At 39.5% G+C, this 66,402-nt stretch overlaps 3 protein-coding genes across 3 annotated transcripts; 2 read left to right on the forward strand and 1 right to left on the reverse strand.

Annotated features, from left to right (window-relative positions):
• Positions 1–4,382: 4,382 nt before the first annotated feature.
• pcsk2 (proprotein convertase subtilisin/kexin type 2) lies at positions 4,383–30,782 on the forward strand. The gene is made up of 12 exons (XM_038738031.1): positions 4,383–4,866; positions 6,671–6,775; positions 10,656–10,769; positions 11,227–11,335; positions 12,294–12,331; positions 16,939–17,015; positions 17,961–18,049; positions 18,691–18,866; positions 21,471–21,686; positions 23,276–23,376; positions 24,829–25,056; positions 29,687–30,782. Exons 1-12 carry the CDS (start codon positions 4,690–4,692, stop codon positions 30,174–30,176), a joined length of 1,920 nt encoding a protein of 639 aa, XP_038593959.1. The 5' UTR covers positions 4,383–4,689; the 3' UTR covers positions 30,177–30,782.
• Positions 30,783–32,233: 1,451 nt separating this feature from the next.
• LOC119917634 (filensin) lies at positions 32,234–41,565 on the reverse strand. Its single transcript, XM_038738030.1, has 8 exons — positions 41,192–41,565; positions 40,210–40,270; positions 39,577–39,672; positions 37,876–37,968; positions 36,333–36,446; positions 34,959–35,179; positions 33,960–34,051; positions 32,234–33,725 (listed from the first exon to the last, which is right to left on the reverse strand). The coding sequence occupies exons 1-8, from the start codon at positions 41,563–41,565 to the stop codon at positions 32,731–32,733; spliced, it is 2,046 nt and encodes a 681-aa protein (XP_038593958.1). The 3' UTR covers positions 32,234–32,730.
• A 5,844-nt stretch (positions 41,566–47,409) lies between these two features.
• Positions 47,410–52,011, forward strand: prokr1b (prokineticin receptor 1b). Its single transcript, XM_038737790.1, has 2 exons — positions 47,410–48,078; positions 50,683–52,011. The coding sequence occupies exons 1-2, from the start codon at positions 47,612–47,614 to the stop codon at positions 51,386–51,388; spliced, it is 1,173 nt and encodes a 390-aa protein (XP_038593718.1). The 5' UTR covers positions 47,410–47,611; the 3' UTR covers positions 51,389–52,011.
• The last annotated feature ends 14,391 nt before the right edge of the window (positions 52,012–66,402 follow it).

Genomic DNA, 66,402 nt, shown 5'->3' on the forward strand with positions numbered 1-66,402 from the left:
CAATTCAATATAATCTTCTTCTGTGCCGAGTTGTGTGGTCCATGACAAATCTTGCCGGTGTTTCCACCTGAGTTGGCCTAGCTGCCTGCCACGCCTCACAGCACATCAAGCCCAACATTACCTCATGCTGTCCCTCTGCTCCCTGCTATCTGCTTCTCCAGCTGGCCTGATGGAAGTAATAGATCTATACAGCACAGTGTTACAGCCCAATCTGCTTGTAGAGTAGCTGCAATTAAATCCTGCTTACACAGTGCTTTACTTGGGCAACTTCATAGATAATTACTATTACATATCAGAACCAGGATACTTTACATCTCCTGTGCACACAGACCAAAAACTAACACAGGGGGTTGTACTGATTATATCCTGGTTTAAAGCACATAAGTGAACTGAGAATAATTTAACTGCCTGATTTAATGTCTCATGTCAAGACCACAGCTGAAGCCAAGTTGAATGATCTGCAAGCAAGAGACACCGGTGTAATGATATGTCATCACCTGTCAAGCCATTATGAAGACTAGTGTTGTTTGTGGGTTTTGATATCAGTCTACCTGTGAAGGCTGGCATCTTATCTCATAGAACCAGAGACAGGCAGTAGCCTCCTATGATATAAAGAGAGTGGAGCAGAGAGATGCAGAGAAAGAGATGGAGTGAGGGAGCAATTGAAAGCATAAGAAGTGCAGCTCCGGGCACTATCCGCATTGCAATCATTACGGATATATACCCACGTTCTCCAACTCACTCAGAGACATCCTGTCCCACAACACCGGCTGGCACTGATGGAGCAGTATAGTAAAGAATTGCCTCTGAAATGACAGCTTAACTACAGGGAGGGATAAGAAAGGCCTGTAGCGTTTGTCTTTTTGTCTCTGCCTTTCTCTGTGCTGCTCTTACTTTCTGGGATGCTAATAGGGAGGGAAACTGTAATATGTTGGACCACGGTTCCAATTTGCAAGTCTTTCCTTGAGGTTTCCAAAGTAAGTTTACTCTCACTTGCTCTTTCAGTGGATGCTTGCATTTTAGAGAGCGTTAGTTAAATCTAAATGAGAACAGAGGAATTGGGTCTCTCTTGAATCATAAACTATTAATAAACTCTGCATATAAAATGCACAAAAACAATGAGAAATGTTGCAAACATAAGTGGTTTTTTTCTGGATTTATTTGATTTAGCATTAAAAACAAGAACAAGAACAATTCTAGTCTGGTTGGAGTGTTGATGGCAGAGGCTTTGTGTGTGTGTTTGTGTACTCATTCTTGATTATCTGCTGAGTATCAGCTTGTAGTGTAATCTCTCCTGTTTTCACTGAAACTCACTGACAGGCAGCCTGCATCCACTCCCGCCTTGGGCGAGTATAAAAAATGAAAGATCTATGTTGTTCAGCTCCTCCTCCAACACTGCCACAGATACGCATGCTTTCATTTTAAGAGTTCCATTAATGTTATGTCTCCGCACAAAATTATGAAACCACATTGTAAGATATAACATTTCCAATAGTCTCCAGAGCTTAACTGTTGTCCTGTAACAGTAAGTGCAGCCCTGTGAACGCATTATTACTTCATTATGTTCCGTTTACAATGAATTTAGCAAATTACAAAAGATTACAAAGAGTTCAGTCTTTAATGGAATTGTGCTGTGAAGCCTCTCAAAGATTTTACCAAGTATATGTGTGAAAAAGATCTCTTAACCATTAGAAAAAAATGAGGAGGACTGAGACATTGCCAGTGCAGTAAAAGTCTTGATCATGCTCTGAGGTATTGGGCACTCTTTGTGTGTTTGTGTTTTTGTCTGGTTGAAACGGAGAGTGTTGAAAGATGTTTCAGTTAGTTGTCTCAACCCCTATTTTGCGTGACTCCTGTTTCAATGAAGATGCACTCTCAAATATAGACTGCACAAACTCATAATTCAGTTTAGTTATCAAGTGACATTTGATCATTAAATAAAAGAAAATGGATAATAAGCGTCTGCAGGAATCATTAAAATGGAGTTGAATAAATGTCATTTCAAGCATGTGCTAAATCAAATGATTTTCCTACAGAAACTTTATTCATTTATTATTCATTTAGTATTTCCCAGGACGCCTTGTTGCCTACTTAATTGAAATATCTAAATATCAGTATTTATTCATTCACCCACTTAGGCCACAAGACTGAAAGCTTCAGTACATGTCAGTTTGACTTTGTGTTGGGATTTTTTTGTCAGAATGCTGTTTTCGAGGTCAAAAATTACCCTTCGAGCTCTACTCATTATTCACATTTGAATGATGAGTTTGTGTTTTTCTGACAAAAATATAAACAGTGCAAACCATGAAGACTATTAGTAGTGTTTGTTTCACAATATACCTTAATCTGTGTCTGCCTCTCAGTCATCATCTACAGAGTCGGTTTATTCTGCTGCAATCATTATATGCCATAAACACATATACTGTGCTGAATTAGAATAGCTGGGAAATAGCTAATGAAACCATGAGTATTACCCTTAATTGAGCTATTTTTTTAGGCAGCATTACTTCTACAAACCTTCAGTCTCTCATAGGAAAAATTATATTGTACATATATATTGCATAATTGAGTTAAAGGAGTCCCTTTCCTTCTGCAAGAATGACAGGCTGCCTGAAGCAGAGGTGTTATAGTCTTAAGCGGAGGTGAGTATTACTTCACACAATGGGAAATGGGGAGCTTAAAAGGAATAGAAACACCCACTCCTCTCACAACATAAATTGTGAGTGATTTGTCAGAAAACCCCCAGACTGTCTAAAAGCAGAAGATACTGTAGTTTTCATTTTACTGGTTTTCCAAAATAAATATATGATGAAGAAGGTGCAGTACATGTGAGTCAGTAGTCAAAACAGTGCGGATCAGTCACGAGGACCCAGTAGTGAAGTATGGTGTAATGATGGAGAAGGGATGCTGGCTTGCCTGAGCTAAATAAATAATCTCTGGGCTGCAGAATTGCAGGGGTGTGGGAGGAGGTCTGCAGGGAACATGGAAACAGTAATTAGTAAAGTGAATCCACTCACGTTAAATCCACCTTCATTATTTTTCCAGACTTCTGTGATAACTGTCCCATGTGCTATTGCGCTCCCATGTTACCACACCTTTAATAATATTATGTGATAGTGAACATGATACGTGACAGAATGCCATTATGCTGACAGATTAGCAACTCTTAAACATAAATAATTTACCGGTCTACAGACTACAGAGCATGAAAACGAATCATTTCTCATCACTGAATTCACAATTTAAAACTGGTTTAATGAAGCTGTCTCTTGAAATGTATGTGATACCGAATACTTGAAATATGGGGACTAGTGAGCTGAGCAGAACTATTTTTTTTGTGAATCTCGTTTTAGCTCTTATTCAAGACCATTTTTGTGAGATAGCTGGATGCTTAAAGCATGCAACCATGCAATTACTTTATAGACAATGTCTAGGGGCTGACAAAAGGAATAACGACAGAAGACGACAGATCTGACAGCGGTGTTGTTCTGAACTTCCCCGTCTCTTTAATAGGTGTTTTTCATAATCAGAAAAACACAAAGATCCTGCTGCACTCAGTCCACATCATCACGGGCAAAAACACATACAGAGTTCTGTTAATTGGAGAACCTGCTGATTCTTAAATGGGCCACTGAATGAAAAGGGCTCAGGGGCCATCTTTAACCGGGGCAATGAACTGCAAAGGCCACAGAATTAACAATTGCAGCTGTGTAGGAGAAAGCATATGGTCCCTTTTCACTGAGCATGTCTGTATAAGGGAAATCAGTAGTATCACACTCACAGGAATTCATTTCTCCCTCTCGCACTCTACTTTCTCACATATGCACATCACTGTTACATCAGTCCACAGCAGCCCTGTATCCCATTCATGTACCGTAAAGCAGCAGGGAAGCAGGAGAGCTGGAGTGCTTTAATGAGCAGCCTTTGTAAGAGCAGTCTTTTTATAGGGATTTTCTAACAACCAGCTGTTCATACTCACATGCAATTGACCAGTTGTAATCCAAAAGGATTGTTCTTACATTCCACTACACAAAGAGGCTGGTCTTAATAGAGGTGTACATTATGTCAAATCTTTAAAAACAGAATAGGCTGAGTAGGCTACTGTAGAATTGTGCTATATGACCTACAAATCCACCCATAGGAATTTCATGTGAATATTAAAGAGGTACACCAGTCCTCACTGGGATATTATTTGATAGGGTTTTCAGCATCAGAGAGACTACTAATCAATAAAAATCCTGTCAACTCTGAGGATGATGGGAGGAATTCTCCAAGGTGCTGAAAAGTGTCCCCAACCTCAACAGGGGGAGGAAACAACGGGACACATCCGCCGGAGCCCATTGGTACAACGTCACGCGCAGTAACTACCCGAGCAAGTAAGGTAAATGAATTACAGATGAGAGGAGGAGGAGAGATAGAAAGCTGAGGATGCAGGTTTGGTCCACAACACGCAACCTCCCGACTCGAACCACACAGCAGGAGCGGCTACACCTCGGTGAAAGACAACTTCCAGTGGTCTCAGCAGCTGACGAGGAGGAGATGCGCTCAGAAAAGCTTTGATTCGACCCCTTCACATCCTCCTCCTCTTCTTCCTCCTCCTCCTCCTGCCATCTCTAGCGAGGAGCATCCCGCACGGTGATTTCACTCCGACGGGCAGGCAGACAGGCGGATTGACACAAGCCAGACACGATGCGTCCCCGACATGGGACAGCTGTGGGATTTATAGTGCTGCTGAACGCGCTGCTGCTTGCGACGCAGGCTGCAGAAGGAGTCTTAACGGACCATCTTCTGGTTCAGTTGCGTGAGGACGCACAGGATGAGGCGCACCAACTTGCAACACAACATGGGTTCCAGAGTGCCCGAAAGGTAGAGATGCACGGATAAAAATTGTTACGCATTGCTGGCACTATAAGCTGTTTTTTCTCTCTTGAGGAAGCTAAACTTTGATTGACTGATTTATTATTGCCAATACTATTATTCAGATTCACTTAAACATAAACCTATGTGGCAGCGTGTCTGTCCTTTCTCACTATCGGGAATAGTGAAGCATATAGGCTACTGTATTTAGCAACAGTAGAAAAGATACTGAGAGGCTTCTCTCGGTTTTCTTTTGCTTTGACTTCTTTACACCTTAGCTTAATTTGATGACGTCATGCCTACTAAAATGCAGGCCCTGGTTAGTAGGTTGCCCATCAGCCTATGGCCCTTGGGGATTATATCTCAAGAGGCATCAAATTTCAGTGTCCTATAAAGCAAAACACACTTGGACCTTTTTTTCTGCGAAACAACCTTTATATCAGCAGGATCACAACAAGATGTAGTGGTGTGATCTCCCCTGAGAATTTGATTTATTCCATCTTTTTATGTTTGGTCACTAAATTCCACGCATGAGTTTGGAGAATCCTAGGAGTACCTGGTTTGTTAAAAGGGGGTAACCCTTTTTACAGGAAATGTTATGATGTTAATAAAACCTTTCTCTGTCTCATACACAGTGCATTCACAAAGCCTACATGGCCTTCCATGCAGACATGGCGTTTTACTCACCTGAGACAATATGTCTTATTAAATAGCTTGACAAATGCAGCAGGCATCACAACATGTCATGAGATGTAATGAGCCATTTATGGCCGACCAATGGAAATAATTCCCTGACAGTGTGTGTGCCTTGTCACATGTCAAAATAAATGTGTGGGTGAAATTGGCTGGAGCCACAGCCAGTGAGGCGTAGCAGTGAACAGAGGGGGTGTCTGCGCTGTTCTGAATGAGGATTTTCTTTTTTAAATCTCCACAGCAAAAACAATACTGGTTCAATCTGTAACTCATCATAATGTGATATCTGTGTGAGCTAGTTCCTTTGCTTGTAGGCACTCACCCCCAATCTCCCACCTCACCCCATCTTCTGCCCCCCTGCCTCCCAGGTTATGTAATCAGCAGCTATATTTGTCTTAATGGGATATGCACCGTTAAACAATGTCTGTTTCATTTGAATTATCTTCTATTGTTACTTAATTAACTAGACTGGGACACAGAATCGGTACACATACAAATGTGAGCACAAAGACACATAAAAGAGACAAACAGATCTGTGATCAGCCAATATTCAAATAAACCTTAATTAATAAAAGAGCATTCAGCGGAAGTGCAGAATTTGTATTTGCTATTTTGTTATTTGTGTCATATATGAGCTTTTGACTCTTTTCTTGACAACAATGGTAGAATTGAAGAGCAGTGGAAGATAATAATAATAATAATCCTCGTCCTTCCATAAGAATTTCATTTTCACATTAGATCTGACAGGCTCATCTGAAAGCATTTTTATTTATTTTTTTGAGGATTGACCTGGACCCTGGCTGTTACTAAAGCATAAGGGGGTCTTTAATCTGTGCACAGTGCCGGAGGGAAAGCTCTGGATGATGCATCTCATTTCCCTGCTCTTGTCTCATTTATTATGGTTGATTCCACCACTGTTCTTCAGTGCCTTAAAATAGACCTGCGAGAAATCCGGGGAATCAGTGCCCTTGTTCCCACCTGGAGGATGACCTGTCCTTCTCCTCCATTTATGATATTGTGTTTTTTGTATTTGCCATTCAGACACTTTCTGATTGCTGCCTATGTGTTTCTTCTCATTTCTGCTTCTGATCCATCTTCTTCTCTTGCTTTTTTTACCCAGCTTCCCTTTGGAGAGGAGCTCTTTCACTTCTATCCTCAGGACACTTCAAAGAGGCGGAGCAAACGCAGTGCCCGCAGCAGACAGCGGCTCCAAAAAGACCGCAGGGTAAGCATACATGCAGAGATGCACACTGAGGAACACATGTACGCATGTGCCTTGTAGCATGGCTCCCCAATCCCTTTGCATGACAATGGTTATTTTGAGTCTGGTGTCCAAAATCAGGGCTTTGACATTACAGTAAGAAAGTTGGAGGCAGCTAGCTTGCAAAAGTCAAAATATTTATTACAGCAGCTGATCCTCATCCTTCCAATGATAACAGAGGACTGTGGAACAATTGAAATTATTCCAAATGTTTGGAATTTCATTCTGAAAATAAAAATCGCCTGAATAATAATAATAAGTAAATGTTGATGAGTTTTGGTTGTTATGTGGAATACACTCTTTGTTATAGATTTGTTGGCCATGGTACAGACACTTAAACCATGGCATGGTCTGATGTCCATAACACTGTAGACCTACTATTATCATCATAAGCTGCATCACAGCCTAAGATCCTTTCTGTTTTCTGACTTTCTTTCTGTCTAGTCTAAAGAAAAAGAGCAGCTGTGTTTTTGTAATCAGGGCAAATCAAAACCCCTATGGAATGCCACTAATTCAATATCCAGCTCTAAATCACTTATTAAAAGTCTCTTTTATAGACTTGCCTTTTGGTGATAGTTTAACATTTGTTTTCTAAATATTACTTTGAATGTTAGTTAGTTTACATTTTTGTATTACAAGATATGTGTTTATGCCTTCCTGTGAAGACATATAAATGAAGTAGGCCTTGTTGTTGTTACAGTAGGTAGTATTTGTATTGTAATTGAGATATGACGTTAAATTATCGTAAGGTGTTCTAATATGCTAATATTATATAATTTATAATTACACTTAGATTTTATTTTCAATGACTTTTAAGTTATAAGCTGTAATCATGTATGTGCCAGTACATATTTTGGATGTGGATGGAGTGATGTACTAGTCATAAACATTTATTTTACTTCATTAGTAGTTACTTAAACTTCACAGGTGGTCTGCATCTACGGATTATTTTCATTAACAATTCATCTGCTCATTATTTACTCAGTTAATCATAAAAACATTGGTCTATCCCAGGTCCATCACATCATTCCCCAAAGCTCAAGGTGACGTCCTACACTTGCTTTATTCTTTCTGACCAATAGTCCAAAAACCCAAAGAAATTCAGTTTACGGTAACGTAAGACGAGAAAAATCAGCAAATCCTCACATTTTAGTAGCTTGAACAATGACTTCAACGATTAATGTTATGTCATTTGACTTCATAATATAAACACAGAGATATGCTGTGTCTTCAAGCTCTTAGTTCTGTTGCTTAGTTCTGTCCACTGTAGGAGACGGTGAAAGTGGAGGTCTTGCTGCAGACAATCAACTAACCTCTGTAACTGCAGTTGTGAGAGGTGCTAATGAAAATAAATGTGAGCCACTCCACCGAGCTAATACAGCTAATGGAAGTGAGACAGTAAGGATATGGGCAGGTCTACGTTCCAGATGCTGGGTTTTAATCAGATACTCGACATGCTCATATGCAAACCTGCAGTGATTGATTTCTGTGCATCTCTGGAATGGATGAGGTCAGCAAGTCGGATTTAACGTCGCCTGTATGTCATCCTGAAGTGTCTTACTCCCATCTTTCAAGGTAGTACGGTAGACATATCTCAATATTACACCTGCAGTTCTATCATAAAGACAGAGTGTCTACGTTCTGTAGTAGTCTGTTATAAATAAATTTAAGGAGTCATGACACACTCATTTAACATATAAAAACATGCTTATTTAAGTAGCAGCACTGAATGTAGTGTAGAGTATACTGGATGTCCCAGAAGTCCTGTTCTTTGTTGGACTCTATTAGTGGAGCATGTTGACCCACATCTGACTCACCCACTATCTGGTCCTAGTATTCCTCTGCATCTTTCTCTATGCTTACTTGTCCTGTTACATGTCTCATCAAAAACTGGTTTCAAAAGAGATTTCTATTCATCCACACTGTGGTGCCTACACCCTAGCCATCCACCCATCCATCCATGAGTCCTTCCTCCCATATTTTTTTAAACATGAGACAAATACTTTCAAAAATCTGTTGAAGGTGTTCTGGGAGGTAGGTGGGAAACAAACAAAGGTGGAAAATGGAAATAAATGCAATAAATCTTTGTGAATGAGCAGCACCCCTTGACCCTGAAAGACACACGCTGGGGGAAAGCCAGGAGGAAAATGAGGACAAGGAGAAAGGAGAGAGGCAGCACAGCTCTTTGATTTAAATGTGAACCGAAGCATTGTGAGTTGTGAGCAGGCAGTGGGCAAAGGCGGAGAGTGATGGCGGTGCATGGGCACTGTTTGATGTTGTGAGTGGGCAGTATGACATGCTGTCTCAAGGGAAATACCAGCTCTCCTGCCAAGTGATGGAATAAATTGATGAGGAGTGGAGAGAAGTGGGGGGGGGGCAGCTATAATGTAGAAAGTGCTGGTCTTTTCCCTCTGAATGGGAGTGAAATTATGTGATGACAAATGTAACATGAGGCCAATTTTAAAATGATAAAAAAAAAAAAAAATCCTCCAAGACAGAAGATAAATATGCAAATATAGTGATTTCATTTTTTTCAGGGCTGACTTATCATTTAAAGGACTTACTGACTGGTTGATTTACACCGTGTGTGCACCTCCCGATTGCTTAGAGTATGCCATAAAAGAAAGATCTGGATGAATAGGCTCTGGCCACTTTAAAAGGCCATCTTAAGTGCTGCTCTGCTCTCTTATCTGTGGCGGTAAACACACAGGACAATGCCTGTTTCTTTCAGTCACACTAGAGTGAATTTGCTAAGGGTAAGCACAAGAGGAACATTTAGCCATAGGGACCATTTTAAAATGTAGCTTTGAAACAGCGGAAAAGACATTGTGTTTTTTTTTAATTATTAGCATCACTAATTTAGGTATGAAAATAGAATCCAAGTCAATGAGACGTTGAAGGTATAGATTTAGTGTTGACAATTTAATGAAAAGAAAGTCAAGTTTCTATTACACCTGAACACACATACAGAGACGGAGAGAGACAGAAAATGACCTAAACCTTGAAATGAAATAAGTGAACTTGAGACCTTTGTGACACGCAGATTGTTGGCACTTCACTTCAGGCTTGGTTTAGCTATTGCCAGACGCTAATAGATTAAATGACTCGTCCTTCCTTTACCTTTCGTCAACCTCTTCAGTTTTTCCAAATTTGTGAAGATGGCTATTTGATGAAAGGAAGTGGGATGCAATCTCAAATTAGAGTAGAGTGGAGTTGATAGCCTACCATTGATTACTGTTGTCCTCCCAACTACTGCCACCAGCTAATCAAGCACCTGAATTTCATCTAAGACATTTATCCCCATCATTTATATGCTCTGTCCTATGTTATCTTCTAGTGCTCGATGAATGCTATTGTGGCAGCTTTCAGGAAGTATTTGTAATCCAAAACACAGCTGTTCATCCGTCTAAGTGCTTTTGATGATTCAAAAGAAACGCACGCTTCTTCGTGAGTGTAATTGCTGTGGCTTTTTGTTGAAAATGTTCAGAGAGGGGAAAAAAACTCTGTCTCTTGTGTGGCAGGTGAGTTTGGAAGCCTTGGCCCCAGCTGCAGCCCCTCTGATTAGGAGAAAAAGAATAGCCCTTTTGATTTGCATGATGTTCTGCCTTCATGGTACAGTAGCACACAGCTGGGTTTGCTGATTTCCATGTGCACAAGAGCAGCGCTCGCCTACATTTCACCCATCATAAGAAATCCCATTTACTTATGTCTTTCGAGCACAGGCTCGGTTTCGCACCTGGATTTCATTTTGCTTTTTGAGTGATCCTTTTAGAAAATGTTTTGGGAGATCATTGCTAACTTTAAAGTGACCATTACCCATCATTTCATTTGATATCTTCCCCAGGTGAAGAATGTCTTCGAGCAAGAGGGTTTTAGTCGTCAGAAGCGAGGCTACAGAAATATCAATGATATTGAAGCCAACATGAGTGACCCTTTATTCACCAAACAGTGGTATCTGGTGAGTAATCAGCCAAGCAGCTGTCTGCATGCCGCCTGACCTTTAGGACACAACCCACATTCTCTCTCCTTAATTAGTCATGGGCAAGGCATATTCCCCACTACTTTCTGAATCAACGTTATTCATTCTTTAATTAGCCCGACCAATACCCTCAGTGCCATCTCATTGCCGCCTAGTTTCCTCCCCTCTTGTTTACCCTAACTGGCAAGCGTGACTTTTACGCCACGGCAAGCTTGCCGTCATTCATCTGGCGTGTCAGATGAATGTGCTGGATCGCTGACATTTACTTCCCCTTCTTCTCACCTTCTCTCACCGCCCCCCGCCCCAGTCCTTTTCCGTACCCCTCCCGCACACACACACTCACACACATACATCCTCCATGTTGATTCATTTTCTAATGGTGGCTCACCTGGGAGCCATGACTCATGGATGTTCTCCATATTGTCTGAGTGATTAGATAAACACAGGCCAGGCGGATGGGACCCCCGGGCTGGATCTCAATGTGGCTGAAGCTTGGCAACTGGGCTTCACGGGCAAAGGAGTTACCATCGCAATCATGGACGATGGTGAGTATGAAGTGGTGTTGTTTCTTACCTTTGAGCGCTGTCTGAAGGCACTCAATAATACCAGAATATATATCTGCATAATATAATATATAATTAATAGTAACACATAGTTGCTTTCATAGTTGCAATATGTATGGTGATCATTGATATGTTTGTGTATAATGTGTTACAAAGAATAGGTGTTGGTTCAGACTGATTTGTCATTATCTGATTAAGGTTATTCAAATAGTGATGTATTACAAGACAAAGGACCAAGTTTTCATTGCAAAATATCAAAACTTTCCAGATGTTGTGGGATTTTCCAAAATGTATCTGTATATCTTGAGAATTAAAATCAGCAAACAAGGAGTTAATAAAAAACAGTTTTGCTTTGTCAAGTTTTATTCAGAAGAATTAGTGTTACTGTGTCACTGTTAGATGTCAATTCACTTGTTCACAATTCACAATGCAAGGCCTTTGCCTACATCCAGTCTAAACTGATATTTAAAAATGGTACACTTAGTACAGGTCATTTAAATGTGCACAATAACTAGGGGCAGGAAAGTTAGTGGCAAGATAGTGTAGGAGTAAGGTGTGTAAATAGGTATTAGATTAACTTTCACAAATACAGAATTACAAAGTAGAAATAAGTAAAAGTAAATAAGTAAAATAATCCTATAAATAAACAGGCACAACAAGGCATGTTCAGATGTCCTGTTTAAAACCTAAAGATATTTGAGAGGCTGGAACCAGAAAATGATGATTAATTATCTATTGATCAATTCATTAACTAACAAATCGTTTCAAGGGTATTCATCAGAATATTCAATTATTCATTGATATCACAATGCCATTAAGAACAAAACTGGATAAATAAATATGTAACAGGAGTAAGAACTTGAGGTCATGCTATCCTGTGTTAAAGCACTCCCTCTCTACCTTAATTATATCTCTGATTAATGTCAAAATCTCATTTCAGGCATCGACTATCTACATCCAGACTTGGCATCAAATTATGTGAGTACTTCATTGTTATTGAATTTCATACTTTCCTTCATTTCCTTGAACTGAATCAGGGTTTCAGGTGGTGGATTTCATGGGCTTTGTGCGGCGTGCCATTGGCAGTGACAGATGCTTTCCAAGTTGCCTTCATGGTTGCCGAGTCTCCTTGTATTCCTGGAGGACGCAGAGACAGGCAGACGGCCAGCCAAGCTGTTTAATGTTAATGCACACTGCACTGTGGCAGGCACAATGGCAGGCCGATCTGTCACAAGCAGCGATAATGCCAGGGTAGTTGGCGCTGTATAATGTGATGCTCTATCTCCAGAATACTGATAAAACCTTAAAGGACAAGTGGGATTGCTAAATGGAACAAGGAAATGCCAACGGCTTAGTTTGATTTGACTGGTAAGTTTGCAGGTCCGTCAGTAGGACTGCATTGCGCTGTGATCTTGAATCCAAGGATGCAGAAATGCAAACCTTTCAGAGAAACTGAGGCGTTGTTAAAGAGTGAGTCATTGCGCTTTGTTGGCCTCCCTTTTGACAATTATGTCCTTTAATCATTTATTAAGAAATGCCAGCAGCAACATACTTATCTCACCTTTTTGTTAATATATATCGTTGCAAAGAGTACTCTCTGTTTTGCTTTTCCGCTTAAGCTCATATGCACACTCTGTGATCCTTTTAAATGTTGCTTGCATAAGGGAGTTTTTTTTTGTACGCTTACCACTATGTTTGCCTGCCCTAGCATGTTTCTTGCCTGTGCACAAAGATGAGCTTTGGCCCAAAAATAACACTCAGCCCCAGCTGGGGTGATGCAGGAGCACACTCCACTGGATTGATGGATCTTGCTGTGCATAGATCTAAACTGTGTGTTTATTTGTTTGTGTGAGTGAGTGTGCATGCCAGTGAAGAAGACACTGTGTATGTAATCCTGTTTTGTTACTATCGCCACTGTGTCTTGCACACCCACAAAAACCTTGTACTATCAGCTAAATTCAAACATAGACAATAGAAGGAAATGTCATTTTGGGTTCATTGCATTACGTTAGACTCAGATTTGTTGTGTGCATCTGCTTTGAACAACCAAATGTTATTGCTTCTTATTTTTCAAGATGCCCATTTGATATGACGATCATAGTGTAACAGCTTATGAGATACATTTCCATATAGTGAATCAGTTAGATTCTCTGTGTCCTGAGATAAGGAATTTCTAACTTGGAAGTTAAATGTCATGACACATTTATCTGCCCATGCTAATAGTCAATACTATATATGATTATTGCATAAATACATACATTTATACAGATTCTAGAAAGTGATATATAATATTTGATGTATAGTTTGACGGTATTTAATATCAGATGGCAGCAGTGTTGGACATCACTGAAGCACAATTGGTTGGATTCTTTATAAGAATATGAAGTTGAGTTTCACCTAATTCCTGCTCCAGAGTGTGCCTTTACTCTTTTTTATCTCCATGCTTGCCGGCACCTGATCAATACTGGGATTGTGTTTACCTGCTGCATTATTTGGTCACATCGATCAGTGGAGGAACATTTTGGTTTCTGTCTCAAAGAGAAATGTGCAAAAAGAGCGGAGGTATGTTATTTGGTTTTGTGTCCCTTGTGAGTGTGACTCTTGGACGTTACCATGACAACCGGTATGAGGTCACCATGAAGTTTATCTCATATTTTGTTTGAACGCTGGAGGGCTAACAGGCCGGGGATCAGGCAGGTGGCTAGCCGAGCAGGGTGTGGAGCAAACAGGTATGGACGCAGGGTGAAGATCAGGCTGAGGCCTAGCAGGCCTCATGCTAAGCCCAGCATGAGGAACACAGGAGGAATTCTTTTGAGAAGGGCCAGCTCTAAAACCAATCTTGCTACACCTGGAGCTTTCATAAAGCAAGGCCGTTGGTCCAGAGCTTTGTCAAAATAGGCAGTCGTCTCTAGTCTCTTATGAAAATCCTCAGTTCTTAACTACAAAAATAGTGTCCATTATTGCTCTCACCTTGGACAAATCTTCCAGGGAAGGGTAAATATCCATTTCTGGTCGGATTATTCTGTCAGAGGTCAAGAGGTTGAGGACCCAAACGCAGGACGCCAGAGCAGTGTAGGTTCAGTTCAAAATGTTTATTATAACCAAGAACAAGCACACTTGCAAGCAATGGCAGAGTCTGAGACAAATCCAAAGAAAACCACATGAAACAATAATCCACAAACAGGCTAGGAAGACAGGAACATGAGGCGGCAACAAACACCAGTGACAGAGAATCAATAAGCTACAATAATCTGACACAGACCTAACAGAACACAGGCATTAAGTAATAGATCTAACGAGCACGGGGGGAGTCAACAGGTGAAAGACATGAGGGACTAATAAGAAACAGGAACAAGCTAGACACAAACACCAGACACTCACTACTACAAAATAACCCAGGAAGTAAAGCATGCGACAACAAACCAGGACCAAACCAAAATGCAGAATACAAACTGAACACTCAATAGATGAAAACCAAACTGAATATGGAATAAGCAGACAGAACACTGAACACAAGGCACTGGCAACTGATACAAGAGAAGAAACAAACAGGAGCTGGAACACAGAACAGACTGAAAACTAATCATACAGATAGACTACAAACTTAACAGGGAAAACAGACTGAACTAAACAGAACACAGAGCAGACATGGGCATAATAACAACAAACACAGAAGTACACAGGCCAGGAGCAAACACTAAGACATGAACTAACCTGGTTGCTCACAGGACACCAGAGGAAGAGCAGAGTTTGATTTATAACAGATGATATCAGCTTGAGAAGCACAGCAAGTGATTCATGGACATGCCCCTCTGTCATTTATTACCGGGGCACAGCACTTTTCACTCCATTTAATAAAAAAACTCCTGCTCCTGACATGAGCACAAAACCTGCTTGGGAGCAGCATGTTCTCTCTTCACAAATCCTGTGAGTAATGAAAACATTAATTAGTAATTCTTAGACTTTTCGCATTTTTTGGCACCAGCAGCTACATATATTTCAAAGAAAAAGACAAACAAAGAGGAATAATCAGAAGTGAGAGAAAGAGATTGCATTTACCTTATATTTATTATCTCCTTAAACAATTACAGAGGTATGAAACTCTCTCTACAGTTACTTCATCATGCAACCCCAGTCACCATTCTCCTTTCCTCTAGTTACCTGCTCCACATTGTGATAATTACAGTGTTTCTCCATTGGGTCAGTAAGCTTTTGCCGATTTGCTTTCCTTTTGTCACTGACTGAGTCATCTCCTCTAAATGCCAGCCAGCAGAGCTGTCAAGACCGAGGGTGGAGGGGAAAAAAGCACACAAAGATTGATCTGATGTGTTTGGTTCTATGGCCAATGAACACGGCTATGGCTTCTCCATACTCATGACAATAGAAAGCACCTTTTACTGGCGACTCAGAAAGAATAGACACCACTCCAAGTGACATGAGTAACTGGTGAAGGAGAGATTACAAAAGGCTGCAGTAGCCTGAATGAGCTTTGGTAGTATGTTACAGAAAAAACTGTAAGCGTGAGACTTTCCCAAGGATGTCTGGTAAATATCATGTCATTATATGTGTGTGTATGTATGTGTGTATGTATGTGTGTGTGTGTGTGTGTGTGTGTGTGTGTGTGTGTGTGTGTGGGGGGGGGGGGGGTGGCTCCTTCATCTTTTTCCTCCTGCTTTTCTGCTGCTGCTCACTCTGATCCTATTACTTTTGGCCATGTGGAATTAAATGCTGGCAGTGATTGGGCCATTACTTTCTCATCTTCAAATCCCTGCTGTGACCACACATTATTCCAGTATCACCGCGGAGTAAAGATTTGTAGTTAGATTTGGTCTAAAGTATTTTTTTTCTGTCAACTTCTCTTAGACAGTTTCAACAAAATCTGAACATTGGTAGCTCGATGTTTTGCATCTCTTGTATTAAAGGAATACTTTGTCATTTTGGGACAAACACATCTTCACTTTCTTCCTCTAAGTTATTGGAAGAGGTTGATACCACAGCTGGGAACAGCTAGCCTGGCTTCCTACCAGCGCCTCTAAAATGCAATAATTTCCATGTTATATATTGGTTTCATTTGAACAAAATCCCAAATGTAAACAGGGGTTACCCCTTTTCTTGGAAGGAACAGTATCTGCAACTTGTGATTTGAACACTGGGGTTTTTGTAAGAATTACCAAACATGCTATATAGTAACATGTTAATTATTGAACTTTATAGGTGGTGGTAGGAGGATTTTGTTACCTTTGGCAGTGCCAGGCTAGCTGTTTCCCCTTGTTTCCCGTCTTTACGCTAAAAAGCTAAAAAGCTAAAGATGGGAAACAGGGCTTGGAGAGTGTATTTCCCAATATGTTGAACCATTCCATTAAACTGTGTTAGTTATTGCTGGGTGTACAAGCAAACTATAAGTCTAACTATCAGTATTTCATACTTGCAAGCAATGTTTTGGAAAAACTCAGAATCACAGATAACAGAGCAGGCAGCAATGAGGTCAGCGCTTCACCATGAAATGCTCCTCTCTGCTTTCTCTCCTTTTGTTTTCCTGTCTCTATGTTGTTGTTTTTGTAAATGCATCCATTTGGTCCTTTCAGAATGCCGATGCCAGCTATGACTTCAGCAGCAATGACCCGTTCCCATTTCCACGCTACACAGACGACTGGTTCAACAGGTAAAGCTCTCCCAGCCAACCCTTGTTTATATATATACACGTAGTCTGTGTGTTTTTGTGTGCATGCGTGTGTGCTCTCCCTGGAGTCGGGCAGCTCTCCTCTATTGATGTCCTCTCCACGTAGGTCTATTAAGACATAATGGTGCAGCATAAACAGAGCTGTCCAACACGAGGCAATAGAAAACATAATGCCTATTTTTACCTTCTTCACTTGAAGGTGATAAGGTAGATAAGGGAGGACTAGCACAAGTCTACTATCCTCTCTGGGTCGCAGCATTCACAGTGGCGACCTTCTCTCTGATAACATCTTATCTGCCTCCCATCTCCCAATCACACTGGGTGAGCCACTGCCCCTGCAACACATGTCGAGGAGAAGAACAAAGAGAAATAGATTCTTTCTCCGCCTGTCCTCCTCCACCATGCCTCCATCTGCTCAGATGTATCAGTGTGTGTGTGAGTCTGTGTGTGGGATTTGGGTTTGCCAGTGTAGCAGTTGCTGACTGTTGGGCACAACTCGCTGGCTAATCAGCTGGTTGTTATAAATAGCTGCCTGTCTGTAGCAAAGCATGCTGGGAGAGAGGGGTTGACTCTCTGCAGTGTCCCTGTGGGGAGCGGAGGAATGGAGAAATAGACACACATGAAATGGTACATTACATATTCAGTCCGACTCCCATGAATGATGGATAAATGGCTGGATAAATCTTGTTGCCTCTCTATAAGCTGATGTTCCTCAGGTGATAGAATTAATGAGTGTTTATGTTAATTTTGATTGATTTATGGCAATGAAAAAATGCTACATTTCTTCATTCTAGTCTGACACAAAGTCAACAAAAACCTCTAATCTGTAAAATCTTATCTCAAACTCAACCCAATATATTCTTTGCAAATTCATGTAAATTCATGCAAATCCGCTTAAGTATATTCTCTGCTTTTTGCTGTCACCAGTCACGGCACACGATGTGCTGGAGAGGTGTCTGCGGCAGCCAACAACAACATCTGCGGCGTGGGAGTCGCCTACAACTCCAAGGTGGCAGGTGTGTGTCATATTAAAGCTGCAGATTGGACAGTGAGAAGAATAGCAATGAGCTGACAGCGGCGTTAGCAAATAACAGTTCTGACAATGGCATGATGAAAGGAGCAAAGATATGATGATGGTGATTCACCCTGAGGGAAATACTATATGCAGCATGTATAAAATATAGATAATGGTGGAAGATCTGTATTGCATTGTTTGGTGTTGAAGCACTAAGCATTTAAATAGTATACCTCCTACTCATAGAATTACTGCAAATCACTGCAGAGGTCAGAGCCTACATAGCAACAGCACAACACCAATAACCCAGACAGCTCCATGTTTCCCATTCATATTGATTTTTCTTGAGATTTGCTCTGGGAGTAACGCAGTAGAAATAAGAAATTGGTATTGACTGCTTGATTTGTGTGCTGCAATGAAGCTGACATCACTTTCTTGCTATTATAAAGGGTTTAGATGCTATAAATGTGTTGGTTTGTGCTGTCTGCACACTCACACAGATAAACCTAACCAACTGAAAAGGATTCATAAATTGATAGCTACTTAAACTGCAGTCTTCCAGCAGCAGCAACAACAATATGGTACATCAATAGTAGCCAGAATTTTAATGTCAGATTCAAATGGACATGTTGCTCTTTTAAGGTATCAGGATGTTGGACCAGCCCTTTATGACTGACATCATTGAGGCATCATCCATCAGCCACATGCCCCAGGTTATTGACATCTACAGTGCCAGCTGGGGACCAACTGATGATGGCAAGACTGTGGATGGACCCAGAGAGCTCACATTGCAGGCTATGGCTGACGGTGTCAACAAGGTGAGGCAACGTCACACCTGCTAGACTGAGGGTTGTATAATAATGTGCCAAAAAGTAACTGGTGTAAATTTACGTGATGCCTGCCATTTTAATTTGCTTCCATCAGGGTGGAGGTTTTACCTCTGCTGAGATGGCACATAAAATATATGAGTTCTTTCATTGCATCCTCTATTGGCTTTTTAAAAATATGTCATAGGCTTTTCACTGCTGTCTTCTATTAGCTGCATGCATGACTCCGGAGATAGCAATGTTGGTCTTTTGGTTGACTGCTGGTCAGTTACTTTACTAATACAAAGACGAGAAGATCTACAAGCCGAGGTTGCTCTGTGCTTTGTGTTGATACAGATCTTATAAACAGCCAGTTTAGAGGCAAAGAATGTAATCAGTCAATCATAGCAACTCCATGCTATGCTTTGTGTGACACTTGTAACTCCACAAGACTTTTTTCTTATTAATTAACCATAGTCCCCCAGAAAGTCAGAGTGGAGTTTCAAGGCATTTGCAGCTGATTAAGCATTCTGGTCCTGCTCAAGGACACTTTAGCAAGGTGAAAACTCTCCAAGACCTGCCAACGGGGGCTTAAACGTAGCCCCTCAGGTTGAAGGGCAGTGTTCTTGGACACACACACACACACACACATACTAACTGTGCCACTGCCAATTACTTGGTTGATTAATCATCATGCACCGTGTGCAGGCAGGTGCCAGTTATGCTGAAATGACCCTGTCTCAGGTAAGGTAGCTGAGTAGGAGCAAAGCTGACTGTAATCTCTGATCATGTTAACACAACTAATCAAGCAGCCACTCTGTGATCTGCCTCTTAGATTCTAATGATCACTTATATAAGCTTCTGTGTAGGCTGAAAATGATGTGCTCTGTGCAATGAAAGGACACATTTAAAATGAAGAAGCACATTACGTTATATTAACAACAGAGTCAGATAGCGTGGCTTAAAGTCTGCATTTTAAACATAACTGTGTGGTTTTGCAAATTGCCACTGATAATGGAAATAAATGACGCCGTGTGCCGCGCAAAATTAAAGCACTTTGTTTGGATTGTGCAGGAGACAGAAGGCAGAAGGTCTGAAGCTCAAAGGTGAGCTCAATGATGCTCGAACCTGTCTTTGCAATTCAAATAGAGAGCGACGAGAATAAGCTTCCGGAAGGGAAGAACATGCCACTCCTCCTCCACTTGATCCATTGTTCTGTGGGGAAACAGTTGGCCTTTTGTAGAAACAGGTGCAGCATTTGCTGAAGAGGTTGCTCCCAGCGTTGGGCCACAGCTATGGGCCACAGTCAGTTGTTTCATGTTTCAAGGCGGGTCAGTAACAACGGTGACATTTTACATCGTGTTTGAATTTACAGTAGGTACAGAAAGGATATCAAATGGTTCCATTTCTGTTATGCTTTGACTACAACTGTAATGCCTTTTTATGTGCTGTAACTAAAAAGTGATAGGATAGCTCTGATATTTTTAGAATGCTGCAGCATGCAAGGCTTTTACTAAGTGAACTAAGAGATAGGACCATATCTGCTTGTGTGACTCCATTTATTGCCTGTTCTTTGAAATAGATATCACTGAATACTTTTTCCTTATGACATTTCTTGTTTTCTGTATTCTGGTAAAAGATGAAAGAATCTGAGAATTTCAAGATAACAAAATCAGAATCATCATCACAAGCCTCTTTTAAACTTACTTTGATACATCAGCTTTATAATGACCCATGTTTTTGCATTGCTAATTTCAAATTTGCTGTTTTACCAATCGTTACAATAACCAATATCCTTATTATGATAGGTTACTTCTAATGTTGTGGTTGCTGTACTCACTCAGTGGAAATGCACTGAAGACAGAAGCAATGTTTTGGTATTTATAACAGGCCAATTTGCGTCACAAAATGCATTCAAAGGATAGTGCTAATTAAAAGCAGATATTTTCTTTGTCTTATCTGTTTAGCTCTGGAAAGAGATTCTCTTTAATACTAGTGAACAGGAGAGTGCGAACCAGTTTAGAACTCAAATGTGAGGTGTCTTCTTGAATATGTCTTGTGTTAATACTGTATGATTGGATTGTGTGTAGCAGTTTGCCCTTGTTGTTCTTTTCCTGCCTACCAATTTTCCCCTAGATCTTCCTTTCTTCCACATGGATTAAACACCTACCCTGCAACAGACCCTGCAGCCACCCAACAGACACACATAAACACAGTAGCTTATCATACGCCTGAATGTTCATTTTATTGAATGTGAACACAGTTGTGACAGATCTCTATAGGCAGTGTGTGATTAGGCAGTTTGTTCAACAGAGCAGGACCAAAGTGACTAAAAGCACCCTCACCAACTTGATCTCATTCTGGGTACGACCACCACCTGATGACCTGAGAGGTCTCACTGGATTGTAGTCAGTGAGCAGTACTGGGGATCCCAATTATAAAGTGCTTTAGAGACTTTAAAAAGCAAATTTGATGAAGTGATTGAAGGGCATCAACATTGCAGAAAAACTGTCACAGATAGACTGACTCTGTATATTTACAGGCAGTTGAAATTCACATTTTACCACTGTTTGTAGTAATAAGCAGAACTGTGACATGGTGATGATGTTGTTTTAGGGCCGCGGCGGAAAAGGCAGCATCTATGTGTGGGCATCGGGAGATGGTGGTAGCTACGACGACTGCAACTGCGATGGCTATGCCTCGAGCATGTGGACAATCTCCATAAACTCAGCCATCAATGATGGACGCACCGCCCTGTACGATGAAAGCTGCTCCTCCACCTTGGCGTCCACGTTCAGCAACGGACGCAAGAGGAACCCAGAGGCTGGCGTTGTGAGTGTGTTTGTGTTTAAGTACATAATGTTTCACATGACTGACAAAGACATAATCTCAAATGTTTGGTGTAGAGTTTATCAAACGTTTTCCATATTCCATGGTCCCTAAAGTTGTCGAATTCAGAATGTAGGTAGATGCACTTTTACCATTCAGAGAAGACTCAATACTTAACATTTGGCATTATGTCCTAGGCCTTTCAATAGATTGGATAAGACCAGGGATGAAACCTAGGAAGCTGTAATTGCTGGCCAGTTGTGAAAAATAGAGGTTCAGGTGGAGGAATAGCTCTTCTCTTCTTCTTCTCTGATTACCTTCCTGGACATCCAGATGCATCATTTTGCTGATGATGCTCAGAGCAATTGCCATACTGTGTTCCTTTATTAGTTCTTATTATTAGAAAATATTTTTCTACCATGACATGTGAAACCATTAGAGACAAGAGTTAATTTTCACTAAAGTACTTTTCTGTAAGTGTTCATTTGGACAGAAACGTGACAAAGCAGACAAGAGAGAAACTAAAGTGAATCTGATGACAGACTTTAGCATACCAGTGGGTGAGCCCTAAAAAAAGGAGCGAGTGACTCACCGGAATCAAAGAGACCCAGGGAGCACATGCTAACGTAGAAAAGAGAGACAGCTCAAGCATAACAGATGATGCATGCTATTTGTTTATTAACAACAAATGCCTGACCCTGATGGATATTGTTAAGAAAAGGAACACTCATATCTTAGCATGTAGACACCGACAATATAAGCCCTCATTCCATACCATGCTTGTGTGTACAGTTAATTTCCCAGTGCACAAAGGCAGTGTTTGTGATTATGCAAATCACCTTTGGTTGTTGACAGAGCCACGGATCTTCCCTAGGGTTTCCCCTCTAATTTCAGTCAATCTGTTGTCATTTCTCACTAAGCACCAAATTAAATAATGAAATCCTCATTCAGTGTGCTGATGTGTTTATATAACAGTTCAGCAAATGCAGTCTTTATCTTCTATATATAAAGCAAAAGGATCATATCGGTTTTGGACATGTCCTTACACTGAAAATGATTTTCCAGAAAATTATATATGGAATGTCTGAGTTAGCATCTTAGGAACTATGCAACAATTATTAGAGGGGGACAGGGTTTCAGATAATAGGGAGTGGTTTGTATTTGTTATTTTTAAAGAAGATAGGGTAGTCTACATTTTTAGGATCTCTGACTCAACTTGAACTCTCTTATGAGAGTCATTTGTCACCATCTCCGACCTTTACTATATTCTGAATGTTAACAGAAAGCAGAACTACGCTAAATGTGTCAAACAATGTGACATGTAAAGTGACAGTTACAGCTCTTGGTTCAAAAATCAAGAATGGTTAGAATATTTGTAACAGGAAGCATCATTTTGTTATGTTTGCCATCATTTTGCCAACTGCTAATTCCACTTCTATTGTGCAATGTGATGGCCAATAGTATTATTGCAATTGCAACTTTTCTCGTCATCAAGGGGAGGGCCGTGCTTTGTAAAAAAAATTAAACATAATGTTCATAATTGTAATAATAATAATTTTTGTTCTTTCTTTCCTATGATTTGGTTATTTCAGGCCACAACAGACTTGTATGGGAACTGTACGCTGCGTCACTCTGGAACATCAGCAGCAGCTCCAGAAGCAGCTGGTGTGTTTGCTCTGGCTCTTGAGGCTAAGTATGTTGTACACTGCCCCTTCTACACACATTTAGATCGACTGTCTGTATAAAACATTATTACAATATAACGTACAAAGATTATTTGACTCTTCTATGTTGAACGTGAAACATGAAAGTGCTGGTCAGAATGTATCATTACACAATAACATTCTTTCAAACATTTGATTTGATGATCTTTGATTCGATGCAACATTGTTTTTGTGCTATTCATTTATGAACTGCTATTTCTTTTGAAGTACAGCCTCAAGATTTTATATCAGTGTCTTTGACTTCCTCTGTAAGTCTCCGTTCTCATGTCCTAATTTTCTTTCTGTGTGTCTGAACTCCTTAAAAGCACAAATCATTTCTTCCCTTTTCACAGAATTGCTTATCACAACTACAAGCCGAATGAAAAGTAAAACAGCACTTATTCTGTCACACATAAAGTACAGACGCTATGTGCTTGTGCCAAGGACACAAATCATATTTGGATTATTACTCTTTATATCTCAGCACTAGTGCTAAAAAGACAAAACAATATACTGTTAAGATAGGCTCAGCGCTTATGGTTTATTTATTACTGCATTTCCTCTATGCAAGTAGCAGAGACATTGTGCTGGATGACGAAACTTACTGCAGTACTTGATTATCTCAACGTGCTGAAAATACACTGTAGGCTAATGGTGATACCAAAGCTTCTATTATTAATATTTAGAGCAAAATCTGTTAATCGTGTCATATTAATGCTGTTTGGTACAACTTGGAGTTTACTTTTTTTCCTTGTGAATTCAGAACAGAGTGTTCCTTGTGGATCAGAAAATAACTGAAAACATGTGCCACTTAAGTAAACCCACCCACACATAATTAAACGAATATGACAAACCTAAAACCTGGAGAATTACTGCGTCTCAAAACCCCAGAGGAGAGCCTTTCTTTTCTCTCAGATGCTTTGTTTCTCACATTAAAGGCTGACAAGATTCTGCTGCCATTAACTGACACCAGCTAGTGGAGTTGAGTAAAGAGACACTGTTTGCTTTGCACACACAATAATGATGTTGCTGTTAGGATGAAGCGGATGCTCACCCTGTCCGGCGGCAAATAACCCACGAGGCTGTTAGGATGAGTGCACGGCCTTTTTACTGCCCAAACACACTTGAACCATGCAGCAGCAGGAGTCAGTGAGTCAGCCAGAAGAAAGCTGTCACTACACACAGCCGAGATAATGGAGGGAGACACAAACAAAGGCAACCATCTGCCCCAAAGTACAGACAATATGATGTTTAGATAATTGAAAGCATTTAATTAAATCAAAACCATGAATCACAAATGTTTTACTATTTGTCGCTGAACTTTATTTTTTCTCCCTGATAGCCTGCCTACTATTTCTAACTTACAATACTGTCTCTCCCCTATCACCTGTATCCTTCCTTCCTCTGTCCTGTGTACGCTGGGGACTGTTTGGCCACCCCAGCCCTAACTTGACATGGAGAGACATGCAGCACCTCTCAGTCCTGACCTCCAAGAGGAACCAGCTCCATGACGAGGTCCACCAGTGGAGGAGGAATGGCGTGGGCCTCGAGTTCAACCACCTGTTTGGCTATGGTGTGCTGGATGCTGGGGGCATGGTGAAAATGGCCAAGGAATGGAAAACCGTGCCTGAGCGCTTCCACTGCGTAGCCGGATCCATTCAAGAGACCCAGTGAGTCACATTTCTACAAAAGAAATTTGATGATACATACTGCCTATTACATGTAAAAACTCATTGTCCACTCCTTAACTCTGTAATATTTAGATTAGCTGCTCAGTCTGTCTGATGGTCATTGATTTAAAAATACATAAACTGATATCCCGACAGGTGCTGTGACTGAATTGGATTTCTGTGTGACACATTATGGTAAACATCCTTAACAACATTGTTGACAATGTTGAAAAGACATCTAGTGCTGTCTGACTGAAAGTGAAAATTGAATCGACACACCTTTTCAGTTTGATAAAAAATTCCCCCTCCACTCAAAAATTTCTTATTATTACTTCACTTGGATGCTTGACGTTCACTGTGCACAATGATGTATGTGCTGAGCTTAAAGCTAGACTTTAGAGCTTTTGCGAGAAGAAATTAAAAATCTTTCCGATTATACATACACAAGGTGAATTCATACACAATAAAACACATTAATACAATCAAGGGTTTTGCTGCTACAGTCTTTCCTGGTCTGGTGCGACCTGTAGCTTATGGTGGCTAATCTTAGCCAATGTTAACAAACTTAAAACTTTAAGGGTTGCTGTAAGAGGGACTTAGTTTGCTGACTTTATGACTTCACACCATTTAAGCTAAATGCTATAGAGTAGATTAGCATTTATATTTATAATATTGCACCTGTTCTGCTAAAGAAACACATCCTCACTTTAAATCTGATTTTATGACGTCACAGCTAACTTGGAATGCAATTATGGTCCAAAGTGCATCTTACAGATGTGTGATGGGGAAACTTGAAACCAGTACACATACAAGTTCACTGAGAATGGACTTGGATGCAGGTAGGAGACATCTTTTGTCTAGAAGTTACATTTTTTAAATTAAAATATTCCATTCTCTGATGAAGCAGTAGTTTAAGAATTTTTTAGTACGTAATTCAACTTTATTGTGGAACAAAACTATTAGACGCCCCAGTCTCTGCCCTCATCTTTCACAGGTGCAGCTGCAGTTGAGGCATCCGTCTAATCATCTTATCCTCTCTGTGTCCACCCACATTAAGTGGTATCTCCCCTTGCATCAACCTATCTGTCCCTGCATCTTCACTTGCGTTCACTTTAGCCCCTGTGCTTCCAGCCTCCCTTCCTGTCATCCTTTCCTTTCTACCCTCACCTCCTCTCCCACTATTTCCCCCGTCCCCCTCTGCACACCTCACAATTAATCCATCCGTCTATCATATGCTGAAGCTTTGAGCTACTGTGTGTGATGCTTGGTGGCTTCCTGTGGTAAGCCCTCTGATTCGCTCTAATTAGAGCACCACAAATGGCACAGCGTGGTGTGCCCCGGAAACACTGTCAATTAGAATGACAGCAAGGGATTCCAGGTGGAGGTGTTCATGTGTGTAGAGAGCTTGAGCTGAGCTTTCCATGCGTTGTGAAAGTGCCAATAATGTGCAGGTGAAGATTAAAAAACTGTGTATTTTTTCCACCATCAGCACCTCCAATTCCTTATTTTGGTCTCTAATCAGTGCTCCACAGACGATGCAATAAAAACAACAACAAAAGTGTGCCTGTGCGTGTGTGTTTGTGTGTGTGTACCTCCCCTGGGTGCAGTGTCAGATAAAAAAAGGAGCATCTCTTAAGAGTCGTGTGGCTTACATCCCTAGGACATCACATGCAAATGTTGGAAAGGACTTGCCGCCTTGTTCAGCGTGAATGTGACTTTCCCAGATCATTTAGGATACCATTGCAGAAAGTGGCATCAACTCTTTGCTTAAACATGGACAAACCTTCATTTTCTGTAAGAATAACTGCTTATAAAGCTCATATTTATGAGGAAGAAATACTATCACCCCTTTTCAAGCTGTTTTTGAACTGTGTGTTAAAAACTGTGTTGCTGGCTGTGTCATATTTTTCATTAGTTCACTGTTTCCACAGCAGCACCGCAGAGCTTCTGTTGCCTCTATTGTAGTAGAGATATAATTACAGCAAGCCCACCTCTGATGATAGTGCTTCACCAGAGAAAAGCAATAAACACCAACATAGCCAAGCTCGCAAACACACTGCTCAGCATTGATCTGATAGCTGCTCTGGCTGACTGTGGCTTACTTAGCTGGAGGAGAACTTCTCATTATCAGTGGAGCTGGCAAACAGTGCCTCCCCGGCGCAGTGTGGTTGTTTTTAATCTCCACTGGTCCTGCCCTTCACAGGCATCCCTCTCCCTGCTCTATGACCGACTGCTGTAATTACTCTCGCACATTATCTCATAGGATCTGTGCACCTGCTGTGCTCAAAATCAGTTTTGGGTTCAAAAGTGAGATTTAAACATATTCACTCCCAGATTTAGTTATTCTCACCGTCATACATTCTAATACACTAATAATAATAATCAAGCATAAACAATGACACTTTTAACGATGAAAAAAGAAGGTGGGTAGTAAATTGCAAACAACCCACATATAGAGCCATGTTAATGGAAAAAACAGTTTAATATTTGGTTATTTCGAATGTCTCAACACGCATTGTAGGGTGTAACTTACTGTGAAATAATCCACTGTGAATTGTCCTGTTTTTCTGGGAATAGTAATTCGCTTCATCAGCCCTTAGCAGTTCACCGCTCAGCATAGTCCTCTATTAATCATTTTTCAAACTGAATGTTGTTCCACTCGTCTCTCTCACTCTGTTTTTGTGTCTTACCCCTGTTGCCTTCTCTCCACCCCAACCGACAACCCCCCCACCCCCCCATTAACCACTGCCTGCGGTGCGGCCTCTGCCTCTAATAATGTTATTAAGCCTCCACAAAGCCATCACCCCTGACCTGCTGTGTTCTCTCTCTTTCTTTCCATCACCCAAAGAGATGGGAACAGCAGTATGTCTGCCCAACCACAAAGCAGCAACAATACCAAGACCAGCTTGCTTTTACACTCTGTTCTGAACAAATCCATGGTGACAAAAAAGAAGAAAAATCTATTCACACAATGAAAAGGAGCTAGAAATCAGAGGTGGTCCAGTATGTGACATGCTACACATTTAGCTTATTGACAAAAGGCTATATAATAAACACGGTCCTACAGTACAATTAAATCTAACAGGCAGTGAGGCATTATTTCATTCACATTGTTGAACATTTTGCTGTTTCTAATTGACAATTTATCAAACAAAAGTGTCAAACATTTGCTGATTCCACTGAGTTGTTATCTGTTTCTGGCTTTTTTTTAACAGTTTTTTTTGACATTTTACAATTTCTGATCAAGTATTGAAAAAAAAATCAAATCGGTTGCAGCCCCTGTGTATTATACAGCTCTCCCAAGAGCAAAGTGGAAGTAAAGAAGGTGATAACGTTGACAAAATAATCTCACTTTATGGTCTCACTTATGATGCACTTAACTTAAAAAACTGAAAACTTCATTCTATTCTTCAGATTTGTGTGACATATATTTAAGAAAATGAGAATTTACACATTTTGAATAATCAACTTTTTAGACTTCTGAACAGTAGGTGTTAAAAAGAAAGCCCCATATTTCATGATATGGACAATAAAAACATCTCCCAGTGGGGGGGACGACAAAACATACATCTCATTACAACTAAGTCTGCTACTTATCTACCAAACCACCTTGTTCTCCTTCTGTATTGTCTGCCTGTTCACCTCCTGTGTTGTCTGTCTACCTGTTCTCTTCCTGTGTTGTCACAAAGTTTCAGAGCAACCCACTATTACTCTGGGCTGCATGCTCACACCCAGTTTGAGAGGAGAGGGAGAGACGCTGACGCTGAGATTATTCTGAACAGCATTAATGGGAATAAATGAACCTACAATATAATAGACTTCTGTATATTTTTCACTTTCCCCCTAATGTTTGGAATAACTGACTAGATTTGTTGCTAGTCACTAGTTGCTGTCACTTTTTAAAAATAAAGTCACTGAGGGTCTAAAAAAAGGTAGGCAGTGGACCAAACCACTGTGAAGCATGTAAGGGAGGAGGACATAATCTTTCAAACCTTAAAAATGCGCTGGACTCGTGTTAGAGAACTTTTAACTGAAGAGCTGTTAACCTTTTGGATACCAAATACATTATACATTCAGTGGTTATATTTAAATTTTTGGATCAAAATTATTGCTAGGGATGATTCAGTAATCTAACATTATTAGGGACATGTCAATACTAGATTGAACACCCTTGGTCCCTTCAGACTGCTAGAACATTATGTGACAAAGATGCGTGGCACCAAAATGGAAGGTGGTTATGTGTTGTAGACCAAATTGCAGAGTATGTTATTCCCTTTACTTAAAATGAATCACATTGTCAAGTAAGCAGATATGACAATCCTCATTGCTGTTATACAATGAGAGAGCAGATTCAAAAAGAGGCCTGACTGTCCTTTTGGGGTGCTACAGGAAAAACAGTTCAAGTACTGTATTTACTGGGACATTCAGAGGAGGAAGCCTGACTGTAAGCAAACTGAATGACAAAATAGGTATTTCACACTCTCTCAGTCTTAGCTGCAGGGATGCCCAAAGCCATCTAATTGTGGAGATGCTCTATTTCAAGTTTTACTGTTTTTACTTGACTTTTGTTAAATTTTTTGTCTCTCTGCGATACAGTTTTAACTTGTTCACCCTGTTTCTCCTTCTCCAGTAAAATCCAGTCTGGCAACAAGCTCGTCCTGGCCATCACAACCGATGCCTGCCAGGGGAAGGACAACTTTGTCCGCTACCTGGAGCATGTTCAGGCAGTGGTCACTGTCAACTCCAGCCGCCGCGGTGACCTCAACATCAACATGACCTCACCCATGGGCACAAAGTCAATCCTGCTGAGCCGGAGGCCCCGTGACGACGACTCCAAGGTGGGCTTTGACAAGTGGCCCTTCATGACCACCCACACCTGGGGCGAGGACCCCCGCGGGACCTGGGTCCTGGAGGTGGGCTTTCAGGGCGAGGAGCCACAGCGTGGAGTCCTGAAGGAGTGGACTCTCATGCTGCATGGAACACAAAGTGCCCCTTATATAGACCAGATAGTGCGTGATTATCAGTCCAAACTTGCAATGTCCAAAAAGGAGGAGCTGGAGGAGGAGTTGGATGAGGCTGTAGAGAGAAGTTTAAAGAGCTTGCTGAGTAAAAACAACTAAAATCCCATCTGCATGTTGCCAGCTCTTTCACTTTCTCTCATCTTTCTCTTTCTCTGCAATCTCGCTCTGTCCTTCTCTTAATCTAACTGCATCTCCTCAGTTCTTCACACTCTCTCGTTTTGCTCCCTTTTGTCTACCTCTCTTCCCCTCTTCACTCTGCTTTTTGTTATCAAGTGTTTCAATTAGCCCCCAACCTCCAATGAATGTTTCTTGTAATCCAATCATAATAAAAGTGTAACCTTTAATAATAATATGTTCTACATAGAGAAAGCAAACTATATCACCTGAATTTTTACACTCAGAATTGTACATAACTAAAATATAGTCCACTCTTTCATGCTCTTGCTTTAGCTGCCCTGCACCTCTCTTCTGCCAACTGTTGTACAGTTTGTGACTGTAAATGATTTTCTGTGCCATTCTACTTAAAGTTTAATACCTTGCAAACAGAGCAGTGATACTTCTTTCTGTTTATATTTTTATGTGACATGCACTGTTTATATAAACAAGGAAAGGAATATGTGATCCATTTTGCAGCCTGTGGTCCTCAGTTCATAATTCATAATCTTTGACGTATACTATAATAAATCTATTCAGCTGTTTATTAAAGCACCTGAGTGATTTGCATCACATTTCTGAACATACAAGTAATAGTGGTATGCCATTCAATGTCATCTGAATTCCCAAAATGTTGAAAGGGAAAACTAAATAAATTGAAGACAGTGAATGTGGAGAAAAAAATATTATATAAATATGTATTCTGAAAAGTGGAACACAAGAACCAGCCTGGTGACCCAAAAATCTTTCATTTTTTTTCATTCTAATAAAGGGAAAATGCCCCCTTAAAAGTAGAGCCTGGGCTACTTCTGCCAAGGCACTTATGTGCCACATGGAGCATCTGTAAATCACTGTCGTAACAAATTTTAGCAATTTTGTGACTACAAAAAATACAGAGGAAAGTCGGTCTTGCTGTATTTAAAGAATGTCTTCTGCTGCTTTTGATTTATTAGTAGCAGAGAAGGAAAAGGACAATTACTTGACAAAATACCAAAATGAAAAAAGATATTTCAAGCTAGCTAGAAGTAGAGTTAAATATTGGACTGCCATTCATCATCCAATGAATGCTAATATTGCTTTGTATTGCTGGATGTGTAAATAAGCAACTGTTTGGCCTATCAACTAAAAAGGTGATTTGTCAGTCAATTATTTTTACAGCTTGTTTCTGCTCCCACCAAGTAGCCCAAAAAAATCAGTTAATGTAGGTTTGAGAGAAGAGAAGGAAAATAAAAAAGTGTAGGGCAAAAACAGGTAAAGCTAAGAAACTCTAGTAATATCACTGGCATGGGGGATTTCTAATTATGTTAACCATTGTGTCATGTCTAGATCAAGCTATCACAAATAACTTCATTGCTATATGGTAAATACTTTTTTAGGTTTAGAACCCACTCAAATTCTCTTTGTTTTTGTGTTTTCATTCGCTGTTTTCTTCTTTTTGGACTTCTAAAATTCAAACATATTGCCTTTTAAGTAGCTTTCTGCAGCTTAATCACGTTCAGTCATCTCCAACATTTGTTACTCATTCCATCTTCCATCTACTCATTGATCTCATATCTGAGATCATCTTTGTGGGTCCACTCCTTTTCCTCTTTAATATTCTCCTATCCTTTCTGGAGACAGATTGGATCATACTAAATGCAGAGGACATTGTGAACTACCCTAGGTCACATAAAAAATCAATGAGTTTCCTGTGGATGCTGCAGCAACTAATATAAGACTTCTTAGCCTACAGTGAGGGAGTGAAGGAGACTGCGATGACTGTCTGTAAACTGTTATGTACACCGAAAACATGCATTGTTAAAAGCCAAGGAGTAATTATTATACTGTAAAATTTGTACGTCCACACATAGACATGCATAAGTGCTTTTATGATCTATCAAATATGCGTGTGAGGTGCTTAGTACACAATGTCTGTCTAAAAGCAAACAGAACAAGGTATCAATTGATCTTTGAATCTTTTTTATTATTCAATATATCAAAGCAAATTAATACACAGCAAAATTGTGCTGAGGGCAGGCAGTGGCATCCAATTGAACAAATGAACTCAAAGGGGAAAATTAGAGTTCTGAGACAGAGTTCAGAGGGTGGCACAACTTCTGAGTTTTTTTTATTTCTTTTCTTATGAATTTTTAATTGGTGGCATGGAGCTTTGTTTTTCATTATCCCAAGTTTTCAGACAGTAAAGGACTCATAGCATGAGCATGGGTGTTAAGTCGAACAACAACAGCAGTACTTATGGAACCAGCAAAACGTATTCTGCACGCAAGACCAGAGACTGCAAGCAAATGGAAGAGCATTGAATATCAGAGCAGGAATGTGTAGTTGGTCTTTAAGCATGGTTGGTCTCCCTCAAGACAAAAACATGTGTCTTATTATAGTAGTTTGAAAAAATAGTGGTATTATAGTCTGATACCAATATCAGTGTTGTCTACTTGTTAGAGGACCTTAACCATAGGACCCTGGTGGAACTGACTGACTCTTCACGTCAGATGACATCGTTTCAATGTTTCTTCTTGCTGGACTTCTCAATCATGGTCTCCACCACCATGGAAGTCTCCTCATAACCTTTAACCTTGCGACCATTGGAGAACTTCTCCACCGACTCTACCACCTCCACCTTCTCGTAGCTCATGGCTTCTGGGGTATAACTGCCAGAGCTGGTGCTGGTGCTGGTGCTGGTGTTGGAACTGGAGCTGGAGCTGGTGCTGGCACCACGAGGCGCTGGCTTTGGAGTGGGCCCACTCGGCCCATTGTCATCCTTGTTCTTCTTGGGATGACTGGCCGCTGGGGTGGGATCTTTGGGATCGGAGCTTGAGCCAGAGGAAGGAAGGACTGGGCTGGGATCTTTAGAGTGAGGTTGGGGCTCTCCATTCTTATGCTTACCTTTACCCCCATTATCATCCTTACCTTTTCCACCATTGTCCCCCTTTCCTCCTCCTCCATTAGAGGGCAGGGTGGGACTGAGAGGCCTGGGGTCTATGGGCTGAGGAAGTGGAGGAGGTAGAGGAGAGGGCTCATAGGGTGGCATCATTCCATCTCTGATAGTGACGATGATGTGACCTGCTGATGGTGTGGAGGTGTAGAAGCAGGGATCCGGGTAGCTGCCATCACCGGTGACAAGGACATAACGACCCTTGGTGTAGAAGTCAGCAATTGGCTCAGGCTTCTTGTACTTTCTCATTCTGTCTCTGACGATGTTACAAAGAGTGTCAAAGGCCTTGCTGATCTGGGCTCCATCTGGGACATCCTGTGGAGACATTCCAGTGAGAACAGGTCTCTGCTCTTTTCTCCTCACCCCCTCCTCCTGCACTTCTTCAGAGGGGATCCCCTTTATTTCCTCATCTAGAGCCTCTCCAGCGGCTCCCCCATTTCTGTCCTCCTGACCACTGTCCATCACATCCTTCGGGGTCAGCTCTTTCTTCTTCAGGACCTTCTTGGCCATGATCTTCTGGCGGGGCTTGATGCTGGTGATATCTTGTATAGCCTGGGTGATATCTGGACACAAATTAGATCATACGTCAACTAGTTGGAACTGGTGAACTAAGAAAAGACCAAAATTATGGATGCACAAACAGAACAAAATGTTCTGGGATGCTGAAGACAACAAAGACATCACAAGGTCAGGAGCTTTGTTAGCTGACTCTCTATAGCTGTCTCTAACAATGGCAGCTGATAGTACATGCACTCAATAGCGAATCTCAATGTAAACCAGCAGTGATGTGCTCATACCTCTCCCCCTGCTTGATGAAGTGGGTGTGTGAGTGTAGCGGTAATTAGTGGTGAACAGGGTAATGGGTGTGCCAATTATCGCTGAATTCAACCTGCAGGAAAGAGAGCAGTGAAATGTCACACATACAACAGCCATGCACTGAACAGCTTTGCTATGCAGGGGAAACTGGTAAGGAAATTGATAAATCACATTTTACATGTGACAGGGATCACAGGTAACTTTAAATAACACAAATACAGCTAATCTGACATGATACAGAAAACACTGTGGTTGTTTTTGTGCTAGTGCAATAGAGGAAGACATTTGTCGTCACATAGTGCCATCTGTTGGCTTATTCTGCACCCTACATTAACCTAGTTACAACATGTACCTGAAGCAGACCTAATGTTCTTACCTGTAAATAATCAAGACATTTTTGGGAATGTGCTGGTTTTAATGACCCACAGAGTTTACATTCTACAATTACTCTTAAATTACCCATAGCATTTTTTAAAGGCTGATTCTGATATTCTTTAGAGTCAATAGCCTTAAACTTGACATTTTTTTCATAAGTTTGTTAAGTGGTAGAAGATGATCTTCTTGCGCTTCTTAAATGTGTGGAGAAGGCCATGAAACAGCATTTAGACCTTCATTTAGGGATATAACATTTACAGAAACTATAATTGAGCATTTAAATGAATTAAAATGTTAAGAAAACAACAACAACATAATCAGAACTGAAACTGGACTCAATCTTTTGGCTAGAGCTCTGCCCCGGTGTTGAGAGACTATTACAAAAATGTAAATCCATCCAATTTTTTTGCAGCTGATCTATGTTCATGTAAATTTTATGATTGAACTCATTCATCCTGGTTATGTAAACACGTATATAGCTTTAACCTTTATATTAGATTTACTATCTTTTTTCTAGCTAAACTGACTGAAGTGAATAGTCAACCGTTGGATGTCTGTGTACATGTGTCTCTATAATCGTCAGCAACCAGGTGGGGACAGTCTACCTGTTATCTTCATTCTCGATGATCCTCTTGTACCTCTCGAGCTCATTCTCAAGAGATGTCTGGTACATGGCAAGGTGGCGACATTCACTGGTGAACTTCTCCAGGGACCTCTCAGCTTCCTCAATCTCCTTCCGCAGAGATTCGATTTTGTCGTTGTTCATCTGGATCTCATCGTCATAACTCTCCTGTGTGTTTCTGATGGCTTGCTCCAACACTGTCGTCTGAAAAGAGAGACAGAGGCAGGGATTAAATTGAAAAAATGACAAAGCTCCTTGAGTAGATTAAACTGTGTATTGCAGATGTCATTTATAATAACACTAGTTTAGTATGTGTTGCCAATGAAAGTTAATTTAATGAAAATCAGAATTTAATTTGAGCCCATTACAGGGTTTAACTCCTCAGTATTTCTTATAAGAATTGTGCAAATGAAAACAGTGTTTTCAGACAAATAATTTATTGATGTAAAACAATGTGATTAACAACTAAATAAGGTTAGAACGTATCACATTCAAAGGCTCTATAGGGTTCAAATAAGTGAGTAATAGGTGATGCATAACATTAGCAGAGTGAAGAGCATCTTATGTGCCGGTAGCAGAGGTATGTCTTTAGTCAAAACCTGTGGGAACAAAGCAGCCAAGTGAAGAAACTCACTTTGAAAATCAATTCCAGTTCAAAATTTGATTGTGTGGCATTTTATTCCATTAAACAAAATCAGCCCCGTGTTTCTCATTTCCTGTGAGGAAACACTGTCTTCACTAAACTAATAACTACCCTGCTGTCATAAGGTAGTCATGGCTGACATCTAGTGGTACTTCTGCAGCATCTATGGAGTAGCACAACATTATGGAGGCTGCAGGGTGAAGGCCTATTTAATGCCTTACTCAGTTAGAAGTAAGCAATCACTAATCACTAGTCTCATTTCTCAAAAATTCATAATTTAACAGCATATGTATACTAGAAACATTTTTATTACCTTTCAGAGAAGGAAATGTCAGTATTTAAGAAACTGATTACTGATTGGTATATTGACTAAATACCAAGTAAACAATTGTGTTGTGTTTCTATTGATGAATCCCCAATAGTTATCTTAAGAACAGGTTTTGTGCTATAAGACAAAAAATGTATTGGCAATTTTAATAGTAACTTTTCAAGCAAAAAAATCCCCAAATATACAGGTACCAGATACTCAAATATGAACATGAGTGTGGACTGATTTTAATGGTGTCTGTCTTCTAATGAAAATACATTTGGTTCCTCTTTGGAACTCCTATTTACTGTGTTTCTATAGATATGTCTTAGTGAAAAAATAGGGAGGGGATCACTGCATGTAATTAACGTGAAACCTCCTGCTGTCATGGTAATGGTGTGACCCACCTCAGCCTGCAGCCGTTGTTTTTGGGCCTGCAGCTGACAGAGGGCGCTCTTATATTCCTCCAGCTGACTCTGCAGTACCGGCACTTTCCTCTGGGCCAGCAGCTTCTCCTGCTCCTTTACACATACAGCACAAATCAGTGAGAACATGGAGAGAAGCACACTGTGTCTGTGAACAACATGAAGGTTACTCCACACACACAATCACACGGCAGGCAGTGTTAAAAACTTCAGTGATTGCATTTTGAATTGTTTTTTGTTCATCTACTAAAATTAACCGATTTTGTGTTTGGAGTGCACTGCCCACCCAGCAAACTGAATTAATAATGATAAAAGCGACCTAAGTTAGAGCTTTACTCATCTCACCTCATTTCAAAATTACTTTCATAATATTCAAGCATTTATTGGCAGCAGCGTTGTTATTGTATGAAGTGACATCATTAAGTTTCGGACCAATTTAAAATTTAAATCCAAAGATGGCTTTCCATCGTCGTTTCCATGATTGAGATGCGTCATTAGAGCCGACAAAAGCTTGATCCTTTCGGCTGCTATATTGGGAAGTAAGCAATTAAAGTATGAGGTGAAATTAAATGTCAGATTTGCTGGCAATATGCTTCCTAAACTTGAACATCATTCATGTAATTAGTAACACCTGTGCTAGAGTAAAATTAAGGTGACATTTTGAATAATGACTTAAATTTAAAGCAAATGAACATATTTATGAAATTGCATCAACTCGGGGCTTCCAGAGGCAGACACAGTCTTATTAAGACTCCACTAATAGGCCAACTTAATTATTGCTGTAAACAGACAAAACAAAATGCTAAATAGGCTAATGTTGCTGTAGTAAGTAAAAGAAGGAGTTATTCTTTATGTTTGCCACAGCGATTTGTCATCGAAGTATAACAATAAGTGTATGGTATTATGTTATGTTATGTATGTCAGTGTGCTTTGATTTAGTTTGTCCAATCAGTGGTAATGCAGAGAGTAGGCTAGCTTGTGTCTTTAGCTGGAGACTAACAAGATCACCAAGCTTGCTCCTTGATTACCTTTGGTCTTATCTTCACTGGATTTCAGCTCAACACAGAGTTGTGGCTCTTTGTCTTTATTCACTCAGTGAAATGTAGCTCAACCAATTAAACAGTTTCTGCACCTAGAGCAGTTCTGCCTCTGAGGAATATTTGTATAAATAAAGCTCCAATTTGTTACACATAATTAGCATGCACAGTCGTTCTTCCTGGCATTTGCTTCATTATGTGTCCTCACACTGTCAGACTGCAGGCCTGTCTGTGTGTCTGGTTGGACTGTTTGACTGTCTGTGCATGTTGCATGTGCACAGACCCACACGTACACACAGTAAAACACAGACAAATGCAGGCACAGGCAACCAATTGCACTGAAAAGCCAGTAACCTCATCAACCCCAGACACGTAGCCAGGGCTGACACACATGCAAACACTATCTTCTCCCCTCGGGAACTGCAGCACACACACACACACACACACACACACACACACACACACAGTGACAACATTAGTGACCTCACCTCAGAGATGCCCACTGACACATTGGGAACAAGGGGAAGTGTCTGGTTGATTTGCTGCAAAATGTTTACATAGGTCTGGATCTCTGCAAGGTTCTGTGTAGAGGAAGAAAATAGAAGAGGAAAACATAAAAGAACTAACATAATAACTAACAATAACTAAAAACTCAACAATAAGAAGAACATGCCTAAGCTATTCCATTTTGCAAACCTGAAACATTTTATCTGGTCTGCTCATAACCCTCTTGCTTATTTACTTTGCTCTTCTTATTTAGGATGAAATGAAAGTATCCATTAAAAGGCTTACATTTAGGTGAAATATATTTTTAAATGGTGCTAGCATTTCTTTACAATAAAGAACCTTTTTTTCATACCCATTTGAACAAGCTCTCAGATTTGGTAATAAAGAGGAGATATATTTCCGCTGTCCAGAGAGATACATCAAAGCTAAGGACCACAAACCCCGATATTCATGTGAGACATCTCCCTATTCTTTCCCACACAATATAGCAGTGCTTTTTGATATGCTATCTTCATATTGCAGAGTCACTGTTACAGACCATCGTAATTCGTCATCAAAAGCAGCATTGGGTGAAAATAAAAAAGAGGGAGACATTGTGCAGGCAAGCACATCTATGGAAAGTCATTTTCCTTTGTCTCAGCATTATTATGGTCATTGTGTTGCACCTTCAAGGCATTTCTACTGCACAAAGTGGAATAGTCAGTTTTTGTCTTTCCACTGTGCTTTCTTGTCATGTGTCAGTGTCTGTTACATTTTCTCAGCAATCCTTTCCTCACTCACATCACAGAAGGTAAATTATTGCTAAAGGCCCGGTTACATCATAACACATCCTTCGGCGCCTGTGTCAAGGTTTTGTGCCTTGTCATTTGTGCAGTGGTGGCCTGAGGTCAGAGGTGTTCAAAAGCACACAAACACAGAATAACACGCACTGTGGTCTAAAATACTTTGAACTGATATTCTTTGACGTGAAATAGGTTTCTTGTGAGTTTTCCAATAAATCTAGGCAAAAGAAACTGAATTGAGATCAGAGATGCTGTCAAAAAGAACAATATGGGCATCATTTCAAAATGTGGTAGCCCGTTAAAGATCAATATGTCATGACATATAAAGTATTTTTATTGATGACAAGGAACTATTTAAGTCATTTCTCAGTGAGTGGCTTTTACTGGCCCAATTTGTCAAAGCCATCAGTAAAGATTACTATAATGTGAGTATTGATGCAATTGCTCACTGTCACTTATGTACAGTACATATTGCACCAGCATCAATATATATTGATTCATGCACTGATAAAGCCCACAACACACTCTCTCCTCAGCCACTGACAAATTGATTTGTGGAATCTTTTATTTATTTACATTAACTTTTTAAAGTTACATATTTTATACTGTACATGGGCATAACATTTTTACTAAAATAGACTAATGCCACATAATTAGTATTTGCAGCCTAACTTAAGGATTAGGCAACAAAACTACTTGGTTAGGTTTAGGAAAAGATCATGGTTTGGGTTAAAATCACGAGACAGGACTAGTTTTCTTTAATAAAATTTTACCAAAACCATAACCAAAGTGCTTTTTTTGTTGCCTAACTTACCCAACTGTTGCAAACTCCAGTGCACAATAAATTTGTTCCCTTCTTAGCGTAGTTAATTTGGATCATCCTCCAGCAGTAACACTGACCTTTTTGTGTCTATCTCTGGTGGAGTTGATATCATCCTGCAGGAACTGTGATTGGATCTGGTACTCCAGGTTTCTCAGCAGAGCGCCGTCAGCTTCCTACAAGAGTAGAGAGAAAATAAAAGGAAAACAACAATAGGGGACCCAGGGAAAAAACAGTGACATGAACCGTGTGAAGTGTTTTGATTTCAACAAAAGCCAAAGAACACTCAGTTGTCATATTGCAGTCATACAATGATATGGAAAACTCTTCAGTGTCCAACTCAGTGCTAACTGGCAATTTAAAATCAGTTAAGCTCTGGTATGCTCAATCCAAATTAATTGTGTTACTTATTTTATGTTAAGCAATCATGTACCCTTTTTTCACACAGAAATTAGAAATTAAATCTCTTTTCACTGGGGAAAGCTACTGTATTTATTCAACCAATATATTTATTCAACCATACTAAAACCAAATATAAATCTCATTTGATTTACTAATTTTTAAATACTGTTATGCTGTATCTGCTTTTACATGCCCAGGTTTTTCCATGTTTAAATTCTGGAGAATTCTGATGCAGATAAAATGCAGTTTTTAAAAAAAATGCTGATACATTCATGATGGTGTAAACAAACTTAATGTCATCCATATAGTACCTTGTTTAACTGTTCCAGTGTGCCTCGTAGCTGTTCTTGATAATCACATTCATTTCTATATCTGGAACATAAAACATCTCGATTATGTGTTAATATAAAGCAGAAGGAGGTACAACATAATATTCTCACAATAAGCTACAGTATTAGCAGTATTAGCACAGGAAAACTCACCTTAGGTAATCTGTGTCATTTGAATCTGATTGCATGTTTGTGTTGGATGCAGTGGGACAGGACGGATTGCTGCACAATTTCATTTTTGGTGCTCACAGCATTGGAAAAGGGTTCATTGTGAAGTTTTCACTGGAACCATTTTCTACCCCACAAATAATTCCTATTAAATCTGTGTGTGACAGTGTGTTCTGTAGATTGGAACATGGAGACTCTTTTTGGAAAGAAATGTTGCAGTTGGATTTTACTTTAATGTCTTCAAATGCTACTTGACATTAATGTGAGCATTACAAATTAAATTTACTATTAATTTCTATTATATTTAGTGGAAGCAAGGATGTTAATAGAGATAAGTGAGAAAATGTGTGTGTGTGTGTGTGTGTGTTTGTGTGTGTATTGCTGTCATTTGGAATAACTGACCCTTTAATTTATAACCATTATTTCAGTTCAGTGTCTATTCAATATCTTGTTTTATGTCTACTAATGAAGTTAAAACATGTTACAGTATTCAGAATCTTTTTTTTTTTTTGCAGTTTGCATGATTACCTAATGAAGACGCAGTTGATTGATACATCTGACTCTGAAAATTGCATCCATTCTGACAATGATTATATATTAATTTATAGTTTCCCATAGTTGCTGAGAAGTATCGTTTGTCTGTTATTTTATTTTTTAAACCAGCATCTTCACTTCTTTAGGGTTAAGATTCTTTATCACTTGTTAATTCTGAGAACATTTCTACGTGTTTCTAATCACTGAAGAAGAAATTTGACCTTTGACACAAGATAAAACCAACCACTGCCCACTCTCTTACTTGCTGGTGAATTCATCCAGCATGCGGCAAGCATCTTTCAGCTCTCGCTCCAGCTTGGCACGGTCAGACGACAGCTCTCGGATGCGCTGTCTGTTGACTTCAATCTGCTCTGTAAAGGCCTCCTCTAGGCCGCTGGCCTCTTCCATCCGCTGTAGCGTCTCCAGCTGCTTGCGGAACACGGCGTTGCGCTGCTCCAGGACTCGTGCCCTGTTGATGTACCGGGCAAAGCGGCTGTTGAGCTCCTGAAGGCTCTCCCAGCCCTGGATGGCTGAGATGCCCGCGGAGGTTTCTGAGTCCTCTGCTTCCTCATCAAAGACATCTGAGCGCTCGTACCTTTCCTTGCGCACTTCGTGCAGGTACCTGGTCTTGAACATGATGGTACGCTTCTCTCCCCTGGGTTGGTGGTATCCCCGGAGTGTTTGGTCCCCTTCCGCACCTTTATTGTGTGAAAACTCGGGTGCTCACCCTTGGCTGTCTCATGGTAGACTAAACGCTGTACAGCACTGGCTAGTGGCGAAATAGCCCCCAAAACCTCCCCCTGGCTGTGGTCGCGCACGCTGCAGGCCTGGGGCCTTCCAGAGTTCATTGTTGCCTTTGTGGCAGAGATTAGAAGAGACATGCTGTTGATGACAAAGCAGAACCACAAAAACAAACAATTGGCTGGCACCACGAAAGCACTGGGTTGTCACACACCATTATTTTGTTTCTTAGTCAGCTGCTTTCTAGATCCCTGTTTGATATGGCAGATTGGATGGTGGCCCAACACGGGACAGAGGGGAAATTTCGTGCAGTGCAATTTGTGTGGACTGTGGAGAACTATTCCTGCCAGAATTGAGAAGTGTTGACACACTGTGCTGAAACAAAAACTGCTTTGGTTTACAAGTGGGTAGTAATTGTGTTGCAGCTCGTGAGCTTAAAAACATTTCACAAAAAACTAAAAATTACAGAAATGTATTCACAATTGCTGATAAGTAGACAGGCTGGGTTGGGAAACAGTGATAGACGATCATACGATACAGAGAATGTTTAATGATTGTTTTGTTACAACATTAATTCTGCAATAAAATGAGAATAACAGTAAAAAGAGTAAAATTGAACTACAACACAGTTGTTGTGTTGATCTAAATATCTAATACGACTTTCAGTCTTTATTTCTACACATTATGTTTTTTGTTTAATGGAAACAAGGAAAAAGCCTCTTGTTGTTTTCCTCAAGGTGCTTTCAGCCTACATCTCTTTAAATCTGTATTTCCCTTTTGTATTTCCGTTCTTTCTCTTACACAATAACTCATGCAAAGAGGAGAGTAAGAGAGAGTGATAGAAAAATGAGGTCAAGACAGAACAGCTTCTCCTTTGGCTTGCTCTCTGCAGGCTGTGGTACAAGGTCAGTCAAAAGGTTCCACCAGACAGAGCTAACAAGCTTTCTGTAAAATGGCTGAAACACATGAATGAAGAAAACACATGTCAAATCGCTTTACACAAGCATCTCAGCATCTTCTGGACCCAGCAAAGCCCTCAAGGGCAGACTGTGAAAGTTAAACTGACATAATGGAGTTAAAATAATGCTGTATACTGTAGCTCATTTCTCATTCAAGCAATAGATGTATGCTTTTCTTTCACATTCACAGTTATTTGATCAACCGAGGGTGACCTGGTTGATCCTGCCAGTCACATATGCTTGTCTCTAAGGTGAAACCATGCAAGTGTAAGTACACACTGTACAGTGAAAAGGCAAATGGTTCATTAAATCAGTTATGGTTTTTATATAACCATAGATAATGTGATGACCTTTATCTATGCCTACACACTTTAACCTGTTATATGTGTGGGAAAAAAAGAACTGATACATGAGTTTATGAAAATTGTTGGTCAAGTGTAAAAAAAAAAATCATCTTTGAAAGTGCAATCGACAGACACAATCCAACGTAAAATGTAGGTGCGTTACAGTTTTTGTTAAATGTTGAGTTTAAAAGACAAGATCATGGTTATAGTTTCTGTGAATATTTCAGCACTCTCAAATATGTGGTGTATCACTCACACACAGCACATGTTCTACAAAAAAGAGACATTTCAATCATGATGCTTTTCTTTTATTTAGCATTCAGCACTTACTATTTTGTAAGCGTTCTCCCCAAGGTCGCTCAATTCCATGTCTGTGTTATTGTCCAGGTCTGAGCAGGGATCTGTAAAAGTCACTAACACAATAGACACAACATCTTGATCTGAAAGAATAAGCACATTGTTCATCCATAGAAGTGTTGTATCATTGTTTTCTTTCAGACAAATTATGTCACTGGGATTTAATTTTGAAACTAGTTTGAAATCCTTTTCCATATTGTTTCCAGGGGGTTAGGGTTATTGGGGGTGTCTGAGATTGTAAGAAGGACTCACACAAGTGCATCATGACACCCCTGCGTTCTGCAAAAGCGAGTAAGCCCAGATCGATTTTCAGTAACTTTCTGCTACACAACGACATTTACATATAGAGACAGAACACATGATAAAGAAATGCAGAGAAAATACGTTAAAGCCAGTTAGAATGGTAAGTAAAGACTGTGTGGTCAACTAGTGTTTGGACATCATTTTACAGAAACCTTGCAGCTGTTTTGGATTTAAACCCACATGTATCTGTTTCAAACTGACACCAATAAACTACCTCATAATCTGTCCACCCGCGAGCAGCGGCCACAGATTGTTGGTCGTGTGCATATTCTCAAAGGTTGAGGAGAGATCGCACTGCCTTCTTTTCCCATCTATATTCATTGGTTACAAATGGCAGTAAATCTGAAGCCTGAGTGAGATTAGAGAGCTGTCCAGACTTGGAAATGAAAGTCTTTTGTTTATCCTGCTAGTCAGGCCTCCTGGGCCAAAGTGGCAGACACCGAGCAAGGCAAAGCAAGTAGCCCCTTATATTTAGAGGGTAATAAAAACTAATAGGAACATGCAAAGGCAGTTGTCTTATTTCTTATGAGCTGGGGGATGGATATGTTCAATTTCTAGTAAAGAAAACTAGGTTTCTCTCCTCCTGTGTCCATTATAAATGACAGAAGAACATGTCTGTAGGTTCACTGGTGTGTCTTGCTGTCCATTATTATATTTAAACTGCAATGACTGCATCTGCCAGTCTGCGGCACTCAGTGCGAGAGGACACAAAAAGGCATCTGACTGCTACTGACAGATTATTGTTAGAGGAGAAAATCAGCACTGCCATCACAAAAAGGAATTGATCCTAGAAAGCCATCAGTGCTACTGTCAGTGCCAGTTTATCTGCCGTTCAGCATGGTTGAGCACAGAGATATGGTGCTGACAGCTCTCTATGACTCTGTCCATATACTGACCTCTGACCCAAAAGAGGGAAAAACATCACATTATATTCACAGTCTTGCTAATTATTCTTAGAGAAGAGAAGCTTCAGTGTTGCAGCATATTCAAGTAATATGGCAGTTTATCACCAACCCAACTCAACCAAATGAAAGGCTCATTAAAAGTGGAAAGAATTTCTCAAATAGAGGGTTTCTTGTTCATTATGTGCAAGGATATTCCCGAACATCTCTGACACTGATTACTTTCATCAAAACCACTGCAAGCAGTGTCAGTGAGGGGCATTGGTGTGAATTTCAAAAATGCTTTGTTTGTTTTTTTGTGCACACAATTCTAAGCTTCAAAACAAACAACACGCACGTTACTTAAAATGCATTAGCTCCACATTAAAGAAGAGTTACAAGTACTGATCAAAATGCTTAGTAGGTCTATAGTGCTTTTAAAATCTTAAAAAACGAATGAGGGATTGTAAAGTGACTATGACTTAATTAGTTCATGTTTTCAGATTATTCTATACTATAAAGCAGCTAACTACGATGCTTGGTAATTCCCATCCTCTTGGACATTTCCTGCAACGCTTGAGAATTTTTACCCAGGTCCCAGTAAGATCATAAATTCCTAGAGTTGTATAACTTGGACATTATCAAATTGCTTTGCAAGGCATTGTGGGATTCCATACAAGGTTGGACTGACCACTGACTATCCCCGGCCTCCAGGATTATACGTCAGTGTTTTTTTGAAGCTACCCCTAAGCTCCAAAAGTACATTAGCATACAATTTAACACTTTTTCCAAACTCAGGTTAAATGTGCAGTAGGCCTATACAGTGGCATGTTTTGCAATTTTTTGACAGGGGTGGCCCAAATGGAGCACTTGCTTATGCACGCACACACACACACACACACACACACACACGTTAGAGTTGCATTTATTTACCATCTCTGTCTCCAATACTTCTTTAATTAATAAAATTACAGTATATTAAAATTTCTTACATTCCTATGTTAAACATTTTAATTTAAAAGATAAATAAATACCAATCACAGCACAAGTGGCACCCTACAAAAGAAAAACAATGCACATACATTAATACAGTCACAGTATAAAGTAACTTCACATTTGCAATACTGTCTACAACAAAATATACCCATAGCCAATCATAGTTTAGAACAATGGGTTGGCATTTCAGGGTTTGCCCTTGCTTCTCTAGGCCACTCTCTGGACAGTGCTGGCAAAGTTAGGCTGTCACATGAGTTAACATCATAATTACTGTATTTAGATGTTGAGGAGAGGTAGCAGGGTTTTCAAGGTGACTCTTATAAATAATGTACAGTGCAACTCCCTTCTGATGGATTCCCACCTTATCAGTGGGATTCAGTCAAAAATCTATCACCAGTGAGATATATCCCTGTGCATTGTGATAGACGTGGCTAAAGTCGAAAAGAGAGGCACATACAATTTGAAAGGCCTTATTTTTATTAATATTGGCTTCCCTAATCCTTCAATCTTGTGAGAAAAGGTAAAGCAAGGTAGCCTTTAACGTAAAGGGCATCCTGTGTTAACTGTGTATTTATGACCATCCATTTAGCTGGTAAACATTTTACCGTTCAACTTCCACCAACACGTGCGCGCGCGCGCATACACGCGCACCTGCCTCTCTCACGCTTCTTAAAAGACCTGTGATGTGGAGTCTTAAACTCGCGTCATCGTCGGATCTCTGACCTGATGCAGGAGGGAAACAGACGCAACTTTTCCTCTCCCTCCACACCCCCCTTTTAAAGGAGGTCTCCGGAGGAGAGCGGAGCCGACTGGCAGCAGAGACAATCACTGGCAAGGAAGGCTGATAGAGCAACCTTCTCCACTGGTGGGACTGTGCAACAATAGAAGGCTTCGGCTCGGTTTCAAACCAACCACAGAGCGGGCAATTATTATATTTATCATTATTATAATTATTATTATTATCGTTTTTATAATGTCGCTTAGAAAAGTCGTGGAACCTTCTGCAACATTTGCTGGTAAGTCCTTTATATTATTTTTTTCCTTTTCTGGGTTTTTATCAGTGGAGACTCATTAGAAATGATGATTTCTTGTAATAAAGTCAAAAAAAGAATCTCTCTCACATAAAAGTTTGCCTTTGGATGTGTTTTTATTACTCTATTGATATAAAATCACAGTCTGTGATTTCCCCTCCAGGCTGTGATTACCTACAAGAGCTTAAAACTCCAATTAAGACCACCTGCATCTTAATCTAGCCACCTTTGTGTTTATAAACTACCTCATAACCCTAATTCAAAGTACAGATTTTCATTTATTTGCATTAAAAATAGACAGTTGCCTATTTCCTTAAGCACTAATTTATCTTTACATAGAATTACCTCAGTGGAGATCACAGAAGTCATTTTAAAACCTAGATATTTGAGATTATGGGTCAAATCATCAGTGTCTCTTTTTGTCTTTCTTCCAATATAGGAGTGCTGCACTGTGTTTGTTAAGCAGCCAGGTTTATTGCCCTGTGCTACTGTATGAATACAAATCAGAGATCATCCTGTTAAATGTTTTAATTTTTCTTGCAGTTGGTTTTATAATATAGTTTTGCCTTATCTCATATGCATGCAGGGGGGGTTAAGGGACACTTGTGCAGCAAACTAAATGCCCTGTCATCATGCTGAGTCTCGTCTGTGACGTTGGCTTGCTGCAAAGTAACAATGTCTTAATAAATTACATCAAGGCCTTTGCTAGATATATAATGACCTCACCCACACACATTTTACATCAGAAAATATCTTAGAAATGTCACATATGCCAGCATGATTACGCCTGAAACTCATGTACTTTGTTGTGATCGTATCTTGTTGCCAAGAATCATGATCTTGCATGAGTAATGCTCAGATGGGAACTTTCTATTCCAGGTGAAGATGTGCTGCTGTTTTCAAAGAAGATTCAACCTATTCAAATTATTGTCTTCACACAAACAACTTAATAATTAAGCTGGTTTCCAGAAATCATTGGTACCATGCACCAAAAAGCAACCTAATTTCTTGGATCAAATTGTTCTCAGATACAAGTCTTTCTAAACCAAAATAAGAGTGTGTACTAAGACATGGGGGACTCAAACATCAGCCACAAGGTAGTAGCTTACACAGAGATGCAGGAGAGTCTCCCAGCAGGCAAGTTGGATCATTACATGGACAACTATGATATGGACTATGGCATCCCTCCTGATGAGATCCCAGACACCACGCAGGGCCTGGCCTTCTTTGTGGCCACCATTGTTATCGGCGTGGTGCTTGTTTGCATCATGCTTGTCTGCGGGTTGGGGAACTTCATCTTCATTGCCACGCTGACACGCTACAAAAAGCTCCGCAACCTCACCAACCTGCTCATTGCCAACCTGGCCATTTCAGACTTCATTGTGGCAGTGGTGTGCTGCCCTTTCCTGGTGGACTACTATGTGGTGAAACAGCTTTCCTGGGATCACGGATTGGTGCTGTGTGCCTCTGTCAACTATCTCCGGACCGTGTCCCTCTACGTGTCCACAAACGCATTGCTTGCCATTGCAGCTGACAGGTGAGTCTGTGCCTTTATTTCTCTAGTAGTTCTGTTAGTGGGTCTGTCCACATTTGTTCACTTAATAAAGCCACTGCTTCTATTATAACATATTTTTTCATAAACTGCTTTTTAGATTAAAATAACCAACTGATGAACCATTCTTGCTCTTCTGAACAAAAATAGCTATATAGTAAAATACATATTTTAAACATATTATCTTTATGGGTTTCAATCAAGGTACAATAAATAACTGAATTTGACTGAACTACTACCAAGCTGTAAATCACAGTGGTTCTACTCCCTACTGGTCGTGGTTATATTTATACTGTAGTGGATATATTTACTTTTATCAGTGATGCAATCCTTTCATGGCATAAACTGGCACTATACTGCAATTGAGATTTAGGGGCCTCAGATTCGTCTTGATGTACATCTTATCTAAATATAAGATTTGTGTTTTTGTACACCAACACTAGTACTTTAAAGGCAATGTAGGAACATGCTTTGATTCATTTTTATTGTTAATGAGCCCAAAAAGCTCAGCAGAAAACAGTTCCCTTGCTACTCTGTTGCAACAGGTAGATATCCTCTAACAAAGAGTCCATCTGTATATCCTCATTCATCTGTGCCAGCTACATACATTATCTATTTAGTCGTCCCCTGGCACAGGCTGAAATATAGTTTAAACACTGATATGTTGGGCAGGAAATCATGATTTTTACATACAAAAAAAAAGTATTCAGTAAGATTGACTCTAAACATAAACATCTTCATGACTAAAGGACAAATAGGTTTTTTGTCAATGGATTCCAAAACAACATATGTGGGCACTTTTATTGGTAAGACTCACTCAGAAGTGCTTTTATTTAAGTTTAAGATCAACTTAAACTACTTAAATGGGGAAAATTGTTTTCAAGGTTAAATGAAAATGAAAACAATAAATGTTAGTAAGAGAAGGGATGGAAACCCTAATGTATTAGTGAGCATTACAGCAAATGCATCTGCTAAACATTGTGCTTAAAAGCACCTTGAGGTATACTTTAAGTATGTTCAGTGTGTGGGTAGGGAAACACAAGAAAGCAAGGGGGAAGAAGCCTCAGAAAATGTAACCCATAGAAAAGTTTTGCAGCTATTTATTTTTTAATCAATGAGCATTGGTGGAAGTAACAGGATAGATCAATCTGCCATTTTTCCAGAAGGCATTTTGACATGTCACAGTATGAAAAGCAGAAGTGTAAAGAATAAAATGAATGATGGCTGGATTTCATTTAGCCGCTGTTTCATGGTTGTAGCATTCTGCGTGCTGCTCACTGTCAGCTATTGTTAATGTTATAGGTAACATGTGTGCTTTTCCTACTCAGACTAATCAAACTGTGAACCCTATATTCACATAGAATTCCCCTTGGAGTCACAGACCTTGATAAACCATGTTAAAGACCATGATTGCTTTGGGAGAGACACAGAACATAAGTGCTATATGCTGTACCCATACAGCGACATAGAGTATAGATGAGCTTCCTCTCTCTAATTGATTGAACTGACTGCTTCACTTGCCTGCACATGTGTCTTGGATATTAAAGGGCCTAAATCCAAGGTTCTGTAAGCATTCATGAAAGTCTGCGTGCCTCAAATGATTGCCATTGATTTTTTTGCCTGCCCTTTGGCATGAATGAGCACTTTTGAACAATGCACCAAAGCTATGACTGTTTAGTTTAAGCTTCCCCACTGTTTCATGTGTAGAAAGTTCAGTCTTCCAAACTTCACAGTGGAAATGCTGACTTCTGGCAAACCCAGGTTTCCAGTATGCATCCTCCACTCCCTTACTGTTCCTTGTGCTACACGCATGTCAGACAACGTCCGGCATTGCCATAGAAAATACATTAAATTGCACATGAATTTCAGGAACATAATTCAAAGGAGACAGCGAGGGTTGGGTAATCACTTTATCTTGTGTTTGTGGAAGGGTTTATTTTTTCTGTTTCCTTTGTTGTCAGTTTGAGTATTTTGAGTACTGCTCTGACTCAAGAAGTTGCCAATCCAAATTTAAAAATGTGTTTGAGAAAGCCACAGTTAGAGAAAGGATGAACTATTCTATGGTGTACTGAATATAAGTTATTTGTTTGTTTGTATGAATTATGTAAGAGGTTTACCACATTGAAGATGTTGACCCATTATCAGGTACATTTTGTCTTTATAAACATATTGTGATTAAAAATAAAAGACCGAAAAATGAAGACAATTTATATATAAACAACATAGACAGTCATGCAAACGAACATAAATAACTTTCATTTTTAAGTTCATGCATTTACATGACCTGTCAATCAATTCATAGCAACTATTTACATATTTTACATTTACAGATGGATTGGAGATCGTGCTTTAAGTGGCAAAAGCATTCCAACTTTTTGACCACTAAAATATTACCTTCTACCAATATGAAAAATTCAGATCACTGAATAATGTAGCACTGTGTATTGAACTTTAATCTTCCATGAGTGACTGAGAGCAATTTGCCGAGTCTATTGAGTTCACACAGCACTCAGACTGCTAAAAAGGGTGGTTGTATTACGGATTTATTCCCTACCTCCTCAATGCAACAACATGTCTGTGTTTTTCCAGGTACATGGCTATAGTCTATCCTCTGAGGCCTCGTATGAAGTACCAAACTGCCTACTGTCTGATAACAGGAGTCTGGATTGTTCCCATTCTGATATCTATTCCCTCTGCTTACTTTGCCTCTGAGACCATGTACCCTCATGGCGGCACCACTCCCACCACTCACAAAGTCTTCTGCGCCCAGATCTGGCCTGTGGACCAGCAGGCCTATTACCGATCCTACTTCCTGTTTGTTTTTGCCGTGGAGTTCGTCGGGCCTGTGATCGTCATGGCAATCTGTTACGCCCAAATTTCCCGCGAGCTCTGGTTTAAGAATGTCCCAGGTTTCCAGACGGAGCAGATTAGGAAGAGGTTGCGTTGTCGCCGTAAGACAGTGATGGTCCTGATTGGGATCTTGACAGCGTACATCCTGTGCTGGGCACCATACTATGGCTTCACCATCCTGCGAGATTTCCATCCAACACTCATCTCCCGCCAGAAGAACTCACTGGTTGCCTTCTACATCATTGAGTGCATTGCCATGAGCAACAGCATGATAAATACCTTCTGCTTTGTAAGTGTCAAGAACAACACAGTGAAGTACCTGAAGAAGATTGTACTGCTGCGCTGGAGGTCAACGTATGCCCCTAGTAAGACTGTGGATGAGATGGATATGAGGACCGCCTCCATGCCTGTAACAGAGGAGATTGAATGCATTCAGCTGAGGTGAAGAGAAGAAAATCACTAATAAAACAGTCAATTAGATTTGATTTGATAGACACAAATTACATAGTTTACAGTGATGATTTTGTCATGGGACATTTCAGTCATGTTTAAATCACATTCTGGAAAGATTTCAAGCATCATGAAGCTCAAGGAAAGGCCAAACCCAAACCCAAACAGTACATTGATTAGTGGGGCGTCATACTATTGTTCAAATTTTATGAGTCAGCAGCACACCTATCTTCTATCTGAGATGTTATGAGAATGTAATTATTGTGCATACTGTGATTATGTGACTATACACTGTGTTGTTGTGAAATGTGGTATTTGTATAAGATATATTACATGGAACTTATAAATACTGTAACAGCTGCTACTGCCCTTAGTAATCGACTACCCTTAGTACATAAGGTTTATCTTTGTATTTTTTGTATCTGTTCTGTTTGCATTCATTTTCAGTAAGGTCAAATAACTATACTTTTTTGGTTTTCTACTGCATTTTCCTTTTTTACCACTAGGAAATTCAGGAGTTTTCAGCAGAAATGTCCTTTTGTGGAATGTACAGTACTGAGATGGTCATTTGAATGTCTTAAAACAAAGGAATCTTGATTATTTGTCCTTGAAAAGAATCAACGCATTGCATGCTTTCTTTGTAAGTAAATACATTTCCTGTGTGCTTATGGTAATAAACAATGAGAAAGAAAAAAAAAATTAATTTATTAAGATACTTTCATTTGTTTCTTTTCTTTGTATGTTAGTTGCCTGTAACATCCATGGACTCATTCATTGTCAGTTGTAAAACACGTAATACTTCACAGCATGCAGCATTGTGAGCATCATCGTCAACCTCATCATGCACATAGAAATAGTGAGATGCTAAAGAACAGCCTCTTCAACACTTCAGGTTTCTTACAGATGTTCTTGTGGCCTCCATTTGTTTTAAATAATCAAGAGAATCAGGAGTGGTGGGATCTGCTTGTCATGTTGGCAAATGAACAAGCAAGATTCTTTAAAGCACAAGTCCTTGCCCCTTTGAAATAAAGAAGAAGAACAAAGATGACATGCCTGGATTTTCTGGGGTGTTATAAATAATGCAGATGAATATTTAGATCTTTCCTGTGAATAAATTAAAAATGCACAGTGGACGATAAGTAATGTTGAAAAGTTCCCAGCCTAGCCACAGAACAGGATACAACAACAGAATTCCTCAGGTTTTTATGTCATTCTCTCAGAATCAATACGCAATAGTTTATTTCTATATTTTCTTTATGCACTTACACTCAACTATTTTTTAAATTTGAAATTTTGAAACCCATAGGTGAAAACCAATGTATTAACAACCTGCCCAGTTCATGAATTTGGCATATCTGTGTGCGCCTGCCACTGAATAAAAGTAGCAAATTTATGCCCACTTCTTTTTGTCATAAAATACTTTGGGATTTATGAGCCACAATGTATTGAGCATCCCAAATATTGTATGATATTATGACAAAGTGGATCGTTTATTATCTAGAGTGACATGTCTTCTTCTGCTTATTAGAATAAATTCTATGTAAAGATCTTGAGTCATCCAGGTGTAAGATATTCAGCACTGCCATGGTACCATCTGTGCAGATCAGCTGCCAAGTTGGTGGAGCAAAAGGGACTGTTATCCACCAAGAAGTAAAATCAAGTCACCTGCCCCTGTTTGCACTGGTTTAAGAAGAGATGGAGCTGATGAGCCATGTGGCATTCCAGGAAGGAATCCTATCTCCAGACAAAAGACAGTGGACATTTCTGAAAAAGCAGCAACTATGGTATGGTTAAGGTTAGTGAGGAAGATTGGCCAACTTACATTATAGCGCAGGACAGCATTAGCGCCACTTAAACATGAACTAAAATGTAAACATGCAGCTGCACAATGGAGGCCCTGAAGAGTAGATGAGTTTGTTCGTTGAGCGAAAGAGCCTTGCATAAAACTTAAAATACTTTGCCCTTCTCCAGTTAATGTAAGCAGACAATCACCTTTTTCATGTAACTGCAGGCAGGATCCCACATATTGGATAGGAGGCACAATACATGCTGAACAAGCTGCCAATCCACTAGGAAGTCAAGAGTCAAACTAGAACAACTTTCCATGAACAAAGGGGTAGGTGGCGACACTGTATAAATACTCCTCCCTGTCTACCCAAATTAACAGTACATAAGTATTGACATTTAAACATACTGAAGTACTAAGAGTAAATGTACTCATTATGGCCCTCAGAATAATATTATATCTGGATTACTGGATTATAATTAGTGATGCATTAATGTGGTTATCACTTAAATGTTGCAGCTGGTAAAGGTACGGCTAATTTCAACTACTTTATATGCTGTTGTGTAATTAATCCATAATAGATTATATATCACAATTTATTTGTTGATTTATATTCATGACATTTATTTGATGTATTAAGTACAGTACGTGAGTAAATGTAGTTGGTTGCATTCAGCCAAAGCAACTTCAATTACCATAATTATATCCCTTTAGCAATTGGGCCTCAAAGGATGACCATGTGACCTTTCTGGCTTGTGTGACCTCAGCGACTGTCATTTGTGAAATCAGGTCAAATCACCTAGGACTCAGCTGTAAGGAAAGGAAAGATTTTTAGTCTAACACATGTCATACACAAAGGCAATTTAAAAAACATTTAGAAGAGTTTTGCTTTTTCTTCTAAACTTTCACACTTACCTGAATGAAGAATAAAAAAAATACCTGGTAATCTAACGCCATGTGCTTTGATGCAGATCTGGCTTGAGATGCAGATAAAATTATTCCAAACATTTACTTCTACCAATTTGTTACCTTGGCAGAAATACAATATATGTTATCTGGATAATTTATTGTTCTAACATTATATTGGGTTTGACCAAACTAGGAAACAAAAACGAGAAGCATATTGATATTCCTTTTATCACTAGTGTCACCTACTCTTCATAATTAGTGCTGCGTTGTACAACAACCTTTTGCACTTTACAGTGACATCATGCGTGTGTACCTAAGAGGCCCCTGTATCTTGCTCTCTTCCAGCTCCTGGCACTGTTGCTATTACTCACCACCTCAGGCTCAAATTGGAAAGCTAATAAAGAAAAATGTCAAGCCAGGGAGGTGATGCTGCTTAACATTTGTGGTGTTCTTCATAATCAACAATTAACCTCAAATGGTGTCTACACCAAATTTGATTAATGTTTAATCAGTAAAGCTTTGCACATGCAATGCATAAATCTAGTCTCTCCTTAAGGCCCCTTTACACTGTGTGATCTTGGGCTGTTGCAGCAAGTTTACAGTTGAGGTGAAACATGGTGAAAATTGATGCCATGTAGTCTGACACAGAAGAGTTTAGGCAATTACCAAAACTGTGTAAAATAGATTTAGATGACTAAATATTTGTAGGCCATGGTAAACTCTGGGTTTTAGAGACATTGGTTGAAATAACTTGCGGTATATTACTTAAAGCACATCTTGATAAAAAGGTGGTAGAGGTCTTCCTGTATTTATATTTTTTTATTGAGTGGTTGGACATCATATGTCTGCAAGTACTGCTTTGTGTTATTGGTGCTCCCCTATGTAGCTACATGCTGTGAACAACATTGGAAGTGACATTATATCGTGGTGAGGATGCATCAGTGTACAAATGGATCATAAGAAGATATATTTTTGATCCATTTGTTTCATTTACAAAACAATAAAAAAAAACACGGATCACAAAATACCTAAAGTATTATTCTTTGGGATTTTTTTCTTCTGGAATGTAAATTAGTTACTCTAATCTCACATGTGTAGTAGAGTGCAGTAAAAGTACAATATTTCTCTCTGTAAAGCACTGAAATTGATAAAACTGACAAAATTACTCTAAGTAGCATCCCCTGTAGCAGACTTCCCACATTTTGCTGGTGTGGCAGTAAAATCAGAGGGAATCATTACATTTCCATTGTGTGTGCTTATACACAGCTTAAGATAAACCCACAGTAGTGGGTTACAAGGGTCATTCACATTCACATTCACAGTTTAACACACTCCTTAACCACCATTAATATGTGAATAAGGAACATTTTTAATAAGATAATGTCTCTGGAACACATTACCTTCAAATTGCATAAGCTGACCTTTTCTCTTATCCACCTCACTCCACAGTGTGTGTCACACATATAGTTTTACAAGGCTTCATTATGCTTTTCCGGATTTGGTCATTATCTTCTTGTTTAGCATGTTGACAGTTTGTGAAGATTGTCGCCTCTTATGCTAATTTTCTTACGGGTTATTTGATGCTTGGAAATTTTTCTTTTGCCATTATCAGGGTCCATGCTTATTGTCATCATCAGTCTCTGTGCTCTGGCCCCTGTGGGTGAAGTGTCACTTAGCGCAGAGGTGGTGGTGGTGGGGGAGGGGGTTCCTGCCTGCACCTTACTTTCCTGGAGAACCTACTATTAGGTTGTACAAATAAACAACATTTTCAAACACATATATTTCGCTGCAAACAGGCAATTGAGCTTTTTTGCTTCATATTGTCGGGCTCCAATGGGCTCTTTTTCAGGGAGACACAAGTGTTTACACATCACAGTTGCTCCTCAAGATTGTATTTCCCACTTGCTTAGAAGCTGCATATTGTTCTTTACACAGACATTTGGAATGAAATGGAACACTTTCCCATACTCTATTATTATTTTTGGGTGAAGTGTAAAAAGTGGTAATCATTACACTTTTTCTAATATTTCGCTTACCTGAAACGGGAAAATTACACAAGAGGCTGCAGTAGCAATCCTATTGACACAAAACTAATGCAAAACAGTATGGAATAGAGAATACAGGAACATTTGAAGTAAAAGAAAACAGTGCTGTGGTTTGAACACAATTTTTGGGATTTCAATTGTTTATTGACATCATGCATATAAAAAAAGTATACGAGTGTAATCATGTATTCATTGATCAATTGTCTGAATTAAACTCAGCAAGAGCCTGGTGGGACTGGTTATGGAAGGTATTTTAAGTTAGGGGGAGGGGGAAGATCCCTACTCACAGTAAATGAGTATCCAAGCAGTACTAGCTGGGCACCTGTTTGGCATCTGGACATCATAGGGGTCGAATCTCCAAATGAAGAGTTAAGAACAAATACTGGATATTGTAGAAACAGTACTGAACTAAGTCAAAACTTGTTGACCTTTTCTTAGTCAAACCTGTGTGTGAGTGTGTGTGTGTCTGATTGGCTGAAGATTCACATACTACTCCTCCTGAATTTCAGTTTATTTCATATTTCTGGAATGACTCTTGGACATTGTTTTCCCTGTGCACCAGTACTCAAAAAATGTATTTGCAGATGGATGCGTTGACATGTCTGGCAATGATACTGAGATAATCTTTGGCATTCAGGCATTGCTTGTCAGGCATGACTTGATTTTTCATGAAAACACATCCCCTCGGTGCAAACACTTTTGATCCACAGCATGATGTATGAAATCATGAGGTGTTCTCCATTCTTTATTTCTTTCATCAGTGACCATAAAATGTTTTTTCCTCAGCCCAGTATAACTGTGTCTTGTCTTGAAAGAATCATAAACATTGTTTGTATGTTAAATCACAGCCTTACTTACTTTTATGGCTCTTTTAGAACAAATGTTGTCATTTGAGAAGCTACATCTACCAGTTGTCTGTCTGTTGACCTGTCCGCCCAGCTGACTCTCAGATTGATCTGTCACCTGCAGCAGATCCAGCAGGGTGACTCTATCCAGAGAACTAAATTTGACAACAAAAAGTTGTTTCTAACGTTCCCTCTCCCCCTTCCAGAATGTGCTTGGCTTGAACTACACTACACTTCATGTTAACCCATTTCTTACACAGAGATCAGTCTGTTTGGTGGATAAAAAGCTTTCCTTAAACGGTTGACCAGTTTAACTGTCATCCGAAGCAGATCCAGCAGGATGACTCTGTCCAAGAAGCCACATTTGACATTAACAAGAAGATGACTTCTTTTCATCTCCTCCTTGCTAAACGGGCCTGGCTTGTACAGCATAAGACTGCATGTTAATCCATTTCTAGTAACACAGAAGTCTCTCTGTTCCTTAAATGGGAATACAATTTCACCCAAAAAATTACAAATCTTCTTCAGCATTTAACACTATTAAAATTGTATCCATTGGAAAGAAAGTCCACCTGTTAATTCATCTAATACTTATACTGAGCCTGATGATTGCCCAATTAATGTGATATGGCAGCCATTTTTGCATCTTTTGAGTATCAAATACACACTGCCTGTCGGCTTATACGGTGGTTATAAAGGCTTGTAGCTTGCTCGTTCATGGGCAACAACAGCTGTGATCAGCTCGGATTCGCGCCATTGGTGACAAGTGGCAAAAAACCTTATCAAAATAACACAATATCCATACACACTTCTCAAACCACTCACGCAGCTCAATCCACTTCTCTGCCCTTGATCTGTATGTCCAGTATGTACCAAAAACTCACAGTTCCTCCACAGCATGGTTAGATAACAGAATTACAGTGTTGAATTTGTGCCTGTTGGTTCTAGTACACTGCGTGCACAATCATTAGGCGAATTGTATTCCTCAGGATTCATATATCAACAACAACTCTCAGTTAATCCAAAATATGACTGAACCTCAAATCTGAATGTTTCAACAAGAAAAAGTGAATTTTGTCTTGCTCAGGATACTATATACGTGTGCAGAATTATTAGGCAACTAAATTCCAAAAATCATTTCTATCAAATTACTCATTATTATTAATTTTTAGAGTAACTGTAACAACACAGAATAAACAACATTTTTGGCCTTTCAAAAATATTTAGTGACCAATATAGCCACCCTTCTTTTCATCTGCCATGACTATGGATTCTGTCAGTTTCAAGCAGCAACCACAGCCTTCCAAATGCTGTTCAAAGAAGTGTACTGTCTTCCCTGTGCTGTAAATCTCATGTTTGAGAAGGGCTCATAGGCTCTCAATACTAAGGTAGCCTACAAGGTTGTTTATTAGTCATTATACAGCACAAAATTTGTAGTTCCTTCATGCTACACACACAACATATAGTAGGCCTATTAAAATATGGTAACATATAAAATAAAATAAAACAATATATTTATATACATATACGTATACACTCAGAACATTACACAGTGCATTTTTTGAATTTGCATCTGGGGTTAAAGTAAACAGCAGCAACTAGATGATAATATGAAAGTTTCATCTTCACAATAAAAAGTCTGACATTTGGGAAACAGAGTCCATGTGTTTGTGCACCAAGCATCATCGATGTAAAACACATGGTCCACTTCCTCTCATCTTGCCAGTGTCTTGCGCTGACAGCTCAGAACATGGACCACCTGCCAAGTGCTTGATCCGGGATGTTGATGGGGTAGGTCTCAGTATCGATGAGTCCCAACATTAGCCCCATTTTGTCCAGACTGGATCTTTAGGAGCAGAATTAAGTCCAAGCTGAGCCAGCATGGCTCCTCTCCTGGCTCTCTTTCCCCTCCTCTGAGCAATCACCACCCCTGCAGTGGCGCCTGGTGCGATTGTTTGGGCCTGGTGAATCGTGGTCTGCTGCTCTTTAATCCAAAAAAAACCATCTTCATCTTCCAGTAACTGTATTTATGTCAGAGGAAATGCATGTTTTGGCAGTAAAGCTGGAAAAAATGGGTAAAAAACAAAAATGTAGCGATAGGATTCAAGTCAGGTGAGTCAAGGGGCCAGGTCATTACTCAGGCATCTTTGAGCCCTAACTGGCCAGCCAAGCAGTGGAGTACCATGTACTTCTGGACACTCCAGGTAGGTTACAGTTCTGGAATATGTTGGCACTGGAGGATAATGGGTTCTTGGTTGCTTCATGTTTAATTCTACTCAAATCTTTTGAAGTTAATTTGTGCCTTTTCTTCTCCTTGTGCTTTTTGCATCCCAGTTGATTGTTAGTATAAGAAAGTGGATCCGCATTTGTTAAAGGAGAGACCAGGGCTTCAGTAGTAGGTGGCTTGTAATCAAACATTTCAGTCAGCACAGACATAACACACACATGCCACCAGGGGGCCTCTACATAAATCTTTTCTGGCAGGTAACTTCTTATATCTCTTACTTGGATTACTTTACCTGAAGTAATGAAGCTGCCCAATAATCATACACACCTTGATATACAGTATTTGCCTTCCGCCACACCCTCCCTGATTACACAAATGCACATCACTAAAAAATCATTAATTCCAATGAGCATTCAAGTTTATTTGGTTTGGAGTATGAAATTTTGCTTACAGATTTCAAGTTATTGTGCAACTATTATTACCATACTTTCATAAAATGTACAAAATAATTTTGAATAATATATATTAACATTATTATTTGTCTATTTTATACAAAGTCTGTCAACTGCAGATGTAAATTTCATCTTTGATACCATTTTAAATGCATGTTCTATTGCTTAAAATTAGTAAATAGGTATTAGTAAATACTATAGTAAATATGTATTAGTGTTTTTTAAGGTATATTTTACATCTTAACTCTCAATTCATATATATCTATGAGATAGGTCTTATAGCAAGAGGTTTTTTTTGTAAATTTTTTTTTATCATTCTCATTTTATATGGCATTTCTTATTCTGTAAATATGTGGATAAAAGAGTCAGTCACACATTTGAATGGTATATTTTGAAAAAATCCATGAAAAACAATATATTGATAAACTGTTCTGTTAATGTCTGCCCATTTGGTATATTATCACAATAACACACACAAATCCATCTGATTCTTAACAGCGTGCTGGAAAATGGATTTGTGTAATATGCAAATTGTCACAGCCTCCCCTGTGTGTGTCTGTGTTTGTATGTGGGTGGCAAACGGGGCAGGACTCACACCTGACATCAGCTGGTAATCATCTCCTGGGCTTCAAGACTGTCTACCTGCTGTTTACATTCATGCCAATAAAGCTGAATTGAATTGAATTGAAGTGGATGGACGATGTTTATCAGATGTGGAATTTTTAATGTTGAGATGTCGGCCATACTATCTGCCCAGAGAATTCTCCAATGTTTTTGATGTTGCTGTTTACATTCCTCCAGATGCAAATTCAAAAAATGCACTAAAGGAACTGAATGAGATCATCAGCAGTCATATGACAAAACAACCTGATGGTGTTTTTATTGTTGCTGGTGATTTTAATCAAACAAATCTCTGAACAGTACTACATAAATTTCACCAGCATGTCCACATCCAAACCAGAGGAACAAACACACTGGAGCATGTCTACACCACGGCCTTCTGGGAAGATATAGAAGTATCTGCTACCACACCACCAGACTGCAGAGCAGCTTTTCCCCCCAAGCCATCAGACTCTAATTCATCCTCAGCACCGCTCCATTGATTATAGTTTATTTCTGTTTACCATTTCTTATTTTTTATAATTGATTCTGTTTTAATGTGTATTGTCTGCTATGTAGCAGAAGGGAGTTACAAAACTCAATTTCACTCTATAACTTGTTATATTGTGACAATAAACCTACCTACCTACCTACCTACCAATATTAAGTACTACCCCGTCCCCACCATAGCCAATAATTAAAACAGTCAAAGTATGGACAGATGAGGCCACAGCAGCTCTATAGGACTGTTTTGGGAGCACAGATTGGAATATTGGAATGTGTTCAGAGAGGCTGCCACCCATCAACTTTGAGAAATATACATCATCAGTGACATCATACATCAGCAAATGTGTTGATGATGTGGTGATCACTAAGACGATAAAATCATTCCTCAATCAGAATGCCTGGATGAATGGTGAGGGCTCTATCCAGAGCCAAAAAAGCTGCTTTTCGGTCGGGTGATTAAGAAGCTTACAGCACCGCCAGAGCAAGACTGAAAGCTGGCATCAAAGAGGCGAAGCGGAGACATCAGCAGAGACTGGAGAGAGACCTCAACACCAACAACACCAAACATATGTGGCAGGCCATCAAAAACATCACAGGCAACAAAAGCAGGAGCTCCCCCATCATGTGTAAGGCCACATTACCAGATGAACTTAACACCTTTTATGGTCTACTCCACCTCCAGAACAACGGCCACTGTCAGTCTCCACAGCCGATGTGAGGAGAGTCCTGCTGAGAGTGAATATGAGCAAATCAGCTGGGCCTGATCACATTCCTGGCAGTGTACTAAAAACCTGTGCCAATCAGCTAGTTGATGTTATTACTGACATTTTCAACATCTCACTATCTCAGGAGAGGCTTCCCACCTGCTTCAATACAGCCACCATGATTCCTGTAAGGTTTGCAGTGTCTGGTCTGAACGACTACCGCTCTGTGGCTCTCAACCCCATTCTGATGAAGTGCTTTGAGAAAATGGTTCTTCAGCACATACAGAAGAACATGCCAGCCAGCCTGGACCCTCACCAGTTTGCATTCAGAACCAACAGATCTACAGAGGATGCCATCTCCACTGCCCTCTACTCATCCCTGACACACCTTGAGAAAAACAACACCTGCATCATATTGCAAAAAATGAGCTCTCAAAAACAAGGGAAAAAAGCATGGGGGAAATATTACTTCAAATAAGCAAAAAAATATGCCAACAATACAAGAATATTTCAGTTTCTACTTAAGGACAAAAAAACTTGAAACAAGTAAAATTCTCTAACATAAAAGCCTGGTAAGAAGAAATATCTTCAAAAGTATTTTCCTTCAATTAAGATAATTAATCTTACTTAGATTTTAATTTTTGCAGTGCACAATGCTGAATGCTGTCTAAAACATGGCTCAAGAGCAGGGGGGATTGAGCTTTCTCAGTCGCAGCCCCGAGACTGGAATGAATTTCCTCTTCATATCAGACTGGCACCAAGCCTTACGGTTTTTAAATCGCAACTTAAAACACATTTTTATTCCTTGGCTTTTAATCTGGCATGAGAACTGTATGTTGTATTTGTCTGGTGTTGTATTTTGTCTATTTATTGTTTCATTTCAATGTACAGCACTTTGGTCAACTTGGTTGTTTTAGAAATAAAGTTTGATTGATTGATTGATTCATTTGTGGATTTCAGTTCACCATTCAACAAAATCTCTCCCATGAAACTGATCAGCAAACTCTGGGTTTAAATACAACACAGGAAATTGATAATCTTGCAGAGTGGTGCTCAGAGAACAACCTACTGCTCAATGTCAACAAAACTAAGGAGCCGATTGTTGATTTCAGGAAAAAGGAGATAAAGACACACACTCCTGTCTGCATCAGTGGAGCTGAGGTAGAGCAGGTGAACAGTTTCAGGTTCCTGGGACTCAGCATCATAGAGAACCTGACATGGTCAATGACAATATTTCTTGATGATACTTAAGAAGGCCAAATTCCCGTGTCAAGTTCTTCTTAGCTTTTACAGAGGAGCAATAGAAAGCATCCTGACTGGAAACATCACAAACTGGCATGGGATGTGCACGACCCAGGACTGGAGGGCTCTGCAGCGGGTGATTAAAATTGCTCAGAAGATCATTGGGACCCATCTCCCAAGCATCAGTGATATCAGGGAGGTGAGGTGCCTACGCAGAGCCCAAACGATACTAAAGGACAGTTAATCCTCAGCACTGCTCCACTGATTATAGTTTATTTCTGTTTACCATTTTTATAATTGCTCCTGTATTAGTGTATATTGTCTGCTATGTAGCAGAAGGGTGTTACAAAACTCGAGGAACCTCTTGTGTGTTTCTTCTACAGGCTTCAGGACTCGTGCCTAGCTGTCTGCAGCCAGGATCTCCATGCTGGTTTCTAAGCCACTGCTGTTTGCTGTTGTCACCATTGTTCACCTGCCTGCCCCATGCTCACCTTTACTCACCTGTTTTGGTCCTCACTAAAATGGTTGTAAATAAAAGAATGACTTGACCTTGCCGCCTAGTGTGTTCTGTAAACAAACCATAACACAAATCACTGCATATGTAATGAGGAAATAACTCATTTGCATATTCAAAATAAAACTCATACAAGATGTGATAAAAAGCTTCTATTTATGTATACTTTCAGCTTGTAAGGTTTCATTGTAATATGAGTAAAGTGGGGGGCGGGAGCCTATTTGATTGGGGTGTCTGTCCGTAAAAAAACTTTACAAATAAATCCATGTGTGCTTCATTCCTGCACTACTGCCTTTAAAAAGTGTGGGCAGAAAATGCTCAATGTAGGTAGACTTTCCTCAACTCATTACACTCCTCATTTCATGAAGAATCAGAGGCAATAATATCTTCTCCAGATCAACAGGTGGGTCTTGCCAGGAGCTAGTATGTTCAGCTGACTAATGGCTATTAGACATCAGTCCAGTGTTTTTAAGGCCACTTCTCTTAGATAGCAGTTTAATGCAATGTTTGTGCGCTTCCTTACCCTCACATGGCCCACGGCTTTGCAATAGACATCCTGTGACAGCAAATCGTTAGCTGGTCATGAATAATGATTCTGATTTCAGGCTTACTTTGCTCTGACTAGAGAACAATTTGATCAATACTGTTCCTTTAAAGAACTGCCAGTTTTTCCATTTGCCTTCATTATACTGTTGCAGGTGTCACTAAACAGCAGTGTGTGAACTGAGAGGATGTGGTTTTGTTTGAAAGAACATTCCTCTTAATCATTGTTCATAAAATTGCCTCAATTTACCTCCAACACGTTTTTTTTTACTTTTATACATACTGATGTGTATCTTCAGTATTACATAAACATGATTTAAAACCAAATTAATTAAAGCAACTACAAGGACCTTTTATTTTGTGTTGATTCTGGTGGCCCCTATGGACAAAAGTATTAATTTTTACACCACCTCCTGGTGTAAACATCTTGATCTTTTCTGCGCATGCATTTGTTTAGAAAGTGAGCGAGGGAAGCATCTTATTTTTAATACTATTTTTACTTTATTGGAACACAGCTGTTTTTATAAAGAATAACTATACAGATATAGCCAGTCATCTTGCTGATAGTTCGTTATATTATCATATAGAGGCATCAGTGTTAAATAAATTGAGATTGAGACTGAGACTGTTTCTTTAAAAAGTCCTTGTGGTCTGTTTTTAAATCACTTCATTTTTGCTCTCGTCATGAACTGACTCACACACCTGAAGTATCAGGGCACAGCAACAGTAAGACCTTCTCAGCAAGGTTGTGGACACTTTGAAGTCAATGACCACTTGCTGCCGTGTCTTTTAAATGAGCAGCGTAAAGTGATGCTATTTTAAATTGTTCTTGATTAGCAGAAAATTGACCTTTATAGTTTTGTAAGGCTACAATGGCATGTTTGTGTAGTAGTGGACCAATGGCATGGCTCTACTTAACAATGCAAGCTGTTTTATTATAAAAGGCTTCAGTAATGTTATTTTGTGGTTGCATGTTGGCCCTGTAACCTACATTTTTCACATTTCACATTTTTGACAATGTTACAGGACATTAATACATGTAGTGTATACTGTATATGTAATTTTATCTCAGCATCAAATCCTACAGAGCAATATATTCTTTCTGACTTCATCCCCAAAAGGCATAAAAATCAAACAGTAAACCATCCATCCCACTGTGTCATTAGTTGTTAGGATGCCTCAACCATCCTATGATGGGGCCGGCATAGTGATGACAGCCTGTCAAGATCCAGATTTGAGCCACTAAGAGAGTAAAAGGAGGTGGAGGGCATTTAAATTAAATCATTTCTCATCACCAATCAAATCCCAAGACCTTCCATCAATAACAATTTCACCAGCTCAAATACCAGCGGGCTTTTAGACCTGTGTCAATCACATCTTTCAATTACTGTCTGCATGGGTCAGAAGGCTGATTGTCAAACATGATGAGATTGTGACAATACAAGAGATGGATGTGTTTGGGCATGTAGAGAGAGTTATTAAACCTACAACAGACAAACATTACAGCAGTGATGTGACACGAGTGGTTTTTCTCTAATTGTTAGGAAAAAAAAGAAAAATGAGAACATGTAATATCCTGTTGCTGTACTGTTTGTCAGTACTTGTCCTGTCATCAAAGATCATAAAAATTTACTTATTTACTTATATTGTGATCTAATATAAATTGGAAAAAATATATATATATTAGTTATTAATTAAAATAAATATTAAAAACTAATTAAGTAGTGTTACTATTAAAAAATATGTAGTTATTTACTAGGAAAAAGGAAAATAAGGTAAAAACTTGATTATTTGTACACAGTACACCTGAGCTTTGGTAAAAAAGCACACTGGAGTGCTGCCATGGGTGTTTTAAATTTCCCTGTAACTCAAATAAAAAATAAACATTTGAATACAAAAAAGCATCATCTAACCAAATTTAAAGCAATACTAACAAACACTGTCATAAACATACACACACATTGGAGGTATATCTTAATAGGTTATCAATCTGACTTTGAATATAAACATTGGTGTAGAGCCTGTATTGTTGAGATCAAGTCATGTTTTCAGGACTCTCTTGCAAAAGAAACTGTGTCTCAATGGGACTGTTAAATTTAAGATTAGATAAAAAAAAAAAAAAAATGTAAATGTTCTCACTTTGAGAAACAGAAAACGGTTTACAGACACAATGTTACAGCCAATGAATGAACTATTGCCTTTTTTTTTCCAAATATAATTAATCTTTCCTTGTCATTTCTGTATGAATGACAAACTTAGCATGAAATGTACATCTTTAGGGGCCTTTGTCATAATTTCTGCTTATATTGAAACTCTGAGTTTATATTTAGAATCAAAGATTGCACACAGCACTGATGAGAGACACTTTTATTCCCATTTCCTGTTTTGCTGATTGAAGCTGAGGGCAAACTGAGGTAAAATGTGGTGATTTCATCTTGTCAAAATTACCTCGATATATTCTCCTGTGTGGAAAGTAAATATTTCAGACCGGAATACCTCCCAGCATGACCTTTGAAATGACAAATTGTGAGAATTATCTGAAGCAGCATGTGACCTCTTGTCCTCCTTCTTGTTTGTTGCAATGAATGCAATTATTTTGGGTGACTGCACTACTCTGTGAAATGACTGCTTTGAT

Source organism: Micropterus salmoides, unplaced genomic scaffold, assembly GCF_014851395.1.
Source record: "Micropterus salmoides isolate LMB-PRFRI ecotype aquatic unplaced genomic scaffold, ASM1485139v1 Ms_hic_scaffold_22, whole genome shotgun sequence".
Taxonomy (NCBI): domain Eukaryota; kingdom Metazoa; phylum Chordata; class Actinopteri; order Centrarchiformes; family Centrarchidae; genus Micropterus; species Micropterus salmoides.

What these genes read in the sequence shown, in the direction of transcription:
- pcsk2 (XM_038738031.1), top strand. Translation starts at nt 4,690, where the DNA reads ATGCGTCCCCGACATGGGACAGCTGTGGGATTTATAGTGCTGCTGAAC. An exon ending in GGCTCCAAAAAGACCGCAGG is followed by an intron (nt 6,776 to 10,655) that starts GTAAGCATACAT and finishes TATCTTCCCCAG; the next exon opens with GTGAAGAATGTCTTCGAGCA. An exon ending in ACAGACGACTGGTTCAACAG is followed by an intron (nt 17,016 to 17,960) that starts GTAAAGCTCTCC and finishes TGCTGTCACCAG; the next exon opens with TCACGGCACACGATGTGCTG.
- LOC119917634 (XM_038738030.1), bottom strand. Translation starts at nt 41,565, where the DNA reads ATGTTCAAGACCAGGTACCTGCACGAAGTGCGCAAGGAAAGGTACGAG. An exon ending in CCAGAGATAGACACAAAAAG is followed by an intron (nt 37,969 to 39,576) that starts GTCAGTGTTACT and finishes TCCTCTACACAG; the next exon opens with AACCTTGCAGAGATCCAGAC. An exon ending in TTCATCAAGCAGGGGGAGAG is followed by an intron (nt 33,726 to 33,959) that starts GTATGAGCACAT and finishes ATTTGTGTCCAG; the next exon opens with ATATCACCCAGGCTATACAA.
- prokr1b (XM_038737790.1), top strand. Translation starts at nt 47,612, where the DNA reads ATGGGGGACTCAAACATCAGCCACAAGGTAGTAGCTTACACAGAGATG. An exon ending in CTTGCCATTGCAGCTGACAG is followed by an intron (nt 48,079 to 50,682) that starts GTGAGTCTGTGC and finishes GTGTTTTTCCAG; the next exon opens with GTACATGGCTATAGTCTATC.